The 72,089-nt window shown below is 34.0% G+C and overlaps 8 non-coding genes across 8 annotated transcripts; 7 read left to right on the plus strand and 1 right to left on the minus strand.

The window, feature by feature from the left end:
- Positions 1-29,404: 29,404 nt before the first annotated feature.
- Trnai-aau (transfer RNA isoleucine (anticodon AAU)) lies at positions 29,405-29,478 on the minus strand. The gene has a single exon. It is a non-coding gene; the product is annotated as a tRNA-Ile (tRNA).
- Positions 29,479-33,695: 4,217 nt separating this feature from the next.
- Trnak-cuu (transfer RNA lysine (anticodon CUU)) lies at positions 33,696-33,768 on the plus strand. Its single transcript has one exon. It is a non-coding gene; the product is annotated as a tRNA-Lys (tRNA).
- Positions 33,769-39,619: 5,851 nt separating this feature from the next.
- Positions 39,620-39,693, plus strand: Trnai-aau (transfer RNA isoleucine (anticodon AAU)). Its single transcript has one exon. It is a non-coding gene; the product is annotated as a tRNA-Ile (tRNA).
- Positions 39,694-40,265: 572 nt separating this feature from the next.
- Trnai-aau (transfer RNA isoleucine (anticodon AAU)) lies at positions 40,266-40,339 on the plus strand. Its single transcript has one exon. It is a non-coding gene; the product is annotated as a tRNA-Ile (tRNA).
- A 919-nt stretch (positions 40,340-41,258) lies between these two features.
- Positions 41,259-41,332, plus strand: Trnai-aau (transfer RNA isoleucine (anticodon AAU)). The gene has a single exon. It is a non-coding gene; the product is annotated as a tRNA-Ile (tRNA).
- A 508-nt stretch (positions 41,333-41,840) lies between these two features.
- Trnai-aau (transfer RNA isoleucine (anticodon AAU)) lies at positions 41,841-41,914 on the plus strand. Its single transcript has one exon. It is a non-coding gene; the product is annotated as a tRNA-Ile (tRNA).
- A 916-nt stretch (positions 41,915-42,830) lies between these two features.
- Positions 42,831-42,904, plus strand: Trnai-aau (transfer RNA isoleucine (anticodon AAU)). The gene has a single exon. It is a non-coding gene; the product is annotated as a tRNA-Ile (tRNA).
- Positions 42,905-43,433: 529 nt separating this feature from the next.
- Trnai-aau (transfer RNA isoleucine (anticodon AAU)) lies at positions 43,434-43,507 on the plus strand. The gene has a single exon. It is a non-coding gene; the product is annotated as a tRNA-Ile (tRNA).
- Positions 43,508-72,089: the final 28,582 nt, after the last annotated feature.

A 72,089-nucleotide genomic window follows, 5' to 3' on the forward strand; every position in this document is an offset into this window, starting at 1 on the left:
ATTTTGGTTTTACCTTGTTGCGGTAAATTATACCACAACAAGTTTCACCAGCCTTGTTGATAACCACCCTTAACGTATTTTTACTGCTGCCCCAAAATTCTAGAAGAGTTTAGTAGAAACCTGGACCATCAGCTAGTGACCTGCTCTCCTAGCATTTTGGGAAAGCAAATTTAACCAAAGTGTATGAAAGGATTCCACACCAACGAACTGTGCGACGGTTGACATACATATTGGTTCAACAGAATCATAAAGGCATGAAGACGATTCCCATGCCCAATAATGTGTGTAGGAAAGTCACACCAACTTTAACTTAGTATGGCCGAGGACCCATCATAAAGTATTAACGATAGAAAAATCACTCCAAGAATATCTTAAAAACTTTTATTTTAATTATAGGCTTGGCTACCGTCTTACTTCAACACGACATAAGTAGTTTTTCCTCAACCAACATCTAGCGCGTGTAGGTACTTGGTAATGCGAGGAATTCCACATGATTTTTTCAGAAATTCTTGACTGGAATGGGTTCCAAAGTGAAGAGCTGAAATCGCTTAGTGAGCTACTGGGTGATCGCATAACCTCTTTAAAGAGATCGCGTGCGATGAAAGATATCTGGCTTCTCGGTTGCACACCTCAATCTTATGGATGGAGGAAGTTCCGGGACCGAGACAGATCGATCACGACGCAAACGGTCCGAGAAGATTCCCTGAGGGCAAGTAGCCGAAAGGGTCAAGCTCGCCATGATGATGGCCACTTTTTGAATTGCTCCCAAAGCCTTTTGACGAAAGAAAAATTGTGTGAAGGCATTTTTTTTTAACGACCTACATAAAGTAATTTTATTTCGTACGATAATTTTGTCTTTAAGTTTATATTGAGTAAAAGATTTTGTTTTGTTCTGCCGTGGAGAAAAGTTGAGGAAGGACAACGATAGCTGTTGGAGGAAGTCAAAAAGAAGCTAGGTATTGTGTTTTCTGGTGTTCCTAAAAATATTGCTGGTGTTCTTCATTTGTTTTAAATTCGTCCTTTTGACCTTCGAGTCGAAGTATTAGTTTCCAGATATTACGGGACGCGTTTACTGCTTTTTGATTTTTTTTCTTATCGAAATAATTTTCTTCGAGTGATTTCTTTTATCAGTTTTTATCATTATATTCATCATTTTCTTTTGCAAAACATTTATCGAGAATTGACCTTCCGTCAATATCAATAATTCAATTTGTATCTTCTTCTTTTATAAAAGATCCTGGTTTTAATACCGGCTTTGGCCAAGGTTTTCCAGGTAATAAAACATAATTTAAATTTTCTTTCTGGAAAATAAAACCTTTCTTTTATTTCGTAAGTTTATTTGAAGACTAACTTTTCAGCTGCTGGTTTTGGTAAACTTGCAGTAAAAAGTTTCTTGGCGCCCACTATAATCAATTCGACTTGGAGAAATTCACCTCGTCGTATTTCGATATCATTTTGATATCAATTTTATTTCAATTTAATTGATCACCTTGATTAATAAAATATTCACCTAATTCAATCTTTTCCGATCGATGATTAAAAGTTGTATAAAATATATTAAAGACAGACATCTTTTACAAGACCATATATCTTAGCTATCATAATTATGCACGAAAAAGTAATTGCATTTAAATGGCGCTAAATTTCAATATTTTTTTGTCACAACTTTTCTGAAATCATCTTAGACTACAAAAAAAAGAATCAAGTATTTTATCCAAAGGAAATTCCATGCTCAGTTTTATCAAATGCAATAGCATAGACTACATTGACCTCTTTGCTCTCAAATCGCTTTTTAAGACCAATCTTGCCGTACATAAGTTCAAGTTTACATTCTATACCTCTCAAAACTTTATGTCAATATTCAAATGTCAACATTTTTGAATGCACAAATCAGACCGATAGTAATTTTTGTGCATTGGGTAGCTAGAAATAATCCCACTTGTCAACAAAATTAAGTTGTTTTTTTCTGCCACATAGACCAACAATACCTCTTCAAAGCAATCTGTTGTCCTTAATTGAAATATCATCTTAACGTTCTCCAAAAAAATCTCTCTGAAAATGTAAAAAATACATAATTATGATGTTTTTGAGTCTAGAATAAAATACAACAAGTAAAACCCGATTTATATTGAAAATCTTTGCACGGAATATCGAAGAAGGGGTTTTTAGATTTGGAAAATCATCACGAATTTTATTGAAACAAAAACTACTTCATGAATTAACATATTCTCAAAAAAGTCTACTAAAAGTTTCTTTTTCGATTTAGAAAATGTTGTATCTCAAAAATCCGAAGTGATAGATTGATTTCGGATTTAAACTAAGGCCAGTAAAACCGCTAGAAAAAGTAAAATACATAACCTTGTTCATCAGTGTTATGAGTCCTAATTTGAAAAAAGTCACTCTCAGACTCGGATTTGAAGGAAAGTTTCGTACATATAATTTTCAGAATTTTCTATAGAATATAAGTTTTGTGCATTTGACTTTGACAGGAGCGAATATTTTATAAGCTTTTTTTATTATTTGATGCCTTCACAAAACAATTCCCATTTATTAACATAACCTTTGAAACATTTTTTGAAAATGAATACAAACAAAAATGCATTCAAATCCAATCTCCTAAAAGAATGTTGTCCTACAAACTTTGAAATAATTTACTCTCTCGTCGACTGCAATGCATCGAATAGCATAACTATATGAAAAGAGGTCCTTTGTTTTATTATCCTGAGAACAAATTGATTTATTACAGAAACACAAAAAAAGTACTTTTCTTCATTTGCATCTCTTGGCTTTTACATTATTTCAACTTTCTTCATTTAACTTTTCCAAAAAAAAATGCCCATTTACAAAAACGCATACAAAACTTACATCATCCTTTCTCGTTGTACATTTAGGATGTAAAATGTAGAATGTAGAAGTAGATATATCCTTTTTGGGGGCAAAGGCCAAAGATTAATGTTTTCAAAAGTTTCACCTCTTCTACAGAATTGTAGCTATCATTCTGTCTTTGCCTGCTTGCCTGTCTGAAAACTGTATTGTTCTATATAGATTTTTACTTCTCAAAGAATGCACAAATTTTAGGTCCTCTGATCCTTGGAAGTCAGAGTAAAAACAATTACATCAAGAAGTGAAAATAGCCAAAGTCATCTCGATATATTTACAGCCTAGAGTAAAAGTTTGCAAAAAACAAAGTTGTCCCAAAAAGCCAACAACTTTCAAAACACTGAATCAAAAAACTTTTATTGTCATGAGTGAAAAACGACGACGACAAAGAAATGGAAGGAAAATGGAAAAATTTTGTTCACTCCCGAAATGATCAATTATTCTTGCTGCAGGAGTTGAAGTCATTAAAAATGCTTACTTAACTTTTGAAAAAAAACAAGGAACATAAAGGTTTTTGGAGGTTGCTGAGATATGGAGTTCGGGACTTCGAAGGGGGAGCGATACACTTCGAAACACAATGTTATCTGGAAGAAATGTTTGAGTAACTTTTTTCTTATTTTATTACCCGACGGATATAAATAGTAGAAATACGAACTCTAAATGATAGATGGGGACAAAACTGCCGAGCAAGGACTAAAAAAGGGTAAGAGTGCGAATCCATTGTTGCGAATAATTGACGTTTAAGGCCTTGTCACGCATTGACAGCTTAAGCCTATGGGGAAAACCCCTTTTTTTTGGAATTCAGGGTAGGAAAAGTCTTCTTTTTATTTATGGTATAAATGATGAAAAGCTAGAAATAAGTCCTTCATATACCAACCCCCATTTTACTTTACTCATAATTTTTTAAAATTGAATTTCAAATTTCTTATATTTTGTTCATACTTTTTTGTTTAGGAACTTCGCTTTTAGAATAAGCAATGAGATGTTTCAAGTGTAATTTGGACAAACTGTTGAGGTTTTGAAGAGAAAGAAAAACAGCAAACATGAAGTTTGATTTGATTTGGCTAATGGAGGGTTGGTAACATGCTACGTAAACGTGGCATTTATTATTTTTGTTCTTTCAATTATAATATCAGAGCGGTCGACATTGTTAACAAAAAAAAATACCTCCAAACTTTCGGTATTATTTTTCCTTGAGAAGGTACAATAAGGACGAATAAAAATTAAGTTATTAATCCAATTTTTTGATGCTTCTAGGAAGACTATATAAGGTGAAAAAAGGACCAAATGAAGATGCTTTCATCAGAATTTCGGTAGCTACTCTGTTGTAACTTTGTGTGCTAAGCAAAAGAAAAGAAAACTTTACATTATTTTATGTTTATACATATGTATCTATATTTAGACCATTTTAACGTTTATTTTTTTTCTTGGGCTTGAAACGTTTTAATTAAATCTATTGAATGAGATAAGATACACAAAAGATGATGTAAGGACTGAGTATTTCAAGCTTCAAATTATCTTCTTTTTTGGGGCAGGTTACGTTATTTTCATAAAAAAATCAATTTTAATATTCCCATATCATTTGTTTAGAGAAGAAATTTTTGATAGAAGTTATTAATTTTTCTTGCCTAACCTAAAATGTTAAAGCTAAATATTTCAAAAATAATGTATTTTAAATTTTGATTGGAAATAAAACAGAAAACCAGATATTTAATTTCCTTTATCATTTGCAGAAGAAGTCACAATTATTTACCTATAAGTATGCCCAGACCAATTTGCTCATACCTGATAACTGTTGTTGGAAACAGTTAACATAATTTTTCAAGTAGGCCTCGTCAGACTATACAAAGGTTTGAATAGTCCACTGTTCCACAAGTGTTGGAAAATATCAATCTACTGTCTACTCTTCGATGAAATATCAAATTGGTACTCAGACGAATCTGATTCGTGAAATGTTTTTGACGTGATAGATACTCTGATCCAAATATCGATACTGTTGGAAGTGAGATTTTGATAGCTGTTAAAACTTCTTTTGTAGCTGCACCAATTCAAGACAAAGACATTTTTTAGATAAAAGTAGCCCATAGGATGTTTATTTGAAAAGCATTTGAAGGTTTGAGTTTTGTTTTATGAATTATTAAATAATCAGAATGAAATATTTTACATAAGTGTTTTGAATTCAACGCTGCTCTAACAGGAATGTTATATTACCAGCTGGATAACGTCAAACATGACGATTTAGGATTAATTGATGATAAAACATCAATTAGACTTTATCAATAGAATGATGTTTTTGTTAATCACTATGGATGACGACAATGATGTGAAAAAATCCATTGATTCTCTTGTATCTGAAGATAATCATCACCTAGCACTAATTTATGCACTTTTAAAAAAAGTGTTTTAATGTTAATTATGAAATTCAAAAAAATACTGACTTCTTGTCACAATGATTTGTCTGGTTGGAATAATTTTTAAAATACTAACGCTATGGTCTTTGGATTTAATTGTATTATGATGCTTGATTGTTTTCCTAAATCTGTTCCTCTTGAAATTGTAAAATCCAGATATTTTGTTTTAGATTGGAACGATATTGAAATTAAAGGCCTTAGAAATCAAAGAACCAAGTCATGGTCAGTATACAAAACATCTCAAAGTAAAAATAATTTTAAAACTGTGTATGAGTCAAAAGATACTTAACCGAATTTTAAGTCAAAAGGAATCCAAAGTATTTTTGGAAGCTTATCTTCGTATGTATAAAAATGAATCGCAAAATGTGTTGGTTACCGCATACAACAACGCCTAAACCAATTTGGCCAATTTTTTTTTTTTTTTAATTTTCTTTAAAGTTCAAGAATGTTTTTTGCGGCGAGAAAAATTCCAATAATTGCCGGAAAAACCATAAAAACAGCCCTTTTCTTTTTGCCATACAAATGTTTTTTTTTTTATATAAAACGTAGACGGCTTAGAGAATTTGACTTTAAGTCATATCAAATTAAAATAATAAAAAAAGAAGAAAAAAGGTTTGATGTCCATTTGCTGTTGTTTTTCTTGGAGTTTGCTTTTGTTAACTGATAAAATGGCTGAAACAAATCCGTATATCGTGTTTTATGCAGAGTGTTAGTGTTTGTTTAATTAGTGTTTAGTGACAAAATAATTTATATTTATATTTAGGTAGAAGAACCCGAACTGCTACAAAACAATTTGAACTCGGTTTGCTCACACTGTAAGGCATTGAAATACAAAAACGAAGCTAAAGGATTGTGTTGCGCAAATGACAACATTGGATCCACCACTAGTATCATTGTACTCATTGGTTTCAGGAATAGGAACAGATTCCATACACTTTTGAAACATGCAACAATTGCTTTCAAATGACTTCAATGGGGGCAGAAAATGTAGTTCGGGAAAATTTCATGCCAACTTTCAAGGTATGTATTAAAGTAGTTATTCATAATTATTTTTGCGAACAACATTTTCTATCACCTAAGTTGAATTGTTTATTGATAGATACAAGTTACATCTAAATATATAATTTTTAAGATCAAATATTAAAGTTTGATCACTGACAATCCATAAATGTATAGGTACCCTATTTCTTATTTATTTTATTTTATAGTGTGTGGGTTTTTTTTTTTAAATGGAATTTGAAATCCAAATATACAAAATCATTGATGAAATTTACAATAAAGCATTGCAACATTTCAAAGAACTCTGCAATGGCAAAGGTTTTACAGCATTATAAATTAATTGTTTGGGATGAATGTACGATGGCACATACAAAATCTTTGGTGGTGTAATGATTTTATTAGCATTAGATTTTCGTCAAACATTGCCAGTGATTCATCGATCAACGGCAGGTGATGTAATCAATGCATGTCTAAAGCCCTCCAATTTGTGGAACCATGCCTAAGTACTTCATTTAAGCAAGAATATGCGTGTCAAGTTGCAAAATGACCAATCTGGAAACATATTCTCTAAACAACTCATTGACATTGGTAATGGCAAATTCCCTTTAGACATGTTGACTGGCTGCATTAATTTTCCTCAAAGTTTTTGCTAGTTGACGCCTGGTTGGTTGAGCGAACATGTTATATAGGTTGCAAAAAACGTTGAATAAAATGAATTGAATATCAAAATTCAAAAAGAACAAATTACAGGCGAACCAAGGATATATAAATCAGTTGATTTGCTAGACTTACAAAGATGGTGTAGTCAACTATTCACCGGAATGTTTAAACTCGCTAGATTTGCCAGGATTCATAATGCCACCTCACAATCTTCAATTAAAGGTTGGATCAATAGTTATAGTGTTGTGAAATATCAACCAACCGCGTCTTTGCAACGCTACATGGTTAGCGATACAAAAATTACTAAACAACGTGATAGGAGCAACTCAAGGAAAGTATAAAGGAGAAGATGTTCTTATTCCGCCCATCCCAATGATTCCAAGTGATGTGCCATTTGAGTTTAAACGACTACAGTTTCCAGTGCGGCTTGCTTTTGATATGACCATAAACAAGAACCAAGGACAATCATTAAGTGTTTGTGGTATTAATCTAGATCATGTTTCTCTCATGGTCAAATGTATGTTGTCTTTTCCCGTGTTGGAAAACCATCAGATTTGTTTGTCTATGCGCCAAGTAATTGACCATTCCAAATCAGCACGGCTTTAGACATTTCGTGTATTGGCTTCAATCCATTAGATAGATTATTCTATGTACTTTTCAATAGTTGCTAATGAAACAGGTTCAAAGTTAACTATGAAATTCCACAAGGAAGTCGTTTAGGACCTATTCTCTTTACTTTATTTTTAGACGATTACTTTCTCAAATTTGTTTCAATTTCTTATAATTGTGAATCATGTTGTGAATTTTACTCGTTTTTTGAGTGGTGTGTTCGTAACTGTTTGCTTTTTAACATTGATAAACGCAAAACTACGAACTTTACGAATAAGCTTTCTGTTATTTAATTAAATACTATAGTATCATTATTACGTTTATATAAAATATCTGTACAATGGGTTCTTAATCGAAGGAAAATTGAAATGCTTACAATGCATTAACCCAATAACTAATAAGGCTTATTCAATTTCTGACACTTTTGTAACTGTTCTGCTTTTTGTAACTTTTCTTTCGGTAATTCTAGAATACAATGTTAACTTTTTGAAAAGCATATTTAAATTATTTAATTACTTTAATATTAAATCAATATTAACTTGTTTGAACATAGAGTGGAATTATCAAGTAAATAAAAATCAACTTGTTTTGACAATTATTAGTGCATATAAAATGTAAAAGAATTCTGTTAAGTTTGTACTTATGTATGTGACTTTTAAATAAATAAAATAATTATAAAAAATATAACAAATTTAAAGAAATTACCAACATTTTTACTTTTTATTAGCTCACAAATTTCATGTCATTTTATGTTTTTAATAATTTATGTCATATGTTTCCGGAGGTATATCTGCTCTTTTTATCGATAATACTTCAAACTTCTATCAACATAGACCAGAGATGTGAATTAAAACCAAACAAATATTTTAATCCAACGAAGCGGACAAGTCCGTTTCTTAAAATCATTCAGTCAAAAGCGTTTTGCTTAAAAAAGTGACCTATTTCTAACACAAACGATTTGCAATGACTTAAGGAATACAAACTCACAAATTTTGCGTGTAGCGTTTAGCAAATCGCGGTTATGCTGGTACAGCTTTTGGCAATGTAGCCACACCTAACAGTTATTTTTTGATGTAATGACATCTTAAGACTATAATGAGGTTTGTGGTTATTCCAAAAATAACAGTTCTGTTTGTTTACGTACCCGTTAAGCCAGATTAGAGCCTTAATGCTGAAGACGATTTTCCAAAAAAAGGTTCTTTATAACACAAAATTTGAATTTTCTTATGGCCACAACTCGAGATAAGACTCGATATTTTCAAAAACGGGACGAGACTCAATAGTTTGAAAGCGAATTTTTGATATCTTATAATTTTGTGTTGCTAAAGAAGAATCGTTTATAAAGAATGTATAAATGTCTGAAAAAATCATTTGAACTTTTACAAGTATTAAGAAACTGTTACACCGAGGACCTAAAAGATGATGCATTAATGCATACTCCAAATACAGATAATCATGAATTTAAAAATATTCAAGCTAAATCTTTAAGTCAGGTGAACATTCAAAAGACTTATAGAATATGAATGGATTCAATTTTGAAATTTGTACAAAAGTTTCCTCAAATCAATTATCACACCATTTCCAAAACTTACTGTCATTAACTACAATTTGTTCTTTGACTATGAAAAACCTCTGGTTATTGAAGAAACTTTTCACTCTAAAAAAGGCACAAATGAAATAATAATTACCCTTCAAAAAGCTGAAGATGAAAAGGCACAAGGTAAAGACAGAATTCGTAATGAGTGTTTTTAGAATGATGCGCGGATTTTTATTCATAAACTCAAAAACAACCTTTTGCAACCAACATTACGTCATTTTGCTTCAAAAATTCAGCTATTCTCCTTAATCAAAAGGAAGGAATTTATGAACGCTTTAGCCTCAATACATTTTACGGGGTTCTAATTACTAGATAAGAATATTGGGTTGATGATAACAGCATATGAACAGACTTCCAAGCAGGAATAAATTGCAATTACTGTGGACCAAACATTATAAGATCTATATTCAGTTGTTGTCGATTTTAAGGCAGCTTTCGACCTTGTGAATAGAAATATTGTTTATTGGTACAAGCTTACTGATACTGGTATTAAACAAGGATGCCTTTTGAGTTCCTTGGTGTTTGCATTGAGTATAAACGATATTGGCAAGTGTATTATGGCAGATACGATAAGGATCGTGCAATAAATGTTCTTCCGTATGCAGACGATCCTATGATTCTTACAGAGACACCAACAAATTTAAAGCTTGCCCACATACTGCTTTTCATGCGGACCTTTCATAGGAACCCTCTGAAGCATTCGAGCAAAGGAAGACTGCTTTCATTTTATTCGTATTTGTCCAGTATTCAACACCAAAGACAATATTTTTTCGAGATAACAGTTTTCAAAACGCGTAGGTTTTTTAGATTACATACAAATGTATTTCAAAATTCGATATGTTAAAAAACTGGTTAACATTTTATAACGATATTCAAATGTGAAAAGTAAGTAGTAAAATATTTCAAAAAAATAAATACAAAATCCAAGCCACTAAAATTAAAGAACTTTCCAGCTACTAATTCCGCACTTATACACCAACAAGATCGTCTCCATCCTTTGACTTCATATAATCCTTTCTGATCCTTAGAACTTCTATATCTTGTATATGTTTTCTGATAAATCCCCCACATGAACATTAGAATCCAATTTAAATTGCTTTCAAAACTATAGATTTTATTGCCGAACCGTTTTACCCTGCTCGTTAGGACCTTAATTTCTTTCCATTCGAAACACCACACACAAACTCAAACAGAAATCGTTGGAAAAGAAAGTTCCTGACTAAGCAGCAGTATAGCAGTAGTTAAACTTTGATAAATAGTCTCGTGTTGTATACAACCCTCATTATCGGCCAAACTTATCGTCGTTGTATCTATGGATCCGTAAAATATACTCACATAATATCTATCTATACATCCAGTATAGAAAACATCTATATATTTCCTTTTTTATGCATATAATAGAACACCAGAATATCAAGTGCTCGCAGGGTAATTTCATCCTTATTATCCTTTCGAAATCCATAAAATTTTCAATTTACCATACCGTTAGTCCCTTTTTCCAGTTCCAGGACATACATATATGAATATACACCCAAAATGCTATTTTAACCATTATTTGAACACGAGAAAAGAAGAATGAAAAAAAAAGAATCAAAAAGAATCAGCAAAAGCAGAAAAAGGACGAAAAAGAGTAAAACACAGCAACCACCTTTTTCATTGTTCATTTCAGCTCAGTGGCGAAGGCAGAGGCTCGGGTAGAGGACGAGGTAGTAGGCGGCAAGCAGGCAACCAGGCAGAGTTAGAGCTTATCCCAAGCATCTGCATTCATTTGATGTTGCCCGAAATACTTACTATACTATTACCCAGGCACCATTACCCCGGGAACGCTGCCGCTTGCACAAGCTTCAACTTCAAACCCCTGCCAAACCAAACCCAGACTCCCATCCATTCCCATCATCGCATTTATAAAACCAAAAAAGGGATCATGGGCAATCGCCTTTCTCTCACATAACAGTGAATTATTGTGAAATGGACTTTGGTAAAAGCTGCTCTTGTTCCCGAGTGCTTCTTTTGTTCGAGCTTGATGGGGTTGAGCCTGAGCGTAAGGCCGATGAGAAAGCGAGGGGTTGTTGCTAAAAAGCGGTTGAATGGATCTGGCACTAAGTTCAAAGATGGATTTATTTCGGAGCTGAATAAGGCTTACGTCCCTCTTTACATTGCACCGCACTGCACCGCTCCAATATCCAACGCAAAGCACCCTGCAGTAGGATTCTGAGTAATCTTACCACTAAAGGTACACTCCCTGTGAGGTCCTGCAGGCAATTTTATAGCAATGCAGGTGAAACGAAACGACAAACAATGCTTACCGTCCACAAAGTAGGTACAAACCATCATCATTTCCAGAGTTGTACCTTACCTACCTCTGTACATAAAGGTTGCGAACAATATTCTACTCTGTAGGTATATGAAACGTAAACGAACAACTCCTCCGAGCTGCAAGCTAAAGTGCCTCCTCTCGTTTAATACTTCTTCGGTTTCGGTTTTGTTGTTCGATGTTTGGTTTTTTTTTGTGTTCCGAAGGACGCGACGGACGGACGGACCTTTCAAAATGAGTTTCGTTATCAAAATACCGTACAATAAAGATTTGGCTCTGTTTTTGTGGTAATGGCGATGTTGGTAATGGTCGTGGTGAACTGTTATTACAGGAAATTGCATTTGCACAAACAATTTTCGAATTGATGATGTTGTTCAGCAAGAGTGTAAGAGTACTGGCTTTAAACGGATACGCCAGGACGACCAGGTGGGTTGGTATTGGGATTGGGATTGAGAGGAACTGAACTGAGCTGAGCTGAGCTGAACTGAACAGTACCACAACTTTATCTGGGAGCTCTAGCGAAATCCTTTTGAATAAAACAAAGCCGCACTGTAAAGAAGACGAAAGTAGGTATACAGTCGTATAGTTAGCCCCTGGAAGCACCATATCATGTTTTTGTGTTTCTTTTTTTTAAGACCCTTTTGGGAAGCACTTCTCTCCATCAGCACTTTTGTTAGGGTTTTGAATGAAGCATTTGTGTATTTGTATCGCCGAAACCGACGAGACGTACTTTTACTACCATACCGACCGAATCGACCGACATGAGCAGAATTTTACATAAGATTTTTCAATTAAAAGTGCTTCAAGGATTTACATGTTCGCTGAGTCTACCACACACCCTTCCTATTTATTCGATAGTCTACCTGCATGCCTTGCCTTGGGTCCTGCTCCTGTTTTCTTATATTTGCACAAAAAGTCAGACAGGAGATCAACAACAAAAGTCTTGGCTGTCTGTCTCGGTTCGGTTCGGCTCGACTCTGCTCTGGCTGTGTTTTGTTTGTTTGGATGCATTTCTTTTGAGATTGAAAAGATTCCACCGGAAACAAAACACTTTGCGCCTTGATTTAACTTATTTTTTTTTTTGACTTCACTTTCTACATTTTTTGACAAACAAAATATGAGAGGGCGAAGGACTCAACTCAACTTGACTCGACTCGAAGCTAAAAGTAGGCAAGGCGAGGTGTCGACGCATAGGAGAGATGGGAAAATATGAATTTATGATGGCTCCAAGGAGGCATTTTCCTCGGTGAGGATATTTTCTCTATATCCTGTCTGGGCTGTCGACCTTCTGTATACTCGTCGTCGTCCTGTTCGTGTTCGTGTCGTGTCGTTTCGGTGAGAATAGAACATCTTCTTCTTCGCCAGTCACATAAATTAAAATAGTGCTTTTTTCTTCTTCTTCATTCTTCATCTTGTTATTTTTTTCTTCTTCATCATCTCGTCCTCAGAAAACACTTTTTTCCTGAGCTTCCATTGTAAAAAGAAGGAATTGACGGGAGAAAATTCATTTCCGGTCCAAAGGCAAAGTGGGGTGATGGAATGTGGGTTGAAATATAACATTTTGTAAGTCATCGTTTCGTTTTGATTTTTATTTTGGGTTTTGTGTGAAGTTATAATATATTAAGTGACGTTGGCATTTGATGAAGCAAACTCATATATTGGAAAATGTCTGTTCTTCTGTTGGAACCTAATAACAAAAAGGACTAGGTCAGCATTTTTTGTGTTTTGTGTGCTGCCAGACTTTCAGGCTAAAATGATTTATTCGTTGAGTTTTGTGTCTTTTTGGTATTTTTTTTTCTTAAACCAAAAACCAAGCGGTCATGGTCTTGGTCATGTCAAACTCTGAAAACTTTAGTAGAATTTAAACTTTATTTTTGTATCAAACATCCAATAAAAAGAAATACACATCACATAGAAGATTTCAAGGGAATGTAACAGTGCAACATCCATAACTTTTTACAAGATTAAATTTTATCAGTGCTTAAACCTCATTTAAAAAATATAAATGTTTTTAAGAAAATAAACTTAAAAATAGGCGGAGAAATTTCTTGCTCTGATACTTTCTAATTGATGCAACCAAAATTGTTCAAAAAACATTTCATGCGACAAGTTAATTTTTGTATTCAAAGAAATTGAAGATAACAAAAAAAAATTTAACTTTAAGCTGTCTTCTATGGCAACAAGCAAATTCGAGAGGTTGCATCAATATAATAGGAACATTAAGTTTCTAAAGGTCGCAAGGAATAATCTTGGCTTTAGAAAGGAGATGACGGTGTACATAAGTTAATTTTAGTTTTTTAAGCGTAGGTACTAATATCGGAACCATTGTTGTTTAATATTTTTCTATAAGACTTTCCTCTTTCAGACCCCATTTCGGATGAAACTGGATCTTTGCATTATGCTCATGAAGCACTGATATTGGCAAAATATTACCAAATTTGAGAGTAGGCTTTTACTCATAGAAAATTATTTTAAAAGAAGTGAAAGTGAAAGAGAGCAAATTGTTAAGCCTAAATTTAAATAACGTCGATATTCGAATACGAACGGAAAAAAGTTTTTAGGAATATATTTTTAAAATAATAACTCTTAAGAAGTTGAGGTGTGTATTAGGGTCATAAAAAACTTTATTCAATTCGAAATCTATGTTAAAAAAAAACTAAAATTCGGATGTACACAACGATTATTAGACAGATCTTGAAATACGGTTTTATACTTGGTTTACAATTCTACCTAGTGCAGCAAAAGAACTAGACATTTTTAACGGAAAATATTGAGATTTTTCTGTGGAATGTTTAGAAAGCCAAATAAGAAGTGGTTTTCAATCAAAACAATATACGAAGCAACTTACGTTACACCATTAATGAAGTACAATATAGATCTGCTTCTTAAAAAAAGGAACGAATAAGTCTCTATTCAAATCCTTAATGGACTTAAATTCGAACGACAGATTAGTTGATAAATATTATATATCACTATTTAATATTTTTAACGTCGGGACATTTGCCCATTTTAGACCAGATACAAACTTTAAAGTTCCTTTTATGAAAGGGTTTCCGCTTTTGATTATAGAGGATACAATTGCTAACATAGAATTTTGTAGGATACTTAACGTTATAGTTATCCTTACAAATAAAACGTTATATCAAGTGGACTTCTTAAATTGTAGTTTTAGCTGCCCATAGGAAGTTGTTGTAATCTGTCCGCTTTGTCAATTTGCAAACTTTGACATTTTTCGACGTTTTAAGGTCCCTAGAGTCGAAACAAAAGATTTTTAGAGAGAGGTCTGTGCGTGCGTGTGTACGTACGTCCGTACGTTCGCGACGTTTTTTTCGTCGTCCATAGCGCAAGTACCAGAAGAGATATCGATTTCAAATACATTTTTTTATACAGATAATAAGGCAGAAAGATGCAGAAAGGGCTCTCAAAAAAATTGCGTGGGTGGTTATTTACCATAGCAGTTTGAACAAAAGGTGAAAATTTTGGTTAACCTTAAATATCTTACGAACCAAAAACGCTAGAGACTTGAATTAAATTTTATATAATTTACAGTAACGTGATATCAAAGAAGTATATTTTTTGAAAAAAATCCATTGAACGGTTTTTTTATAAATCAAAAATAATGTGTCACCTCCGAAAATTTTACGACTAAAATATGATTTCATCTCCAAAACAATTTTGTACAACGAAGAATAACGTTTTTGCCATCTGATAAAATTTTGAGAAAAACGAATTAACAGTTTTTTTTATAAAAAATAAAAATCCAAAACAAAAATTAATAAAAGCTGCTAAAAAACGATTTTCGACTCATATATCTTTTCAAAACTTTGAGATATTGGCTTTAATTTACTTTTATCTTTCAAAAAATATTTTTGTCAACATTCAGTAACATTTTGAAAAAAATCTACAAAATTTACAAAAAATTAAAAACCGGAAAAAATTAACAAGAGTTGGTAAAAATGATTTTCGACTCAAATATCTTTTTAAAAATTGTAGATATTGTCTTCAAATTAATTTTATCTTATAAGAAATATTGTTTTCAACATTAAGTAAATTTTTTTAAAAAATCGAATTGACAATTTTTTTACAAAAAATTAAAAACCTAAAAAAAAATTCATAAAAGTTGGTAAAAATTGATTTTCGACTCAAATGCTTTTCAAAAATTTAAAATATAGGCTTCAAACTTATTTTATTTCAGAGAAAATATTGTTTTCGATATTCAGTTATTTTTATATAAAAATCCAACAGTCCGTTGTTTCGTAAAAAATAAAATGTACAAAAAATAGTACGCAAATTTGGTAAAAATTGATACGACTGCATATAGACAAACTTTTAAGCAAGACAAATCGCGGACGGGATGGGAAGGTATCAATGTGGGTCGCATCCCAGCCTCTTTTTTTTTTAATAAAATGTAATAGATTATGTATTTACTTCTGAATAGACCACAAGAGCAAATAGTTTTCAAAACGGTTTATTAAATATGACTTAAGTAGGACAATTAATCCAATTTTTTGTTGGTCAATATAAAACCAATTCTTTATTGCTATCTCTTTTATTCTTATCAATAGAGTTGAATATATTTATTAGGTGTTATTTAGTTCACAGGTAAGCTTATTAGTGTTCTTAGTTAACTTTTGTAATATGGCCGGAAACACATCACATTATCTAAAGAAATAAAAGAAAAAATAATAATATATAATAATAATATAATATAATAAGAATATTAAAGTGGAATGAGCTAAATCAAAATATCAGACAAAAATTACATTCCATATTCAGTGTTTTGCCGATTATTAAAATTTTACAAATCCAAAAAGTCATTCCAAGCGGTTCATCGAGGTGACAGACCAAGAAAAACAAAAAAACAACGAGATTATAAAATCAGTTCAAAAAGATCATTTTATTACATTACATAAAGACAAATAAGAGCCCTACTCAACTTAAAACGTACTTAAGTTAGAGAAAAATTCTGAACTTAAATCTTCAAACAAGCTGGCGATGTTAAAATTTGCTTATGAACACAGCAACTGGCCCGTTTGAAAATGGAGGAACATACTCCTTTCGGTAGAGTCCAAATTAAATTTTAAGGGTTCCTTTGGTTTGCGTCATGTTCGCAAACCAGCCAAAGAGACACTAAATCCACGTTACACCAAAGCCACTGCTGAAACACAGTGGAGGAAAGATAAGGGTGTTGGGGATGGTTTTTAGTTTTCAGAGGATCAGTTGCCTCTAAAAACGTGGTTTCAAAAAATGTACGTTTTAAAATGACCACCAAAGTCCCCAGATCTCAATCCTATAGAAAATCTATTAGAAATTGTAGATCGACGAATTGCAAGAATAAAAATGATCTGCTTGGTCAAATTAAAATAGCTTGGGAAAGTATCCCAAACAGCATAATAACAATTTATTTGAACTGATTAAAAACAATTGGTTTGCTTAAAAAAATACTAGCAATATTTTAGTAAGTTTTAAAAAACAAATGTATTTTTTAAAAGTTGCTTTGGTTTCAACTGAACTAATTGTACTTATTGTGCTATATTTAATGAACTTTTACAAAAACCATTTTATTTTATTTTCCTTTAGTAACTTTAAATATTTATTTATATTTTAAAACAGAAATATACAATAAGTGAATCCTTAATTTGATTTTAAATTATTTAACAATCAAGACAATACAAGTTACTTTTGAGTTTATCATTATTTTGAGTTGCACTTCTATATCCCAATTATACAAAGGATATTAACATAGAAATTAATCTAAAAACCTACAAGAACAATCGCAAACGAAACATTTGATTGTATTAGAAGTAGTAGACAGGGAAACATTATTTATAAAAATGAGGAAAGGTATCGAAGAAAAAACAGACCGAAATCACGAAATTTCGATAAGATACTACTCTATCAAACGCCTTGGAAATAACTAGTTGCGATTAACAAGAGTAGAAGAAGAGGAAATGCGTACACAGGGGTTTTGCTTCTATCATAATAGCGCTGATTTTATCCAAACCAATGCACTTAGATCTCTAATCTTGTAATGAATTTAGCTCGAAGTTTGTATTAATGTCTCTGCTGAGAAAAAAGACGGAGAATTTTTTCAAAAATTACAAAAAACTATCTTCTAAATTCTTTTAAATTCGATTTGTATATCTCAAAGCAGCTCTCCCACTCCTTGCATGCAATCATTTTTTTTAACGCATCAGCTCTTTTATTATTTTAGTATCAATCAATATCAATTCAAATAGGTGTAGACGAATAGGTCTCTTAAGTTTACAAAATAGCTTTAAATGTACATGGTTCTATATGGTTCGAGCTTTTGGTAAATTGGTCCCGAATTAGGAATATAGAAACTGTGAGTGTAGTTGTCATCAATCGAGATTTCTTTTTCCAAAATAGTTTTCACTGATTTTGTCTATATTTTAACGAGTTGAGATAAGGTCCTGAACTTTCAATTGTGACAATTTTAAAGTTTAAAGCATCGATTCTTTAATTTTTTAGCTTATCAGTTGCCTCGACTACCTCTTGCTTTCTCCATGTTTGAAAAATTCTTAAAACTTTATTTTCGATAAGGCTTTCTCACTGAAAACATTCTGGAACAATTTAATCATTTCGGCCGGAAGAATTTTCAAGGTATTCAATAATCAAATGTTTCCTGTTTTTTGAATATAAGTCATATTATTTCGCTGATAAATTGGTTTCGAGCAAAAACGATATTGTCAAATTTGTCATGCAATAGGTAAATATACATTTTCCAAAGATATCAATTTCTCTTTAAACATTTAGTTTTGCCTCTTATCCTATTTTTTGATTACGTATATAATTTATGTCATGTCTTTACGTTTGATGGGTGTTGTTTTCGTAATAAACTTGATGATAAGACTACATTTCTATTTCGATCCAATTTATCTTTTGATTTTGGTATCTCAAAGAGCATTAAACTTATTACACCATTCCGTGTATAAGCTTTTTGCTATATATCTCCCTTCTTCTGTGTGCTCAATATTAATCAAAAGCAGTTGGTTATTGCTTGATGGTTGGCTGCCTAATGCTTATATACACCCACCCGGTCCTGCCATAGCTTAGCCGAAGGCTAGGTTTCTATTGAAAATTTTGAAAATGATAAATTAACCCCCGTCTATACTGACTATGGTTCACGTTGTTTGTGTTGTTGTTTTCTTTTTCGTCAATTCTGTGTTTAACCAACTGGAAATTGTAAATATTAATATTTTCTAGAAAAATTGTTTATGTTTCTCTCATTACACTTTTTTTACCCAGCCCCAAAACAATGAAAAGAGACTCTGTCTTTTCCATCCAGCCCAGTCCATCAACAACCATCCCAATCAACCACCCACGACCCACCTATCCCGAGACTCATCAATCTCATAAAAAAAGAAAGAAGACAAAATAGAACAACACGCAAAAAAGGACTTTCCTCTTCAGGACTTCGAGAGTGTTTCTAATTTGTGAAGGCTCACGCACCACAAATGCGAATGTTTTCTTTTTTACGATTCCTCCAACTTAGTCCTGCCGTGATTATAAGCAAAGGTTTTTTTTCTGCTGCATCGAGGCGATAGAAAAGCGTTTTACGACTTTTTAAAATTGTCATTAAATTCAACCCCCCTCCAAGTCCCTCCAAAAAAAACGAGACACGAAGGAAAATGGGAATTGTGAATCCTTATTTGGAAGAAAAAATATCCTGTGAGCTGATTAATATCATTGAAGTCTGAATTTTTACAAAAGCTGTATTTTTGGAGGAAGACTCCCACCATTCCACTCGTTCTAATTTAGTTTTTGCTTCTTTCTTTTTTTAGGGTTTACTACAAAGGAAAGGCAAAAAACTGCAAGCAAAGACATTCCAATTTTTAGGGGTAGTTGGTTGTTAGGGGAGGAAGTCAAAATGATGAACTCGTTAAATTAAAGAAAACCAAATGCCATCCTATCTTTTTCTGTACCTCAAGGACAAAACGTGTACTCAGTACCTAAACCTATACCTACCTACCCTACATACCTCTCTTCACTCTTGTGCTTGTACTTCGTTGTATAGAGAAAAAGGCAAGGCACAGAGAAGAAGATGACGAGAGAAAAAAAAAACAGATTTAATTAAATGGAAAAAGGAAGAAAAATATAGTATAGAATCCTTAACCTGCATAAATTTTGAAATGCAAATTTTACGCCTTTACGACGCACTCAAAACCAGCAGGCATAGTATCCTTAGGAAGGTACATACACACAGAGAGGCTTATGCAAGGATGTTTTATAGGTTGCCTTGCCGCTCATAGACTTCTTTTGAGTTTATATATTTTATGATTTCATTTTTTTCTTTTTCTTCTTAAGCATGGTTTGAGCTATGTGTAGTCGTTTTGTTTTATTTTCGTTTTCCTTTCTTTTTATTTGAATGCGTGGTGAACCAGGATGAGAAGAAATATAAATTAAGTATAAGCAGCAATAAGCATCAAATTTACAATGCATAAAGGGAGTGGGTTTTGTTTTGCATTTTGTTAAGAAACTTTGAGGGGCTTTGGAGCTAAATCTTATAAAGCAAAGGAACTTAAACCAAAATGTGAATTTTTTCATATTTTGTTTAAATTTCAAACATCAGGAAGGAAAGACTAGAGACGTGCAAATTGCACAATGAAAACCCTTATCTAAAGCTCTTTTTTTAATTATTAGATAAATTAGCAATTTTTATAAAATTCAGGAGTTAGACTTTGCAATTAGTTTCTTTACGACGTCAATTCCATCTGAGCAGGTTCCACAATCTTCTCTGGTTTTTAGAAGAGCAGCGGCATATTGTCCTGCTTGAGAATCATTGTGTATTCGTAGTCAGACAAAACATTTCTATATATACCCATAAGACAGATGCTCTCAAACATGTGTTTATTTCATCTGCCGGTGTACCTCTTGTAAGTACCGGCAGGGTCTGCCTAAAGTCGCCAGCTAAGAAAGCCACCATCCCTCCCATGATAGCCTGGTACTTCTTGATGTCTTTCAGTATACCTCATAGTGCTACAACTGCTTTTTTGTGGGACATTGTACATACATCCCAAACCAACAATTTACTCGTACATTGCTGAAACATTCTTTCACGCTCACTACTTTTGCTGATATTACATACTGCCGTTTCCTCATGAGCTAAGTTCAACGGCAGTTTCAGAACCGAGTGCGCTTTCCGTCCAAACAGCGAAGCTAAAGCAACTCAATTGTTATTCGAAATTTGTGATAACAATAGATTTAAAAGAAAAGTTCTGCCTGTGCCTCTTGGAGCATCTTAAAAACCACCTTCTCCGCTGGAAATTTTGTGTATAACTGTGTCCAAAACTATTTTTTTTCTGAATTTAAAAGTGGAACATCCTTTGTTATTCTCTGCTCTAGAGCGACAGTATCATAATTTGCCTCTCGAGCTAAATTTCTTCTCAATTCCTCAATTCTCTGTGGTCTCGTCATCCCAAATTCAGACTTATCTTTCCCAGTAATGTTTATAACGTGATCTTCTACAAAAGTTGCTTTCCTGTTATAGCAATTTTATCCAAATATTATTCAAATTTATGATAAGATTTCCCGGAAAGTAATTTTTCCCATGTTTTCCCGAGGTTAAAAGTAACTCATGTTCTTTCTTAAATCTCAAGCTCCTTACCAAATTTCATATAAATCTGTGCAGTAGTTCAGTGCAGGTGTAAAAGCGATCGGACAACCTGAATTTTCCCATGGGAATGCGTTATTAGTCCGGGGTAAAAAGTAGCCTATGTCCTTTTTCGGGTATTGAAATATCTCCACACAAATTTCATGCAAATTGGTTTAGTAGTTTAGGCGTGATTAAGTAACAGACAGACAGAAAGAGTTACTTTCACATTTATAACATTAGTATATGGATTTTTAGTCGATGTCTCTACTGGTTCCTGAGATATGGATGACGAAAAAAGCTTTCTCATTATTTTAATTGGTTTGTCAAGTAATTTTTGTTTTCTAGAAATTTTTCTAACCCAAATTAGCTTGAAATGCCTGCGAGACAAATGGCTTGCTGTATGTGGCTAAATATTACAATCCAAACCAATCGTCTGAATACGCATCCTTAATGACTACTAACAATTACATAAGTTCTTAACAGATTTTCTGTCAACTTTTCTACTTGGAGTAAACTATATTTTTGATGTATGTTAAAATTAAATGTGTATGAACTTTTTCAACAACATACACAATTGCTTTGACTTTCAAACTGTTATATCATTTAATTTTTGAGGAAGTTTCTGTTCGGTTTTTGTCTAAGAAAGCTTAAGATTCCAAATTCTTCATTAAAATTTACCAAATTTTGTATCTTACTATATTTCTGTTTAATTGTAATAAAGTAATTGCATTTCTAACCAGTTTCATTTTCGGAACACTATTTAAGCTCTCTTAAGAAAACCAACCAAAAATACGCTCCATCAATAAAGATTATTTTGTTACTAAAAGTTTGGTCAATTTGCAACTTCCTTAAAATCCTGTTAGTGAATAAATGGAGGGGTTTGAGCTCATGGGTTAGTTGAATTTTTGTGTGAGAGAGCAGGCCCAAATAACGACGTTAGATTCTCCATATTGTGGTAAGTGACAAGCCAAATTCTTGTGAGCAGACAAAATCGAATCGTCCCTGCATTTATTTCTGTCTCTAAGTTTTACTTTAAGTTCTTAACTTAACTTAAAAAACCTTTCTTTCTATTTTAAAAGAGAGTTCCAAAATCTGAAGTAAAAAGAAATATACGAAACATTTTGTATCTAACTGCTTGACAATATGCAATATGCTAAATTGCACGAAGTTACTCATGTGTCTAAAAAGTCTGTTTAAAAATATTTACTGTATTTTAAGATTTGAAAATGTACTTGTTTGTATTCAAAAATATACAATTTTACAAAAATCTATATATATAAAAGAAAGTCGTGTTAGTTACACCACTTATAACTCAAGAACGGCAGAACAGATTTGGCTGAAAATTGGTAGGGAGGTAGCTCAGAGCCAGGAGACGGACATAGGATACTTTTTCGTTCGACAGCGTTCCCGTGTGACTTGACATGAAACGTCAGTCACTATAAAACGTGGTATAACAAAAAAGAATCAGACTTGGAATAACAAAACGCAAATGACAGCTATGTAATTGACGTAAAATGACAGCTATGTAATGACGTATGGATGACAATTTGATATTTGTAAGAAATCAATATTAAAACTATTTCTATTAAATAAATAATTAAGAAGTGGATTGAAGTGAATTGAAGTTTAATTAAAAGTGAAGTGAAGTTTAATTAATAATGCCGCGACCAGCCTGACGCTCTGGATCGTACGCTTAGGAATTTTAGAACTGAGTAACGACCGATGAGAGGTGTTGTGATACTGTTTGCAGGTGTGCCAAGAGGTATAAAATCGTCGTTTCTGTGGACTTCTGTCAAACTTTTAAGGTTGACCACAAATATGCGCGTACATTTGGGTGGTGATAGTAATGCAGCACAATTTTCAAGAACTCTTTTGGATATAGAAAATGGAAATATTTTAAATAATGATGGTGAAGTACTAATAGAACCAACATTTGCTACTAGCGTAACTAGACAAGATGAATTAAAAGCTAATGTTTACCCGTCGCCCAAAATTTTAGAAAAAGCGGATGACTGGTAACGCGAACGAGTGATTTTAGAACCTAAAAACGATTCTGTTCTAAGCATAAATCATAAAATTCTTTCAATGTTTGAAGCCCATCAACAAACTTATCTTTCTATTGATAATCTGACTGATCAAGATGATGCTATTGATATTCCAATCGAATTTTTGAATTCTTTGAATACATAAGAACTTCCTTGGCATAAACTAAACTTGAAAATTGCGGCTTCAATAATACTTATGAGGAATCAAATGCACCGAAATTATGCAATGGTACTATGCCCTATAAAGCTTTGTTTTGCTATGTCTATCAATAAGGCACGGACACTGAGGGTTGCAGGCATTTATATCACCAATCCCTGTTTTACCCACGGACAATTTTATGCTTACAAAAAAGTATTTTAACCATAATAGAAATATATATAGAGATACTTTATAAAAATGATTAAATAAAAAAGGCACAATATAAGAAAATAGTAGTTTTTCATCCTAATTTTTTTATATAAAATAGTTGAATACCTCCCGGGTGAAGTCGGGTAAACCAGCTAGTACAATATAAATTTCATTTAATCAATCAAAAAACTTTAATTCATTATTTTTTTTTTATTTGAAGTTCCTTAAAAAATATTGACACTTTCCAAAATGCATCCAATATTCTTAAGGCAAGATAAGATACTGTGCAGACAAAAATGATTAAAATAGGTTCATTAATTCTTGAGATATCTTAAAAACAAAAAAAGAGGCTGGAATGCGACCCACACTGATAACTTCCCATCCCGTCTGTCGATTTGTCTTGCTTAAAAGTTTGTCTTTATGTACTCGTATCAATTTTTACCAAATTTGCGTACTCTTTTTGTAGATTTTATTTTTTATATGAAAAAACGGACTGTTGGATTTTTATATTAAAATTACTGAATATCGAAAACAATATTTTTTGTGAAATAAAATAAGTTTCAAGCCAATATTTTTAAGTTTTGAAAAGCTGTTTGAGCCGAAAGTAAATTTTTACCAAGTAAAACTTGGTATTGTTTTATTTTAGAGTTTTATTTTTTGTAAAAAAAACTGTCAATTCGATTTTTTAAAAATTTTACCAACAATATTTCTTATGAGATAAAATTACTTTAAAGCCAATACTTAAAATTTTTAAAGAGATATTTGAGTCGAAAATCAATTTTTACCAACTTTTATACATTTTTTTTAGGTTTTTATTTTTTGTAAAAAAACTGTCAATTCGATTTTTTTCAAACTCTAATTGAATGTTGAGAGCAAGATTTTTTGAAAGATAAAAGTAAATTAAAGCCAATATCTCAAAGTTTTGAAAAGATATTTGAGTCGAAAATCAATTTTTACCAACTTTTATAAATTATTTTTTTAGGTTTTTATTTTTTGTAAAAAAACTATCAATTCGATTTTTTTCAAACTTTAATTGTATGTTGACAACAAGATTTTTTGAAAGTTAAAAGATAATTAAAGCCAATATCTCAAAGTTTTGAAAAGATATTTGAGTCAAAAATCAATTTTTACCAACTTTTATAAATTATTTTTTTTAGGTTTTTAGTTTTTGTAAAGAAAACTATCAATCCGATTTTTTTCAAACTTTAATTGTATGTTGACAACAAGATTTTTTGAAAGATAAAAGTAAATTAAAGCCAATATCTCAAAGTTTTGAAAAGATATTTGAGTCGAAAATCAATTTTTACCAACTTTTATAATTTTTTTTTAGGTTTTTATTTTTTGTAAAAAAACTGTCAATTCGATTTTTTTCAAACTTTAACTGAATGTTGACAACAAGATTTTTTGAAAGATAAAAGTAAATAAAAGCCAATATCTCAAAGTTTTGAAAAGATATTTGAGTCGAAAATCAATTTTTACCAACTTTTATAAATTTTTTGTTTAGGTTTTTATTTTGTGTAAAAAAAACTGTCAATTCGATTTTTTTCAAACTTTAATTGTATGTTGACAACAAAATTTTTTGAAAGATAAAAGTAAATTAAAGCCAATATCTCAAAGTTTTGAAAAGATATTCGAGTCGAAAATCAATTTTTACCAACTTTTATAAATTTTTTTTTTAGGTTTTTATTTTTTGTAAAAAAAACTGTCAATTCGATTTTTCTCAAAATTTTTCAGAATGTTGAAAACAATATTTCTTATAAGATAAAATAAAATTGAAGCCTTAGTTTCAAGTTTTTGAAAAGATATTTGAATCGATATTCAATTTTTACGAACTTTGAATAATGTTTTTTTTTAGATTTTTATTTTTTATAAAAAAACTGTCAATTAGATTTTTCTCAAAATCTTATCAGATGTCAAAAACATTATTCTTCGTTGCACAAAATTTTTTTAGAGATAAAATCGTATTTCAGTCGTAAAATTTTGGGGGTGGCAAATTTTTTTTTTCAGTTTTATTGATTTAAAAAAAAACCGTTATATTGATTTTTTTCAAAAAATATACCTGTTTGGTATCACGTTACAATCTATTATATAAAATTTAATTCAAGTCTTTAGCGTTTTTGGTTCGTAAGATATTTAGGGTTAACCAAAATTTTCACCATTTTTTCAAACTGCTATAGTAAAAAAACCACCCACGCAATTTTCTTGAGAGCCCTTTCTGCATCTTTCTGCCTTATTATCTGTATAACAAAATTTATTTGAAGTCGATATCTCTTCTGGTTCTTGAGCTATAGACAACGAAAAAAACGTCGCGAACGTACGGACGTACGGACGTACGGACGTACGGACATACGGACGTAAAAACGTACGTACACACGCACGCACAGACATCTTTCTAAAAATCTTTTATTTCGACTCTAGGGACCTTGAAACGTCGAGAAATGTCAAAATTTTCAATTTGACAAATCGGACCCATTACAATAACTTCCTATGGGAAGTTAATAACGGTCGACGCAGGGGACAAGGACAGACAGACAGGCGGATGGAATCGGGGGACCCACTTTTTTCGACTTTTCTACTATCGTTATGTCGTGTTTGATTGAATTCGAATTTTGTTACGAATGCAATACTTGCCATATAGTTCCCATGTGTCGCAAGTAAAACATTTAAGGACCAGCCTTCATGAACACAAATTTATGAAGTAGATACAATATCGATTAAAGTTATGCACTGCCTCAAATAATCACCATAATTTAAACAACAAACAGAGCTGGACCTAGAACCCAGAATTGTGAAACACTTTCTTTTATTTGATTTCATCCGGAATATTTTGTTTCTCAAAAAAGTATACACTTTGCGATTGAATCTTATACAAGTTTTTCTTTTATAAAAATGCAAAAGCTTAAATTTACTTTTGTTCGAAACATCCAAAGATTTATTTGCCAATTTTTTGCAATATAAATACGGATAATGAAAAAAAAGATACTGCCGGGATATTTTATGTGCATAAATTTCTTGCAATCGAATTTATTTTCTTCTTTCTAAAGTAAGATTAAAAATAAATGTCAAACAAATTGATTCTTATAAACTCCCCACTTCCTTCTCTGCCTTCTGCGACCATCATCGGGACAGCAAGGAAAGAAAAAGAAACCGACTCCTATATCAACATTGATGGATGGCTCTACTAAAAATAAAAATATTAGATTCCTTAATATCTATTCCATTCAAGCATAAACGCCCATTGGTATCTCACATTTTACAATATTCAAATTAGAAAAAAGGAAAGCTCGTACAAATAAAATCCCAATTTAGAAAAAAGGAAAATAAAAAACAACGAAAAAACAAAAACATATTTTTTAAAAGAACCACTTAACAAACGAGATATTCCAAAGACGAAGAGTACAAGTTCCACAAGTGAAACGAAGGACACCGAAGTGGATCATAAAAAACAAAGCGAGCAAGGCGTATTCCAGCAGTAGCATCAATACCCAATCCAAATCTCTCCACCACATGCCGCGCCACGGCAACCTTCAAAGCTCCCTATATGGTCTGTGGAAAAAATAAAAGAATATATCTATTGGAATTATCGTCATAGTCGTCGTTGTCTTCGTCGTCGTTTTCGTCGTCACAACTGTCAAACCCTGAGCTTTCCAAATCAATTCTTCCAAGATGTCTCCCCCGTTTGGAATTTGAATTTTTTTTATTTTCATTTTATTTTCATTTTATATTTGAATGATGTCTCAGTTTTCGAGCCATTGAGTAATGGCAAAGTCGTAAACTACCACACTCCTCCCACACCATAGAACCTATCCCACCAAGGCACCAACAACCCGATCCCATCCCCGTTGTCGATCCCAAGTCTCAACACAACTCGCTTACTGTTGGTCTTGGAGTTGGAGCTTGAGCTGGAGAGTTAATAAGATTCAAATGTTTTCGAATTAAGCCAGAAACCAAAGAGTACGTGACCGTGATTCGAATGATGATGACGACAATGAGCACGACGATGATGGTGATGGTTGTGCCTTCGTCTTCGTCTTCGCTTTGCCATGAGCTATAGAAGGCAGGACCTTCTGGTGTATTATATAGGAAATAAAATTTAGGAAAGTCTCGTAAAAACCCCACGAATAAAATCCGCAGAAGGCAGAAGAGTATCATCAGAGTAAATTCGAAAGTGTTAGATGTGTGTTAGCTACTGTCGTATAGACCACCCTACGGTTACATTCCTCTGTTATAGTTTTGGTTCGGGCTTCGGGTGATGTAAAAGTAAAAGGGTTGAGTTCGAAAATAGGGAATTCCTTTCCTGTGAATTTTTATTTCCGCTGAGAGAATCGTAAAACAAACACGGCGCATAAGAACAAAAACAACAACAACAACAAAAAATCATACTAAATAGAAACAATTGGATACGTGGTAGAAAGTATTTTCAAATTCCCAAATAGGGCTGTAAAAATAGAGGCAATTTACAGAAGCATAAACGCCCATTCCGGGGTTTTATAGTTTTGTGCCTAATCGAGTGTAACTAGGGGTTTTATTGCAGCTAGCAGAGCTTAGGGTAGGTAAAAAACGAAAAAAAAGAAATCAACATTATTAAAATTGCTGATTCTCTTTTTTGTTGCTTTTTCTTCTTGGTTGTTTTTGGTAAGAACAAAGGTTAAACTCAAGGCGCATAAAACTTTTTTGCATTGAAGTTTTTTTGAAGTGCTTTAAAATAAACTTCATATTAAATCTACCAATTGAATCGATTCAAAAGAAGGGTGTTGCCCCGCCATATCCCAGCTCAATTTCGCTATAACAGCTTTCGGTCTAAAAAGTGTTAAGCTATTAGTTTTATGGGACCAGCAATTGAGATGACGCACAGATAAAAAAGGGGGATTCAAATAAGTATTGTTTTTTTGAGAATTTTGATACCAAATACTTCACAGCGATAAACTCGATGCAAATTTTACCGATAAAAGACTTCGTGGGTCAACTAAAATTCTTTTATATTTAAATTACGTAAGGATTTATTTTATTATTTCCCACATACTAAGAGAATGTAACCTTTCCGAATACTTCAAATAAGTTGCGTTTGTTTGTTGCAGTCAAATTAAAAAATACCTGAAAGTGTGTGCAATGTTTCACGTTACGTGTTTAATTAAAATAAGTGATACAAGATCTTTTGTTTGCAATACGACCATATATTTCTGTATCTTCTTCGTAACTAAAACAATATTCCCAAGAATTCTAACCACAGATATTCCTTCTTAAGCCGCACTACACGAATTTGTAATTCTTTGCCTGACTTTGTATTTTCCAATCAAAATCCTTAGGCTATATACCTTATCTAATGTACATCGGAATCATAAATTAAATCAGATCAAAATTGTCTTATCAATCTCACTATTTTTGAGATTATAAAAGTATTCATATTTCCTTAAAAGCGGGTAAAATGTAGGAAAATAATACGATTAGAAAGTCAAAAACAAGTGGATTTATTTTGATGATATCTTATTTATTTGATTATTCTTCACGTACAAAAGTTATTCTTCTACTTTCTGTAATCCAATATTGAAATATTGCAAAGATTAACGTGCAAAATGGAATTTTAAATATTTAGTAATATTTGTAGGCATAAAAGAGTGCATTAAGCTATTCTTAAAAGATATTCTATCTTTTTCATATCAAACTTTTCTTTACATCTCTCATCATGCATTGTTTTATTATAGAAATGTCCAAAAGATTAGGCTGCGTCTTCGATTAAAGCCACCAAAAGACCTATACATTTTTTCGAGACATTTTTTACAAAACCATAACAATATATTCATCTAAACCTTTAATCTCATAATTTTATTTTTCTACTTCAAGTATTTTTTTTCTATGACTCTATCAATTGACTTTCGTGAATAAATTTATGAACCAGATTAACTTTTTGTTAATAAAAATATACTTGGCCCATGGGGGGATCGAACCCACGACCTTCGCGTTATTAGCACGACGCTCTAACCAACTGAGCTAATGGGCCGCGTGATTATCAAGTTTCTGTTGTGGCACACAAGTTTTTATGAGTATGTGCTATTTTGAGAAGCGAAAAGAACAATGTGATCTATTCAATGTGAGAAAAGTTACTAATTTGATAGCAATTGATGGCCCATTCTATAAGTTTTGCAAGGTTTCAAAAAAAAAAATGATATCATGCACATTTGTAACAATTTAAACACTACTAAAACTTTATTTCTCTTGTTGAAATTTACGAACAGAAAAATAAACAATATGAAAAAAAGCTTGATTTAATTTTGCCTGTCTTTTATGGCTAAGATCAATCTGTTCGAATTAGATAGCAGAAGATGTATGTTGTTTTCGTTTATTTCCTTAAACTAAAAATTTAATATTGAATTAAATCCAATATTGATGAACATTTTTACTGACAATGGGGACATCATTGAAATCAGGTGACGTATTTCGTGATAACTAATATTTTTTAAGAGTAAATAAGTCGAAAAATAATAATAGTTGGGGTGTTGAATGCGAACTATAAACAACTTTATCGTTTTCGATTTTAAGTAAATTAGAGCCAAAATAATGTATACAAAATGCAAACACTTTGTGATGTTTTTTTAAATTTTTACTATCAGCTTAAGTAGTACTTTTCTGTAAGCAATTTTTTTTCTGTCAGTTATCAGTAAGTAGTTCATTCATTAAAATTTTTTTTAAATAAATACATAAACATTTGTTTTTGAATTTGAAAGCTTTCGCTTTGCCGTCAGTTCGACTAGTAACTTTAATTTATTCTTACATTGAACAACTTTGTTTTAAATTTCAGTTTTAATTATATTGATTTTTACATATGTACATCTACTAGTTTAATCATATTCACTCATAATCAGTTTTCTAAATCTGATAGTTGCCAAGCTTTTTCCAATCTGATCTATTAAATATTAGAATTTGGTCTTTAAGAGTGATAGAGAACTTTTAAAATATGAGAATGTCTTGTATCTGGAAAATGGACAAACGCTTATAAAATGGAAGCAGTCTTCTTTGGATTGGTTGATGATTGGTTGGTTGAAACTCTCATTGTATGGTTTACCGTTGACACATTAAACTTCGCATCTAGCTTTGAAAATTAAAGAATTAGCTTTTTTAGCTTAAAGATTCATTGAAATAGTTATTGTTACTTAGATTAAATTTTAATTGGCTATATAATATTCGACTTTCTGATTCAATAGCTGTTTTCATAAATTGATTCCGAACCGAGTCTTCATTAAGCTGGATAATTTCATACATTTTTTCTTTAACATCTAGAATGTTACTTGTATTAATTTGCATATCTATACCATTTTTGTAATATCACCAGTCTTTGTTCCTTATTTCGTATATCAGCATTATTTTGCTCAGTCGCACATTTGGAAAACCTTAGACTTTAATAAAATAATCCGCTTGTAGTTTTAAAGTGCTTGTAAATAACTTTGGTAAGCCAGTTTCTAAGTAGATCACATAGTTGGGCGTGTTGATTGGTAGGTTGAAGATTTTTTTTATGAAACTCTTCTGAAATTTCTCAATTTCCTCATACTCATCCATTCCCCAAACTTGATCTGCATAGCATAAAGTGGACTTCACAACTGAATAAAAAATTTGGTATTTGGTAGACAAATATACAAAGTTGTTGGAGAAAATGTTTCTGCATGTTAAGTTTATTAGACTTTGTGATGTTTTGGCTTTATTGTCAAGGGGCTTACTAAAATTCAGTCGTGGGTTGAGGTTCACTCCAAGATATCTATATTCGTTTGTCACTTCCAAACTTCTTCCGTTGTACTTTCAACTTCAGTCCGATTGGATCGCGAAAAAATCATTATTTTTGATTTGTCTGAATGGATTTATAACCCCCATTTATCGCAGTATGCAGACAGTCGGTTTATCATCAATTGAAGATTTTCTTTCGATTCCGATAGTATGACCATGTCGTCAGCATAAAGTAAAGCATTTATCCGAATTCCGGCCATTCTTATTCCTCCAGGTAAGTCGTTAACTATGTCATTAATGAATAGTTAATATAAAAAATGTACTAAGCGGACATTCTTGTTTGACACCAGAATCAGTACTAAACCATTCAGAATAATAATCCCAAACGTTAGCTTTTGTGTTTGTATACATATTCTAGATGAAATGTAAAAATCTGATTGAAACACCCATCTGCGAAAGTTCGTATAGTAAAGTATTGCGATTTACCAAATCAAACGTTGCTTTGAAGTCGACAAATATAGAGTAAACCTTTTTATTTCTTGCCTCAAATGCTTTGACTATCGATGACAGAGTAAAGATTTGGTCAACAGGGGAGTCATTTTTCCTAAATCCAGCCTGGAACTCTGATAATATCTGTTTCTCTTCTACCCACTTTTCCAAATGGTCGACAAGAATTCCGCAAAATACCTTAGCTATAATATTCATTAAAAATAAACCTCTGTAGTTTGAGACGTCATTTATGGAACCTTTTTTATGTATTGGGAAGATAACCGATTTTTTGTACGAGGAAGAAACTTCCGCTTTCCTAACAATGTTGTTAAAAAGCACAACAAGTTGCAGCTTAAAACTTCCCGATGAATTCTTAAAAATATTCGTACGGTACACCATCTTCACTTGGTGCTTTATTATTTTTAGTTTTTCGTAAAACTGCTTCTATTTCAAACATAGATATATAGGTGTCTAATATATCATCGGTGATGAGAGGTTCAGCATAAGTAAAGACTAAGTAAGAGTTTGTTTGAAGAAGGTTCGAGAAATAAGAGGAAAGATCAGCGGCGGATACACCTATGCCAATTATATGTTGAGTACCATTAATATTCTTTGCAAGTTTCCAAAATTCCTTTGTATTCTTTGCTCTGAAAGTGATTGTGCTTGTTCATTTTCAAAACCAAGTTTCTTTTTATAGCATAGACGTTTATACTGAGAATTCGACTGTATGTACCATTTACGTAATTCTTAATTGTAGGATCTGTTAAATGCTTTTGAAAGAGCAAATGATTTGTGTCCTTTTGTCACATACCGAGAATATCGAGGTTTTCAGTCTCATTGATGCAAGTGCCATCCATGGATAATGGCAAAGGAGGTATATCACGTTTTAACCATACAAGACAGCATTGGGTTTTCGAAGCTTTAAATTCCACTCGGTTTTTTAATCCCCATTGAACAATGCTGTTTAGGTCGGAATTTAATGAGCTTATCATATTTTGTCGTTGCAGTTCCACATCCGAAGAAGAGGGATGTGAATCTGAAAACGAATATGAAAAGCTAAGAGTACTATCGTCAGCGAAACAATGTATTGGATTAGATGTTCCAGACAGGAGATCATTAATAAAAATGAGAAAGAGTGTTGGAGATAAAACAGAGACCTGGGGCACACCAGCATTTATTTTATGGTTTGGGTAATTTTTCATAAAATAAAGACTTGTGATAGTATACAACAAACTGGGCACGATTTTCGCACTCGAAAGAGTCAATACCTGTGACATCTTTTATTTTTTTAAATCACTCTAACTTATAAATTGTTCGTAGAAAAAATCAAGCTACTGAAACATCTCGTGATCTGCAAAGTTGTTTTCAAACATTTTTTTTACAACACATACCGCTCAAAAGATACAACCTAAGAACGTACATATTCGACAAAAAACCTAAATAAATTTAATGCTCACATGGGTTCCCTTAGGACTTTTTGTCACTTATTTATAGTGAATTCATCAGTCTCTGTTGCAATTGTTATCGATAGGCAAATTATTTTTCTGAAGTATTAGCTCTCTTTTGGATATACTGACTTTAATTGAATTTTTACTTGTTTCAAAATTTGAAAGTTTTTGCTTTTTCACATAATATCATCAACTTATATACTGAATAAAGTTTCAGAATTGTGTTTATATTTCCAAATTGGCTGAAAAATGACGAAGTTATTTAATGTCGAAATAGGTTATGTACTTAATTTATAAATTATGTACCCTAATAAAATCATGATCTTTAAAAGCTTAAAGCTTCTTATAAAATTGAACACAAAAACATAAATATTTTTGTTGTGCGTGACTAAGCAAAACATCATATTAACATTTAACACCGTCAGCATAGCTATTCAAGCTTTTATGCCTTATCTAAGGCGACAGCTATAAGAAAAGACTTTAAAGCACACGTGGCATAAAAATAAACAAAAATCATCAGTTTTTCGAACGTCGAAACTTTTACATATCGAAATAATTTACAACTGCCCGGCTAGCTCAGTCGGTAGAGCATGAGACTCTTAATCTCAGGGTCGTGGGTTCGAGCCCCACGTTGGGCGAATTACATTTTTTTCTTAATTTCCTCAAAGCAATAAATCAACTCATAACAATTCCTTTCTAAAATACAAATAAACATAAATTAAAACCCTCCCTCTCCTGTCCATAACCTCATCTACACAGGAAAGGGTCACAAATTAAAAAAAGGAACATCAGAAACAGAGTCCAATCAGGTCAACACTATAACTTTCATAGGGCTGGACTCATGTACCTTTTTGTACATCGCCTTGGTCGTTTAAAAGAGAGATGATTGGGGAGGGAAACCCTTTTTTTGCACTCCAATGCGCTTACCTTATTTGTCATCTGAGAATTGATGACCCTGACTGCCTGACTCGTCGTCGTTCGTTGTTAAACGTAACGTATAACGTTCACCCGAGTGCCGGAAGTAAGATTGTTCTCTTCTTGAATGACTTTATAATGGGCAAGGGCTAGGGGGAGATATCATCAATCGGCCAAGGGTATACGTTTATACGCAATATTTATGCTCCCTACTGCTGAAAGCCTATTTAATGTGTGACCGCAATAATTCATTGCTGGAACCGAATTAATTACTTGCACATTTTCCATTTGTGAATGTGGTTGACCGCAAACGCAAAGCCATCCCTTTCTCTCAGTCCTCCTCATGCCTACCTTACCTAGTCCCATTCCCATTCCAATCCTTTGGAATACTACAGCATCGACAGTTTCAGGTTGCGGGCACTGCGCTGGCAGGGTTGACGAAGTGGGAATTTATGTGGGGTTGGATAAAAAGAGGTAGGTATCATTGGTCAACATATTTACCACCTGCCTACCCCCATGGGGTTATGGGGGATGGTATGAGGAAGGTGTTGTTGTTATGACATCGCCTGGGATGGGATGATAATTGGATTTTACTATGTAAAATGATAAACAGATGATGACGACCAATCGAGTGAAGGACTGACCCGTCGCACGACCAAAGTGACGCTTTTGACAACGACGAAATTGACACACAGGAGGTATATAAGGAGAATCGAAACAAAATGAATCTATAGTAGATATATTCATATACATTACCTTACGTATGTATGTACATATGTATAGAAACCGTTGATGGAAATGGCGATGGCGGTGAACTGGCGGCGTTTTCGGTCAGATGACCAAAATAGTATGCTAATTAATTCCAACCACACGTTCACATTATATAGAAGATGGACAGGACATATTATGTACATATTACTTAGATTAAGAATTATCTATGTATGTATATAAAATATAAATATGTTTGTATTCATGAGGACAGGGTTTGAGTTGGAAAAGGGCTTAAAAATCTGATCTGCGGATGACAAATTTTACTAAATTTACTTGAAGTAACAAAAGGTGGTTGCTTTGAATAGTAAATATTGTGTAAGGTGAGTTGTCAAACTATTTCATGTTTAATTTATTAAATGGAAATGAAAGGCATCAGCTGCGCTTTCTAATTTTTTGTACGTAAATACATTTTTTAAGTGATTTTAAAACTACCACAAATACAACAGGAGGTATTTATTTTCACAATAAAACTTTTTTATAAATTAACTTGGTCGGATTAATTTTTGTTAGAAGATGAAAATCATTTGAAAAAGAAATAAACTTTTTGATAAATATCAAAATAGTGTATGATGGCGTATGAGTAACATTTTTTCTCATACATTTCATAAAATGGCTTAATGAGAAACTAACAACAGCGTCAACATAAACGACATAAATACATAATGTTAGGTTTTATTAAAAATAATTATTAAATTAAAATGTTATGTTTTTACAAAAATAACGAGGGTGTTTAATTTTAAGTTTGCTTTAAAAGACGGACATTTTATTTAGGGTGCGTTTAAAGTGTTAAAAAAAGTTCTATTGGAAACAAAATTTAGTTGCGCGAAGGGCCATTAAAAAATTTTGTCGTGTTAATTCAAATATGACTTTATTTTCTTTTTTCCTAAAAAAACATACAATACCATTTAATGCATTTATAAAATTTGTTTTGTTTTGTTTTTGTTTGTTTGAATAAATCAAATATTTCAACTAACTTCGATGAAAATTTCTGGCAGAAAATAAATCACTTCAAAAAACAACGTTTCAGATTAAATATCTGAATAAATTCTTATTTAAAATATTAAACACACGTTCTTATAAGTTTCATGAATCCAACATTATTTTGTACATAGGATGCCTAATCAAAAAATTTCATGTATTAATTTTTTGGATCGAACTCAAAGAAAGGTTTATATACAACTTATCGAAGTAGAACCTTTTATATATTGAATCGCTTTTAAAAAGATTACAATTAAAAAAAAAAGAAGAACATAACTCTTGTCAATTATAATAGAAATAATAAGTTTATTTCTTTTTATACCAATAACAATTATAAATTAGACAAGATACTACGAAATTTTATTATATTTTTGTTGTTGAAGTTGAATAATAAGTTATTTGACTATGCGAAACCTAAGAATAAGTAAAAGTATACATGATAATGATATGTTTATGAAATAACTTTAGAATAGTAAAAGTTTAAGGATTAAGTTATTATCAAATGAACGCAGATGGAATTTGAACATTTTTAAAGACACGAACTAAAAATATCGGCTAGGAAGATGTTTTTTAATGGTGAGATAAGCGTTGAAAAAAAAATGGTGAAATAAGCAGTAAGGTGGTGCAAGATCATATTTTCACCTTCTAGTGGTGCCCGTTGGATACTTGAAAGGTGAACTAACGACGAACGTTGGATTCATCGGCTCGAGAACTGTGTCACCTGATTTACCTTCTCAGGAAGTAGGACCAATGACCAACTATCGCTCTGTAGAACCAGCTCTAACGATCTCAGTTATGCGCAGGCCTCACAAGCCGGCCATGAAAAGAATTTTTAAATTGTGATGAAAACACAACTAATAGCCTCGGATGAACGGACTGATAATGTTGACACCCCCCTCCCCCGCAAGCGAAAAACGGTTTAATGTGCGTACACTCAACCGACCACGCAAAGCAGAGCAGCGTGCCCTCGCCGAAATCAAAGCTGATGTGACAGCCCTCCAGGAGATGCGATTTAATGGGCCAGGCAATAGGAAGATTGAAGGCTGTGATTTCTACTATGGGAAGTGTCTACTCGATGAGGAAGCGCTTATATGGATGTGGTTTTGCTGTCACAGGGAAACTAAGGCAAAGAGTTTTAGGATTTCAGAAAATAAATCACTTCAAAAAACAACGTTTCAGATTAAATATCTGAATAAATTCTTATTTAAAATATTAAACACACGTTCTTATAAGTTTCATGAATCCAACATTATTTTGTACATAGGATGCCTAATCAAAAAATTTCATGTATTAATTTTTTGGATCGAACTCAAAGAAAGGTTTATATACAACTTATCGAAGTAGAACCTTTTATATATTGAATCGCTTTTAAAAAGATTACAATTAAAAAAAAAAGAAGAACATAACTCTTGTCAATTATAATAGAAATAATAAGTTTATTTCTTTTTATACCAATAACAATTATAAATTAGACAAGATACTACGAAATTTTATTATATTTTTGTTGTTGAAGTTGAATAATAAGTTATTTGACTATGCGAAACCTAAGAATAAGTAAAAGTATACATGATAATGATATGTTTATGAAATAACTTTAGAATAGTAAAAGTTTAAGGATTAAGTTATTATCAAATGAACGCAGATGGAATTTGAACATTTTTAAAGACACGAACTAAAAATATCGGCTAGGAAGATGTTTTTTAATGGTGAGATAAGCGTTGAAAAAAAAATGGTGAAATAAGCAGTAAGGTGGTGCAAGATCATATTTTCACCTTCTAGTGGTGCCCGTTGGATACTTGAAAGGTGAACTAACGACGAACGTTGGATTCATCGGCTCGAGAACTGTGTCACCTGATTTACCTTCTCAGGAAGTAGGACCAATGACCAACTATCGCTCTGTAGAACCAGCTCTAACGATCTCAGTTATGCGCAGGCCTCACAAGCCGGCCATGAAAAGAATTTTTAAATTGTGATGAAAACACAACTAATAGCCTCGGATGAACGGACTGATAATGTTGACACCCCCCTCCCCCGCAAGCGAAAAACGGTTTAATGTGCGTACACTCAACCGACCACGCAAAGCAGAGCAGCGTGCCCTCGCCGAAATCAAAGCTGATGTGACAGCCCTCCAGGAGATGCGATTTAATGGGCCAGGCAATAGGAAGATTGAAGGCTGTGATTTCTACTATGGGAAGTGTCTACTCGATGAGGAAGCGCTTATATGGATGTGGTTTTGCTGTCACAGGGAAACTAAGGCAAAGAGTTTTAGGATTTCAGGAAGTAAGCAAAAGAGTGACGAAAATCCGCATTAAGGCAAAGTTCCACAACCTGAGCCTTATCAGCGCGCATGCCTCACGGAAGAGAAGGACGACAAGACCAAAGAAGAATTCTATGAGCTCCTCGTCAAAACATACATATGAGCAATGTCCCAAAAACGATGTTAAAATTCTCCTGGGAGATTTTAACGCCAAAATTAGGTAATCCGAACACATAGCCTAAACGACATTACATCTAAGAACGGACTCAGGCTTATCGACTTCCTAGCTGAGAAAAACATGGTGTTGAGTAGCACTGATTCCCTCGCCCAGATGTCCACAAAGGTACTTGGCGGTCCCCCGATGATCTAAAATGCAACCAAATCGATCATGTTGCTATTGACGAAAGACACTCCGCTAGCAACACAGATTCCGACCGCTATCTAGTTGGTGCTAAAACTGCGAGTACGAATATCCATGGAAGCTATTAGGCAAACAACAACCTCGAGGAGAAGATTCAACTTTGGAAGACTGAAGCAGGAGGATACCGCTAATGCCTTTGCCGGCCGAGTATCCCTAGAGCTTGCCAGAAACCCTAAAACGGGCGAGATGTGCCCAAACATCCACTGGCCGAAGAGGTGCTAGGTTTCTCACAGCCGCCAACAGGGAACCGCTAGTTTGATACTGAATATGCTCAGGCAAAAAAAACCAAGACGGAGGCATACAGATTGTGGTAGCAAAGAAGGACACTCGCCAGCTCTACGTCGATAAGAGAAGGGAAGAGAAATGCTTGCTCAGAAGAAAGAAAAAAACCCATAAGCAGCGTGAAGTTTAGTAGATCTAGGGACGTTTTAACAGGAAACAGTTGTGGAGCTTTTATAGAAGAGTCAAAAAGAAAACAACAGGATTCACTAGCCACCCTGGAGACTGCAAAAATAAGATAATACCGTAGTCGAGACGCAGTCAATGCTAAAAATCTGAAGAGATCATTTCAACCAGCTGGAGCTATCTGGTAAGTAGCATACTAAAGTTTGGTCGGAAAAAAGCATGCCCGACTAGTGGAACTTAAGCACCATCTGTCCGATCCATACTAAAGTTTACTGCTTCTCTGCGCATACAGATAACATCTGGCGAAGAAGATTTAATCAGGAGTTATAAATGCTGTACAGCAACTTGCCACTGGTCAAAAAACTGCGTGTACAACGCTTACGATGGCTAGGGCATGTCGAGCGAATGAACATCGAAGCTCCGTAAGTTATTCCACCCCAAGGGTGAAGGAACAAGAAGCAAAGGCAGGCCTCATCTCCGATGGAGTGATCAAGTTGAGGCCGACGCACGTCAACTTGGTATTCCAAACTGGAGGCAGCAAGCTATAATCGAGTAGGCCCGCGAAAGTTATTACTTGACGCCCAGGAGCACAGTGCGCTATAGCGCCAACTCAACTAAAGTAAAGAGATAACCAGTAAAAACATTTTTGGTCTTTCGAAATGAACTTTCCCTTAATAGCTTTTGTTGTTTAACTTTTACAGTTAGAATGTCTGGAATTTATTTTTAAAACATATTTTCATCTGGCCCATTAGCTCAGTTGGTTAGAGCGTCGTGCTAATAACGCGAAGGTCGTGGGTTCGATCCCCCCATGGGCCAAATTTGTTTTTATACCAATTATAAAATCGCACATATATGTACTTGATTAAAATTTTAATAATCTCTGTTCTATCCAAGATATTTCAAACTTGTTATGTCAAATTTATTTTCAAGTTTCAGTCCTTGTAGATGGTAATGAAATGAATAACTGACTATCCAGGCACGAAAAACAATTAATTTATTCTTTCTTCGAATATGATACAGAACCAGATTAAATATAAAATTATTAATTTGTTTAATAAATATTCAAGTTAAAGATTAAAAATGAAGCGATTTAACGCCTTCATAAATAATATTCTAATCAAATTAAACAAGTCATGTAGTTATGAGCTGGAAGCTTAATCCAAATATTTATACCAATCAGTTCTAGTTAACTAAAAATGAAAATTATCAGTCAGACTATAATAGCCCACTTTTAAAAATTAGGACAGCACAATTGTATGACAAAATCTTTTCGGCCTTTCAAGATTACGTATCTATTCTTCAAAATGACTATAAATAAAAACGCATGTGTGTATCACCTTAGGACCGTTAGAATATCGGCGATTTAATCGGAAATCAGATTTTCATGTGGCCCATTAGCTCAGTTGGTTAGAGCGTCGTGCTAATAACGCGAAGGTCGTGGGTTCGATCCCCCCATGGGCCAAATTCGTTTTTATACCAATTAAAATCGGACTAAATAATATAGTTTTAATATGTATAGATAATTTTGTTTTCTAATTTATTGCAAAGTCTTTGTTTTTTAGAATATGATGAGTTTTTGCAAAAGAACAGAAAATTTATTATTTTGACGAATATCGTACAAAACCGTTATAATGAAAAACAATATATTTTATTTATCTGGCAGTTTCAAATTTATTTTCAAATCCTTGTTTTTGGAACAGGTAATAAATGTTTGAGTATTTCGTCGAATATGGTTTAAATATCCAATTTAAACCTTTTAAACAAAGTAATATAATGTCATTATACACATTTGAACCAAGCTTAAAAAAATAATTGTTTTTGAGTAAAATATTTTATACCAATCAATTCTAATTCATCAAATATAAATTTAGACCAATTAATTCATACATGCATACAATTGAATACAAATAAATGCCTATAATTGTGTTCAAAAAGGACAATAAAATCGTGGAATAAGCTGTTAGAGCGTTTTCGACATTTCGAGATTAAATTTCTATTCTTTGAAAATCCGTTTTACCGTTAGAATATCGGCAGTTTATTGTTAAATAAAATTATCAGCCGGCCCATTAGGTTATCAACATACACATTTGAACCAAGTATATAAAAATAATAGTTTTTGAGTAAAATATTTTATACCAATCAATTCTAATTCATCAAATATAAATTTATACCAATTACTTCATAGTAGAAAATACATGCATATAATATCATTTTATATCATTTAATTCAGAAAAGCCTATAATTGTGTTCAAAAAGGACAATCAAATCGTGGAATAAGCTGTTAGAGCATTTTCGACCTTTCAAGATTAAGTTTCCAATCTTTCAAAATCCTTTTTTGAGTTAGAATATTGGCAGTTTATTGTTAAATAAAATTATCAGCTGGCCCATTAGCTCAGTTTGTTAGAGCGTCGTGCTAATTACGCGAAGGTCGTGGTTTCGATCCCCCCATGGGCCAAATTTATTTTTATACCAATTGCAATTTTAACAAAACTTAACAATTTAAATTGAATACAATTTATATGCTTTTAAAACTTGTTTGCAATTATTATTATTTTATATGTAGGTTATTTTGAAGCTAAGTTTCTGACAATTGGACCATTAAAATTGCTATTTTAGTTTTCATAGTATATGGTCGAATTTATAAGAAACAAAAATGTGCTCTGTGTAAAAATGTTTTCAAAACTAGGGCAAAATAAATAAACTCGTATCAAACTACTTTTATTTACTTACCATGTCCGATTGGAGTCAAAATGAGTCACAAGCTTGAAACAAGTAAACATTTAGACCATTCAATTCATAATAAAAACAGCTTATAACCGAATTCAATAAAGACAATACAATCGGTGTGTTGGATTAGCTGATAAGACGTTTTCGACCTTTCAAAATGGCGTCTCTTTTTATGGATAATTCTATTCCTTACCGTTAGAATATCGGCAATTTATTTTTAACTAACATTTCCATCTGGCCCATTAGCTCAGTTGGTTAGAGCGTCGTGCTAATAACGCGAAGGTCGTGGGTTCGATCCCCCCATGGGCCAAATTCGTTTTTATACCAATTAAAATCGCACTAAATAATATAATTTTAATATGAATACATAATTTTGTTTTCTAATTTATTGCAAAGTCTTTGTTTTTTAGAATATGATGAGTTTTTGCTAAAGAACAGAAAATTTATTATTATGACGAATATCGTTCAAAACCGTTATAATGAAAAACAATATATTTTACTTATCTGGCAGTTTCAAATTTATTTTCAAATCCTTGTTGGAACAGGTAATAAATGTTTGAGTATTTCGTCGAATATGGTTTAAATATCCAATTTAAACCTTTTAAACAAAGTAATATAATGTCATTATACACATTTGAACCAAGATTAAAAAAATAATTGTTTTTGAGTAAAATATTTTATACCAATCAATTCTAATTCATCAAATATAAATTTAGACCAATTAATTCATACATGCATACAATTGAATACAAATAAATGCCTATAATTGTGTTCAAAAAGGACAATAAAATCGTGGAATAAGCTGTTAGAGCGTTTTCGACATTTCGAGATTAAATTTCTATTCTTTGAAAATCCGTTTTACCGTTAGAATATCGGCAGTTTATTGTTAAATAAAATTATCAGCTGGCCCATTAGGTTATCAACATACACATTTGAACGAAGTATATAAAAATAATAGTTTTTGAGTAAAATATTTTATACCAATCAATTCTAATTCATCAAATATAAATTTATACCAATTAATTCATAGTAGAAAATACATGCATACATTATCATTTTATATCATTTAATTCAGAAAAGCCTATAATTGTGTTCAAAAAGGACAATCAAATCGTGGAATAAGCTGTTAGAGCATTTTCGACCTTTCAAGATTAAGTTTCCATTCTTTCAAAATCCTTTTTACAGTTAGAATATTGGCAGTTTATTGTTAAATAAAATTATCAGCTGGCCCATTAGCTCAGTTTGTTAGAGCGTCGTGCTAATAACGCGAAGGTCGTGGTTTCGATCCCCCCATGGGCCAAATTTGTTTTTATACCAATTGCAATTTTAACAAGACTTAACAATTTAAATTGAATACAATTTATATGCTTTTAAAACTTGTTTGCAATTATTATTATTATTTATGTAGGTTATTTTGAAGGTAAGTTTTTAACTATTGGACCTTTAAAATTGCTATTTTAGATTTCGAAGAATGTGGTCTAATATAAGAAACAAAAATGTGTTCTGTGTAAAAATGTTTTCAAAATTAGTATAAAATAAATAAATTCTTATCGCACTACTTTTTTTTATTTAGCTTGGCCGATTTGATTCAAAAACTCAAAAAAGCAAACATTTAGACCATTCAATTTAGATTGTAAAATACATACTCATCTTGTGCGAGTACTATCAGAAAAGTTTATAACTAAATTCAAAAAAAGCCAATACAATCGGTGCGTCAGATTAACTGATAGGATGTTTTCAACCTTTCAAAATGGCGTCTGTATTTTTGAAAAATTCTCTTTCTTACCGTTAGAATATCGGAAATTTATTTTATACTAAAATTATCACCTGGCCCATTAGCTCAGTTGGTTAGAGCGTCGTGCTAATAACGCGAAGGTCGTGGGTTCGATCCCCCCATGGGCCATTAAAATATTTTGCGCTATTGTGCTTCCGCCTTAATTTTGATTCCTTTTCTCCTTTCCATTCATTACGTATGCGTCTATTTAATATTTCCCGTTCTTATGTACGATATACATAGGTTTTGGTTGATCCAAAGTAATGCACTTTTATGGCATCAACAAAACACACATAACCAAGCCGTTATATTTGGCTATAAAAAGGTATCCGTAAGAACCTCTAACAAGCATCCATTGAGCAGCATGTAACTGCTATTTGGACTTTATTTCTATTTTTTATATCTTCCTGCCTCCCGGTCTATATTCTCGTATAATAATGCTACGTTGTTGTGTCTGTTTCTATTTTTTGTATTACTAACGACATCGGAAACAACTTAAACCAGAGGGAACTTATATAAGTTGTACCTATCTATTCGTTTCTATAACGTCTATATAGCATTGACATCTAGTTGTAGCTGGAAACTGGAATCTGTCTCTCTTTTGGGCCAAACTACCGCATGGCTAATTGAATCCTCGAACACCGCAAGATCGAAAGCTCATTGAATTTTATGACAACATACGACAACGATGACGACATCGATGGCAATGGCTATGGCGATGGTTGACAGTCGTGGCTGCTGCAAAATTAAACTTTCCGTCGAATCGGGGCTGCGCAGCGATAAAGTGATATAAAATTTTACGATTATTATTTTCGATTGCTATACGCTTCCTTGAGCCTTTACTATGTTTCGTTTCATTTTGGATTCGATGGCGGCTGGTTTGGTTTTGGTTTTGGTTTGGGTTCGACAGTGGCACAAAGTAGGTGATTCTTGTACACATTTTGTATTTTGTCTGTCGTCAGCATCAGGAACCAGGCATCAGCATCACCATCGTCAGCAGCGGCAGAATGAGCAGCGATTGAATGCCGTAGCGTAGTTGTGAGGCACGTCATAAATGTTGTAAGTGATTAAAATGACAATAGAAACTGGGAGTGATGGAGTGAGAGTCAATGGGGCGAACAGGACATGTGAATAAATTGGGAAGGACCCTCCGCAAATCCTTTATCCTTTATCATTTCTGTTTTTTTTTTGGTTTTAGTATTTTGCTGTTTTTTTTTTAGGGTATATTGTATGTGTTTGGTTGTGGGTTGTCATTTTAGTCGACTGAAGTTTTATGCCTTTCTAATTCCCATTGTTCGGCCTATAATATGTGGCTTCTTGCTTAAAGTCGACTAAAGTAGGTATAATACAGTAGATTCTATGAAATAGGCGTCACGTTCGTGTTAGCAAATAAGAAGCGATGACACTGTCTCGCGTCCCCATTCTGTCTGAAAATGGCAACCCTCTCTATGTTATAGGAACTCATATATTTGTTTTTAATGCTTTTTATATCATTTGGGTACAAGTTTTATCGGCGCTCGTAATATTTTGTTCCTTTTTTTAGGCATATCATTTTTTCGTCTGTGCGTTCAATTGTATTTTAGTATGAATTAGAAAATATTATCTTCAAAACACACATTAATGGTTTTATGTCTTGACTTATAAAAAAAACGAAAATAAATTCTAATGGCTTCAAAACAGGAAATTATGACACAATTTAATGTTAAAAAATAACACAGCAAGTTCTATAAAGCTCTTAAAGAGTGAATTATTTGAGCTTAAATGTTTTTTTTATTCCCACACTCGATCATAAAGTAAACTTGACGTATTTGGGATGATAGGATCGTTGGTATTAAGAGTATATTTTAAAGGAAAGAATAAAACTTGAATTCAGAGTTTCGCAAATCCGTTTAAAACAAACTTTATTTCTTTTTTAATCGTTTTAACATTCTGGCTTATAATTAATGGCAACGTAAATGACGTTATCTCTAGGTTCAAAGACATCAATTTTGATCTTGGACAAAAGAAGCGGAATTTTAGAATTTTTGAAATTTTAGAATTTTTCAGAAGAGGACGACGTTGATGATTGATACTCCATGCTTAGAAATGGCGCAGTCGTGCTATGGAAAATGTTCAGAAGATCTAAAATTTCGTTACGCATTGTTTGTTAGAGCGAAATAACACATGTGAAATCTTTCTTGCCATACAAAAATCAAAGCACTGGGAGATGCTTCTTCATCTTTTTTTTTCTCTAGAACTTATGCCTCCCAAAATCACCTGTGGCCTGGCCCATTCACTACAACAGACCTTCAATTCTTATGGAGACACGGAAAATGGCTTGGTAAGTGTTTTTCTTTGAAATAAAATTCAGTTTCTAAGAAAATTATTCACAAATTGCCCTTGAAATGGCAGGGAATGAAGTTATTTTTTGACTTAAAAACAGTGGTCTTAAGGTTATAGATCCAAATTCATAAGTATGTCTTAACGAAAGTTAGAACTTTTTCTTGGAAAACCAATAATCTTTTCAGTAGACACTTTAAATCAACCTTTTTCATTTTTGTTTTTGTGTCTATTTGCACTTAAAAGGATTTCTTATAACACCGCAACCGGCATATAAGGCCTATCACAATGAAGCTTTATTAAATATAAATATTTTCTTAAGATTCAAACTCGGAGGGAGGGGAAGATTTTAACTTTGGTCATGATATTATAGGCTTCATCGTGATATAGTCTGTAAAGAAGGGTTGCCATTAAATAATCGGTTGGGTTCCCCTTCCCCGTTGAAAGATCAAAACTCATAATTTGTTCGGTCCAAGCGGTGTTAACTAACCAGATACCCTTGGAAGATATCAACAAAACAATAACAGAATTGGAGCAAACATTTTGTGGAGCCTTCAACTTTAGGAGCCTGGTTAATTCCTAAATCGTTGAACTCTAGATTGGTAGTAATCAGCTCCCTAGATAATATAGCAAGCCACGAGTTAGTATTGAAATCAGGTAAATGACAACCGAAAGTATATCATATGTACAAATTCCATCGGCTTTTCATAGTGAATTGAAATAGGACCAAATTCCTAATTTGGAATTATGTTCGGTAGACCAAAGATCAACAAGCTTTGCATCAAACCTCGCATCCACCCCAAACCCAAACAGGGGAAGCAATCATGACTTAAGTCTCAGCACTAAGCAGTTCAATGTTATTTAACAAAAATGCACCCTCTAAATTTCTATATGAAAGCTTCAAGTCCTTGAATCTCAAAAAGAAAATCCAACACTTTATTCTCATTTTAAAACAGCACCAGTTTTATGCGGATATCCTGAAAATAAACACACTATGACGGGAGATGTTTTTGATCCTTATTTCATAAAAATTTGACAGATATTGCAAGTTTTATTAACTTCACAATGCTTTTGCGATAGCATCTTACCTCTTGTTAGTAAAAAAACGTTAGTACATCATAAACAAAGCTGTTACTTTTTTTCAAAATCAAAATGTTTCCTGAGACAGATCGCCCACCAATAAATTCAAAAAAGCTTATTCTTGAACTTTCTACAAAAAATCCCTACCGTACATAACTTTCCCGAAGACTTTGATAGTTGTTGAAATTAAAAGTAGGCCTTCAATCAATCTCTAAAATAAAATAAAGAAAATCTTCAAATACGGTCAAGTTCCTGTTAATTGAAACCCCAATGATGCCATGTTTTAAAAATTTGGTTTAATCGGGTTTTTCAATAAGAGCGCTACAAAAGTTCTTTTAAATAAAACAAAAGCGGTTTTAGATATCAATGAAATTCTTTATTTCTGTGAAAGGACGTTTGATGCGATTATGTATGGACTTCGATTTCTTTTGCATGACCACTACATAAATCGGCCGATACTGCTGCAATTTCACGTTCGATATTCGAACGAAGATCATCAATCCTTGCTTGCTTGTTGGCGTGATCGATCCTGCCAAGCGACTGAACCATTTCGTGAGATAACACGTTCTAGAAACTTGGTTTCCAATAAATTGGTTGTGACATTCGATGTGTAGCTTGTGGCGCCGCCGCGGCCGTGCTGTTAGAACCACATGTCCTCCAAGTTCATATCATTCAATTGGGGCCAAAAATATTCGGTTATCATTGAACGGTAGCGATCCCCGTTCACAGTAACGTACCGGTCTTTATCATCAAGGAAGAAGTACGGCGCAATGACGCCACCGGCCCATAAACCACACCAAACCGTTATTTTGTCGGGATGCAATGATGGCTGATCAATACCACATGTTATGTTTATTGACAAAGCAGCAAGACATAAACCTCATCGCTAAAGATTGTTGTTCGATGAAAATCCGAATCAATTCACGAACATACAACACTTCTGGTGGTCAATCGGCTTTAGTTCTTGCGTCAATTTAATCTTGTAAGGATAAAGGCTAAGCTCTTTTCTCAAAACTCGCTACACAAAACTTTCAATTGTTGATCTACTATTACCATTATGTCTACCATAAATTGGACGTAGCGCTCTTAAATCTGAGGCCACTGACTGCGAATTTTAGAAGAAAATTCTAATATTTTTGACCAGACATTGGCTCTTATATCTTTCCATTATGAAATGGCAAACCTTACTGAAGAGAAATGTCAAATGTAAAATTTTACTAGAGCATTTATTTCTTTAACTTTTCCCTAAATTCAAAGACCTTAAGTTATTTTTTTTTTTTTCATTTATTCTCCCCAATTTTCTAAAATAATAAATGTCCATACTTATAAATACTTACATATCTGTTGAAAGAAACCAAATCAAACTTTTGGCAAAAGTTAAACATACATTCTCATCTCTCACACATTTCGTTAAAGCACTAAAAGGACCACTAATAGGACTCCTGCATCCATAAAACTCATCAACAGATATTTTTGAAAGTTTTTTTCCTTGACAAATACCTACCCTCAAACAAAAACAATCCCTCCAAACTTTCACCTGCTTCGCACGAAAAAAAAAATAAAATAACAAAGATTAATGGATGACGACTCCAATTAGCCATTCCATTAAAATAAAATAAATGACACTAACACAAAAAGAAACAACTTCTGCAGATATTCACATACATATTCACTGTACATTCGCCCCATATGCTGTTATCATAATCAGATTTTCGTAAAAACTAACAAATTACCAACAGAATTCTTCACTCAGTCCTTTTGAAAGTCAATTATTGTGTCCTAGCTTCAGCACTGAGTAAAGTACAGTACAGTGTAGTGTATAGAATATATTCACCCCATCATCGTCATCAACATCAACATCATTGAAACAAACAAAACTTCCATCAAGAATATCTGTCAACGTCAAAAACAGCTAAAAGGACATTTAAGCAAACTGAGCCAAAAACCCAAAACCACCTAACCAACAATACCCGTGATCAACTCACCTGTCACAATGTTCACATATTTGTTCACGTTTTCGTCGTTGTTTTTATAAATATGTATTTTTGCTTTGCGTTTTCGTTGTTTTTGTTTTCGGAAAACACAACAACTCAACGACTGAAGGACTGAACTGAACTAAACTGAGTTGCTTCGTGCAACTTTGATTAAATCATCGCTCAAAAAAGGAACCGTTTCGTGCGACGCGGACTCTAACTCGAACTGGAAGGCGCGCGAAGGACATTCCCGTGGACATGTTTTCCCATTTTCACTTTATTTGTACACACTTTTCTGGGACGAATGTGTATGTTTTTCAGTTTTTTAATTTTCAGTTTTCTAGTGCTGCTCCTTGTATAGTCATTCGCTAAGCGAATTAACCAATCCATCATAATCATCGTCCTTTTCGTCCTCGCATGGAGCATGGAAAATGCGGAGAGTTCGGTGGCAAAAACTGGCAGTGTTGCAAAAGCATAGACTCCCCGTCGTCCCCAGCTCCCATCCCACCCATTTATTCATCCAAATAGTGAATAAAAGTATCATGTGTGAGTGTTGGGGTGGCAACACACTGCAAGGATGTTTATTTAGCGAAATATTTATTTAGAACGCCATTGTGCTACCAAATAGCTCAGCAATTTAAAACGACAACAATCGTATATTGTGGCAAGATGAGGTGGCGATGGTGATGGCGGGGCGTTGGGAAGGGAAGGAAAGCTAAAATTAATTGTTTCATTTCCATCTTTTGTCAAACTCCTTTCTCGTCCTCGTATGTGACGAAATCGCAAGGAGAGCATGTTTTAAGAATGCATATTCACATTCTGACAATTTTTCAATTTTTTTGTTGTTGTTTAATTTGAATTCGAGCAAGGAGCAAGGGCGGGCGTTAAGGTGGTTTTGGGTGTGATGGATTGGTGATGGGTAGCTCTCCTACGGTGGGCGTTATAGTTTAGCCAACCCCTCAGAACCGGCTTCCCAGCATGAGATTTGAGCAAATACAATTAACCCCTCACATAACCAACCGCAATCAAGGATATATGCAGAATTATAAGATCTAGTTAGATATTGTCTGATGTGAAATTATACGAGTGGGTGCAAGTACATCGCACATATTTTTGGGGTTGGCATAAAATTAATGGAAATAGTGAAACGTACATATATACCCATAGAATAGAGGTGAGGGTGGCTTTGCCATTACTATTCGTTAGTCGCGGTGGGGAAAGGTGTGTGGATAATAATAATAATAAGCAAATTGCGAACAAAAAATAACAAACTCAGCTCTTGTTACCTTTTGAACTAATATTTTTACAGTGGTGAATGAAAGTATTCGGTTACGAAATTATGTAAAGTGACTCAACGACATCGTTGGGTTCAGTTTAAGGCAAGGAAGTTATAGCAATAAGGGATGGAAAAAGAACTAAAGACGTCTGTAATAATTGATTTATAATGAAAAATCATCTAGGAAAGTAAGTAAGCAAGTAAGCATCTAGGAACCAAATTTCTTCACATATTAATTAAAGAAACGAAGAAGTACTTTAACATAAATTAGTGTTATAATTAAAATCAGCTGATTTCTGTTTTTGCTATCAGTTTCTTAAAATCACATTTATAGACCAATTTGGAACGAACTGATGTTTCATATACATAAATATTTTATGAAGTAAAATATTAGTGATGAGAGGAAGTGTTAATTTTAGATGTTAGCTTTTTTTAAGGACCACTTACCAGCAGTAGTAACTGGCCCAGCTTGATTGAACACCATAAGTCTTATGCAAGGAAATTGGTCGTAAAATAATAGTTTCACCTTTTACGCCGCAATAATATCAATCGAAATCACAATTTTTATAAAGGCTTTTCTTGAAGCTGCATAAGAAGTTTCGATCCATGGTTTTACAGTTGATAATTTCAAAGTGATGACTCTTCTCTTCTCTGAAATCATCTTAAATATTTTGAGGGTTTTTTCTAAAATACGCTGTTTGGGAAGTTTATAGAGCATTCCGTGCGGGGAATTGTGTCAAGTGATGGAGCTTATTTCTGGTTAAGTGTCCTCTTTAATCTTCAATACATTGAAATCGAATCTTTGTTGTGGCTTACATGCTGATGACGTCATTCGTTCCATTTCTTCAGAAATTAAAGAAAGAAATCAAAGTTTATTTTCATATATGGTATTAGATTGTACGATCTTACGTCAATGACTTCTCATGTGTCTTCAATAAGTTATTGGGTCCTTGCCGACAGCCAGGAACTCTTCAAAACACCATTGACAAAATCTTTTTTTTTATAATTTACAGGCACTCAAGGGGTTATTATTAGTACCCTTTATATGTGTATATATAAACACAGTGCGAGCATTAGGAAAATAGAAAAGGATTTAAGAAGAGATACCGGTGCAAATTGGTCTTAAAATTGTGAACATCAAAATGGGAGGGAAAAACAGAGTTAAGTAAAGCTTTCCACATTCTTGATGTGCGATTTAAAAAATAATCTCTATACTTGACAGTACGCCCGAAATTGAGCTCAAGGGTAAACTGATGAGCATTCCTGGAAGTGCAAGTATTACGGCTTAATCGTTTAAGGGGTAGAATACAACTGGCTAATTCGACAGAACATTGTTTGTAAAAATATTAATAAGACAACGAAAGGCATGAAACATTGCAGCGGTGTTCTAGCGATTGCTTCGATTATAGTTCTATCACCTATCATTTTTAAAGCCTTTCTGTGTATTCTATTCAAGAAATTAAATTTTTGTTTTAGTGGCAACTGCCCAGATATGCGAACTATATTCAAGCTTTGGACAGATGAAGGCTTTGTAAATAGCAGCCAGAACAGAAGAAGTGAAAAATTGTTTGCACGGTCGGAGAAATCCTAAGCACCTGGCAGCATTTTTAGCAATATGAAATATATGATCATTCCATAAAAGGTGATCTGTGATACACATACCGAGTACTGAGAGTTTTTGAAGCATTAAATTCTACACGGTTTCTGACTCTCCATTGGACAATGCTGTCAAGATCAGAATTTAATGAGCTTATCATACGCTGCCATTAAAGTTCCATATCCGAAAGACAAGGATGTAAATCTAGAAACGAGTATGAAAATCTGAGGGTACCTACTGTCGTCGGCGAAACAGTTTAATGGATTAGAAGTGGCAGACATACGATCATTTATGAATAAAAGGAAGAAAGCCGGAGACAAAACGGAGCCCTGGGGGACACAAGCATTTATTTTATAAATTTCAGACTTGAAACCATCCAATACAACTTAAATTAAACGGTTAGAAAGTTAATTTCTAATCCAACGAAGAAGAGATTCATCAATACCAAAAGCACAGATTTTCGATAAGAGAGCTTGGTGCCAAACTCTATTAAATACCTTTAAAACGATGTAAGGATTTGTTCCAGTCGTCGGTGAGATAAACCATGAGATCACCAATGGACCTATTGCTACGAAAGCCATACTGCCTGTCATTAAGAAGCCTAGCCCTTCCTTGAGATATTTCTTGAGCTGATAATTAATCAGCGTTTCCATGATCTTGGAATTAAGGGACGTGAGTGCGATTGGACGATAGTTAGATGGAGAGGAGGATTCGCCTTTTTTAGGGACAGGCTGGACAAATGCTATTTTGCATCCGCTCGGAAAGAGACCTGTAGAGTAGGAGAGATGGAAAAGTTCTTCAGAACAATTGGAGAGATACTTTCCGCGCCAGCGGATTTGTGAATGTCAAGACCTTGCAACTGCACTAATGGCAAAGAAGATTCGACCCATAGATACATTCACGTTCTCAAGAACAGGAGGACTCATGACACTTTCTGGTAGCGTCGAATGAACAACAAACTGTGCTGCAAGCAAATTGGTTTTATCAATCGAGCTTACACAGGGAGTGTTATTGTGGTCGAGCGTTAAAACTGAGGATGACGTGGTGTTTCGTTCATTTTTTACAAATGACCAGAAATTTGTCCTACTTTTGGGACATTGTAGTATTTTTTGCCGTAATTTCTGGTCATGCAAACATTTGGTTCGTCGAATATGACCATTACAAGTCTTTCTAGCTTGTTTGAACTTATTCCGGTTTTCCTCAGTCGTGTTGGCTTTATAACGACGGAAATTTAATATATTTCTCCAAATTCACTTCAAAAAGTAGATTTCTTAAACTATTAAGATTTTAAATGTTTTTGAATTTAATAGAAAGTTAATTTTGAAAGAAAAAAAAATTCTTTAAGAAAGAAACAGAAAAATACAATATAGTTGAAAACGAGTTTCAGGAATTTAAAGGCAACGAAATATCAAATTGGCGATCTAATATTCAAGGTTTCTTACTTAGAACCTGAATATTTGCTCTTTTTCTCAGAAAATATCTTATGGTGTGAAAACAAATATATATTAGTTGTTTTTTACAGCAAACCGTTTTTGGTGAATATCGTCAAATTTCTAACAAATCTTGATATGAAATCTTTACTCAAAAAACTTAACTGTATGAGCTTTATGGTTTATATGACTCTCCCTAGTTGATGAATTGTTGATGTAGTACCCGTGGCATGATGGTTAGTGCGTTAAACTGTTTCCGGAAACAGTTCGGGTTCAAGGCGGGCCATGACACAATTCATGCTGCGCCTAAACTCCAATGGAATAAATCAAAACAATAATGGACAGGTGCTGTTCTGGTTGATTTGGAAAAGGCCTTTGACACCGTATGGTTAGAGGGTCATTAACTAAAAGTGAGCAGGCTTGGCATAAGCAAGACATTGTTGTATATATTTTATGGTATACTTAACGGTAGAAAGTTTGTTCTCAAAAGGGGCAATGTAACTTCTACCACAACATTCTCAATTAAAAATGGTCTTCAACAGGGAGCGATGAATTCGCTAATTCTCTTCAGCATTTGCTCGTACACCAGCGATCCAATAGGAAGTTTTACAAAAGCAATTGCATACGCCGACAATCTAATTGCGTGCAGAACGGCCCGAAAGGCTGATGTTATTAGAATTCTCTTGCAGCGTGATTTACAAGATTCAGTGATATTGCGTGGACTGGGAACTGAAAATAAATGTCCACAAGTCGGACACAATTCTGTTCCAGACTCCGTTGGCTAAGGCCACGAAGGGTACTTGCAAGAATTGGCGCAAGATGCTCATCGTTGATCTTCACGGGCAGCCATTAGCGAGCAAAAGTGTAGTGAGGTGCATCGGTATCTGGTTAGATCAGTATTTATATTTCGACAGACATATAAATGCTGCTGTGAATAGGGCCAGAAGAGCTTTGGCTCTGACAAAACGGCTGTTTTACAGCAGTCGGCTTGACCCCAAAGTGAAATTAATTTGCTACATGGCCCCCATACGGCCGATGATCGTTTATGGTAATCCTGTGTGGTTCAACGTTGCCTCTTATCAGATGGAGAAATTTCGGGTGTTCGAGCGGCAGTGTTTACGACGCTGTACCGGCTTATATCGGTGTATATCATATACAACAGAATTGGCAATTTCGTGATAAAACTCGTTCGAGGTCACATTGCAAGAGCTATATGTCTTAGACCAAAAATTTAATTTTCGGGGCATTCTATCCGAACGACGAGTATTTTGAAAGGGGACGCTTGAGCGGCTTCATTCCACCAGAGGCATTCGTCTTTTTAGACAGATGTTGTCTGATACAGGATAGATAGTTCCGCTAATCTACCACGTCATACAAAGAACCGTGGATGGGCGACTCCCATACAATCGGGACGTCATGGCACAAGGCGGAGCAGAGCTCCTTCGGTTCAGTAGGGCTGTGTCAGAACAGGACCGAACTGAAAGGGTGAAGCAGGAGAACCAGTTTTGGTGGCTTCAATCGCCACTTGATAGTGGGTAGTCGGGATGGGGTTTTAAGCCTTGGCCGACTTACATACTTGTTTTATAGTTTTAGGGTTTAGTTTTAAGTAGAATGGGCTTGGTGGCACCAAAAGGGTTCTGCCTCTTGCGAGAAATTGACATATTCTCCAAGTGTAATTCTTGTCATGAAAAGTGCTTTCTAAAATTTTCCTTTCGTATTTGGCTTAAAACTGTAGGTCCCTTCCATCCCTGACAGCAGTCCTAGCACACAGGAATGGTTGAGAGTTGTAAGTCACTAGGTCCTGGTTCACAACGGACAGTTGAACCACCCCATTTTGAAAATTTTGAGAACAAATCGAATTAACGGTTTAAAAACTTAAACAAAAATTAATAAAAGTTGGTAAAAATTGATTTTTGCCTCAAATATCTTTTCAAAAATTGAAAATATTGGCTTCAAATTAATTTTATCCTATAAAAAATATTGTTTTCATTATACGGTAAGATAAATCGAATTGACGGTTTTCTTATAAAAAAATAAAAACCTAAAAATAGCATTACTAAAAGTTCGTAAACATTGATTTTCGACTTAAATATCTTTCAACAGAAAATATTTTTTTATAAATCAGTTAGTTTTTTATAAGAATCCAACAGTCAGTTTTTTCATTAAAAAATAAAATCTACAAAAAATAATTTACGCAAATTTGGTAAAAATTGATGTTCGGTTCTCGATATCTTGTGAGCAATAGAATTTGTATTGGTTTATATAAGAACTTAAAATTTAAATGAATTACTACCAAAATTTGTAAAAATTGGTCTTCAACTAATAATCCCGCTAACTAAAATGATTTTGAAATCAAACTATTTCATTATATGTTTAATTTTGTTTGTAATTTTTAAGAATAATTGAACTGATTTTTTTAACAGGAAATGATAACATACAAATTTTTAAGCAAGACAAATCGACAGAGGGGATGGAAAGTTATAAGTGTGGGTCGCATCCAAGCTTTTCTTTTGAGATAAAATCATTTATTGTTCGTAAAAAAAAAATATTCGAGGGGACAATTTTTTTCTGCTTTAAACCTTAATTTACAGTAAATAAAACCAATGGACCGTTTTATTGACTTTTCAACCATCGTTATGTCATAATTTTGATTGAAACACCAAAATCAAAATTTGTTTAACAATGTAATACTTGCTTTATAGTTTCGATATGTCGCATGCAAAAATTAATTTGAACTATTGAAAATTCTCAAGGTATTAAAAAACACCATATATTATATAAAAATAACTTAAGATAACAGAGAAATGTAAAGGTTTATAGATTTAGGAAAGCTTTTTTTGGTCCGTGAAATGTTATACGGCAGTGTAGGCGCAATTTATTCATTTTCGCTCATCCTCATCTCTAGCTCCAAGGAAATTCATTAAGGCAAATGACGACGGGGACCGCTACTACCTCCGAAATGTGACAAACATAAGTTTGGGGATTTGCGATTTTGTTGTTGTTGTTTTTTTAACTCAATACTGAGTACTCCTACCTACCTACTTTATTTCGCTTACTTAAGGGAATAAAAATGAAATGCGATGGAAAGGCTGAGCGAGATGTGGGAGCACACAGAATTTTGAAATTATACGCAAGCACTCTCCTTATATCCTTCGGGAATTTTCAGCACAAGATGAAGCAGCAGGATTTTCTGAATCTGATTCTCGTGTTACACAGCTTGTGTATGTAAATGTTTATAATTTTGCTTCTTTTTTTATGTTTGTTTTTATTTCATTTTATTTTATTTTTGCAACAATATTCAAATGAATTTCACTTATTTGCTCTTTTTTTGGCGTGTCCTTGTGTCATCTTCCTGTGTATATTTTATTTTTCTGTGTCGAAACAGAGGATTCTGTTTTTGCTATTCGAAGCGATGTTTCACTTTATCTACGGAAGAGAGAACACATAATGAAATTATGTTGTTTGCTGAGTTTCTTTTTTTTGTTGTTGTGTTTTTGCTGCCGTTCCCTGGTCCTGAGTCCTCGTCCTGAGTCCTGGTCCCAGAACCCAGAACCCAGATCCTGTGGAATGAATGAAAGAACAGTTCGAAATCGGTTGACCTTTTTTTGTTGTCTTATGTTTTATTATGTTGATATTTTTGTTTGTTTGTTTATCCACTGTTTTTGTCAGTTCTAAGTTAGGAAGGGAGAGGGGAGAGAGGAGGTTTGGGTGACATGTACGAAGGGTTTCTTTTTGTTTGGTTAAATTCTACATCGAAGGAAGTTTTTTTTTATTTTTGTTGTATCCTTTCATTTGTTACTGTGACTGTGACTGTCCCCCAATTTGACGACTCAATTTACTAAAGTGTTTCTGACTTCTGAATGTTAAAGTCGTGCTCGATAGAAATATCTTACCTCATCACGAGAATCGAATGAATTCCGGGAATGTTTCGATACATTTTTGTTTGTTTGTCGATACGTTGTTTCCTTTTCCATAGAAATTCCAATCGATATGAGGATACGACCTAGCTCAGAATTCTTTTGATTTATTTATAGAAACTGGAGAATTTCCGTGTAAAAATTGTCTCCGTTCGGTTTCGTTTTGAAGTTCTTGACTTTAGCCAATTAGGTATTCAATTCCCGCCGATATGTCCCCATGTCAATAATACCGCCAATTCGATACCTCATTAATTTGAAAATAAATCATTGATCCTGTTTGACAGTGTACATAAGAACCGTTACAGTTAACTCTAAGCAAACATGGTGACAGCCTTTGCCTTGATAACCTCACCGAGCAAACATCAGTAAGGCAGAGCTCAGAGGTAATTAAAATATGTATGTTCCTTTGAAAATTCCCCAAAAACCTTCTTCCAAACTTTGTTCCTTCGTTCTTCCTCGTGCTGTGTCACTTTTGTTTCAACAAACAGTTTTTGAAGCAATGTTGACGACAGGAACTCATCATCTTAAGGTGGGTTTGAAAGGACGAACAAATTTTGAAGAAGAAAGGATGACTCCTGAATGAATAATTGCACATTTCAATTAAAACTCGTAAATCCTATCTATCTTATTTCTATGTCCATGTCCACTTCAATTTTCTTACCCCCTGCTCCCCCGCCGCCTTCACTTCTCATTACTCGGCTTCTTCGGTCTCGGTAGCAATTCATTTGGAAAATAACGCGAATAAAGCCTTCACAGTTGAGATCTTTTGAAAAACTCCTGAAAGAACACCAGCAACAAAAAAAAAAAAACGAGGAATATAATAAAAATTCTAAAATAAAATGAAATCCTTAAAATTACTTTTCTTCGCACCCTTTGTGTAAGTCCCCCGCATCGTCATTGAACGTTGGCTGGAGTTTCGGTGCGGTGGTGGTGTGGAAAGTGGAAATCTTAATCATCTTGTATTCAATTGAGTGCTTCACCATCGCCATCGCCATAGCCATCAGTAGAGCGCGTCCATTGCTTCCATGCGGACACCGCGGGACACACGGAGGACGATGATGATTTTGCAAAGATGCTACGTTTTCATTAGAGTCCTGAAGCTGGTAATGGTATTTGTGCTGGTGCTTGTGCTGGTACTGGTGTACACTTAGTAACAGTGATGATGTCCTTGAGAGAGCTTTGGTTGTCATTTTCATCATTATGATTGCGCGAAGGCAATCAATGAGTCGCAGAGTGAGGACAGAAGTTCTTTGGGGGGATGCAAGACGCAACAACGACGATGGTGGAGGGGTTGTCATTTGCTTTCATAGCTGGCTTGGGAATTCATTTGACACCGTTCATAACATCAGCAGCAACGCCCATCACAATCATCAGTATACCAAGAAGCAGCATTCGAGTAATTACTGCAATCATTTTCATGATTTTAAGACATTTCAATTTATATATAAAAGTTATAGAGTGCGGGAAAATGACTTTTCTAAGAGACGTTTTTCTGCTTTAATCGTTTTGGCTTTTTATTTCGTTTTGATTTCATAAATGAAAGGTAATGGAACTAATTTTAGTGTGAATTTGTCGTAGATATGTATAAAGTTTAGAAGAATGTTTGGTTAAGTTCATGAAAAAGTATGTACGAGTATTCAATCCTATAAATAAATTAATACTTTCTAAGTACTTTTTTTCAATTAAAGTATACAGGATAAAGAAGTGAATTGAAGTTAGAATTTGCTATTTTATCAATTCAAATTTAATTGACTCCAACTCCATCTAGTTATGTAGTATTACATGAGTTATGGGTTTAAGAAATGAGATAAAACCATTCTTTGGGTTAAAGTTACTCCGATTACGATGCTAGTCTCTACTATTTTGAACTCGAGAACAAATCTATTAAAATATCTCTTCGAAATAATTTAACTGATTTCCGAAAAAAGAAGAATTAAAAGAAGGTGTCAAGCCACGAGACTTCCAGATGATTGGGTCTTTTGTAACAGAATTAATAACGAGTTCAAAAAAAAAAGAATCTTTGGGTCCAAAAATGGTTCACTAAGTAGATAACTGAAAGCCTGCCGATGAACATTACTAAACAGTTCCTTGGAGAAGTATATTAGTATCCTTAATGGCTGAATCACAAACACGCGTTAGCTTCGGCTTCACCTGACGTTTACGAGTTCAAGAATAGGAATTTAATACATGCTATCACAATGGAGCTTCGACCTCACGTTTCGTTTGACAATCGTATGGAAAAGAACGTAATGTAAAGTAATGTGACTCCAAACGAAAGCTCTAGTTCAATTATCTGATCATTTGTCTGAAAGCTCAACAGCTGTCAAAAATGTCAAGAAACAAAATATTTGTTCTTTGGAGGGATTTAATAATAGAAATGTCATTTAAAGCAACCTCGAAGCAAGGCCACCGTAAAGCACTCGAAGCCGAAGCTGAAGCGTAAAGCCATAAAGACCGCAGAATCAAAACTTATTCACGCAATATGGTGGTATCTAAATGAATTAGATATCAGAATAAAAAAATGAACAGCAACAGATTCCTCACAGTTTGTCGACAGAAAAAATTAATCTGAATTGCCGTTTTTCACGTATGAAGCAAATGTCAACAAAAGATATCTTAAAACGAACTACTTCGGTATGATTTAATATCTGCTTAGGTTTTGACAGAAGTGCATGCCTTAAAAAGAAATCTTTATTATAGCAAAATAAGGTAAGCCAACAAGCAGAAAAAAACATATTACTTTTTGAAAAGCTGCTACTAAAATGGAAGCACTAAAATGGAAGCATTGATTTATGTTTATGTTAAGAATCAAGCATTGAACATTTAATTATGTATCTGATGGAAGGCATTTGAAAAAAAAAGATATTTCTCAAGACTTTTATAAGGTTTGGACACACTTGAGACTTGAGTATCTCATTGGAACCGTTCACCGAACTCGCCTCTCACCATTCACCGAACTCGTCCGCTGTTGTTGTTCGTCTTGTTGAAACCACATGTCATGCCACTCAAGCTATTTCATTTTAGGCAAAGAAAGAAAGGTGGATATCATCTCACGGAAGCGCTTACCATCTAAAGCTACGTTACGATTCGCATCATCTTTAGAGAAGTACGGTCCAATGATGTCACCAGCACATAAACAGCTTCAAACTGTGTCTTCTTCTGGATGCATTGGAAGCTCTTGTAATGCTCCTGCCTGATATTCACCCCAAAATCGACAACTCTGCTTGTTTACGAACCAATTGAGTCAAAAATGAGCTTCGTCGCACAATTCTTCGGCCAACTTTCCAAGAGCCCATTTACCAAAAATTTTACTTTGCAATAGGTTGTTCGGCCTTAATTCTTGCACCAGCTGTATTTTCAAAAGGCATCACACCTAAATCCTTCCGCAAAAATGTTCCACGTTGTTGAGTAACAGTCGATAATTGATGGTAATCATTAACACTGACCGATACAGCTGCAATATTTTCTACAGTTTAGTAACAATGTAAATTTGGTACGAAATTTAGTCACAATAACCCGAATAGCTCCTTCAATAGGTCGATCAAACTGACCATAAAATGGAAGAAGCGCGCGATCAACTTTTTTAACAGAGCACGCATTTTGGTAATTAAATTCAATAATTTGCAAGCGTTGTCCGTTTGTAAGACGAATCATGGTCATGACCAAACTGAAGATGTTTGACAGTGAAACAAATCGAAAAGTGCGTCAGCTGTTTAAACCAGTATCGCCAAAAAGATAATAGCTATAAAGTCATCCTTTGTTACATCGGAGCCTAAAGTACGTTAACCCAAACATTTAAAAAAAGTTAGGCGCCGTAACAGTCCATTGAGAACTAGTGACTTAAAACTCTCAGGTATACCATGTGCGAGTAATATTGTTGGTGATGAGAAAACTCTTTTTATTACTCTTAGATGATTTGTCCTCGCAAGAGACGGTACCCGTGACTAAAACTTTTATATGGCACAGCCAGGGATTGAACCGGAAAAAGGAGACTTCTGGCATGAGAGTCCTACGTGTTAACTATGACGCTAATACTAAGACAGACAGTACTAAACCAAAAAAAAAAATGTATACCAGAAGGAAGTGTACTAGGAGCAACACTGTAACTATAAAATTGAAAGGGGTTATTCCACTAGACATCAACGCTTTCATTTCCACCTTTGTTGATGATACTGAAATAATAGTCAAGAAAAATCCGAAGGTTACAAAAAAATTGTTAATTCAAGTCCATAAAGTGAATGATTGGACCCAAAAGTACCATATCAAACAAAACGAAACAAAATTAATAAGACTTATCAACACGTTACACAGCTATCATCACAACTCAGTTATCGAAGGAAATGTTAGGTATTTGCATAGTTTCACGTTGCGAACGTGGACACGTGAATTGGCCACCAAGATGTTGAGATTTTAAACCGCTTGAATTTTGTCTGTGTTGATATGTGAAGTCGCCACTCTACCCCGCTGCTGATAAGCTCAAAATATTGACCAGTTGACTCTACTAGATGTTTTGAAAGATGCGTCAAACACCACCCTCAGTTTTGTGGTTGAACTGCCCTCTTAGTAACAACATGATGTGGCAGAAAGTAATGCTGATTTTCTGGCAATCTTTTCTTGTCGACTTCGCTCATATGACACAGTTGGATGTATTCTTCGATGCATGCTGAATATTGCTATCATAGTTGTCGATTTACATAAAGACGTCGCTCTAAACCTTCTAAAGCATCTTGGTAAGAATCACCGAAAACTGGACGAACATTTCCTTTGAACGGCAATGCTACTTGATAACGTCCATCAACTGTGCGTTCAGTGTTGGCGATGAAGTGATTTTCACATTCTATATCTTCCGACCTTTGGAATGGCTTAAAAGGTGTCTCTTCTAACCCCCAAAATTTGCGCAGTTGGGTTTCGACATCTACAGTTTGGATGAAACTTCTGACCTGATGACTTGACTCGCATATAATTGGGGCCTTTCCGAATAAAATCCATCCTAATGTTGTCTTCTGCATGACTGGCGTTGACTTGTCTGTTGGCGAAATCAGTTCCGGCAAAAAAAGTTCTGCTAAGACTTCACTGCCAAGCAAAATATTAATTTTGGACGACCTTTAGAATTCAGGATCAGCTAGAACATAATCGTTGAGATGAGCCCAATTCTCAACGTGAAGGGTCCGGGCCGGCAAATGCCCAGACAGTAACTTTAAGATGCAGGATTGCGCTGTTGTTGCAAAAGTGGAATGCTGCGAAGCAAAAGTAATATCTCTTAAACATGTACCACTGCTGAGTGTGAGTGTGAGTTGTTCGAGATTTGAATTGTAGCAATTGGGCTGCACACTCCGTAATAAACGACGCTTCCGATCCAGTATCTAGCAATGTACGCAGCGTTAACCACTCTGCAAATGAAGACGATACTTTCACAAGGGCAGTTGCCAGTAAAACATGTGAAATTTTCGTGGGACTGTCGTACTGAGAGTGGTGAGAGGTTACATTGGTAGATGTAGACGTTTGTCTATTGGCAGCTTAGAATGAAGGAGCTTGTGCGTTTAAAGTGGTATTTTGCAAATTTTGGCTGGTACCCTGTTGCTGCTGAATGCTATTTGACAATTGTTGTTGAAGTGGCTGAAAAGGGGTATTTTTATTTTGCTGTAAGCGTGAAGGTTGTTGGCTTGGCTGAAAAGGAGTATTATCATCATGTAATAACGTGTGGTGTGGTTGTTGGCAATGGTAATACCTACGGTTACTTCGACAATTATCTGTTGCATACCCTAAAAAGTTTCTACATAAACCCAATTTGTTAATAAGCTGAATACGCTCAGTAATACTCATTTTCAAAAATTTGTGACATTTTCTAACCGCATGTTTATTTTTCAGACATATGATACTTTGCAGGACAGCTTAGATTGGTCAGATTGAGCATGAGCTACAAACGATTGCTTATGTAAGGAGTTGCGTGACGTGCTGGATGTACCCTGACAGTGCTGCTGATCGACCGCTTCTAGAGTTCTGAAGCTTATTTCCAAGAAGGATGAAAATTCCTTGAAAGTCGACAGCTACTTTGGTTTCTCTCTTTCGTTCAGCTTCTCCTCTCACATTTGCTGTGTCTTGCAAAGTAACTTTAGCACTAGAAGAAATATTAGCACTGGATCTAAATGTTCTACTTCTATTTTCAATTTTGGCAGACTGTGAATCACTAGAGTTGAAGTGTATAATAAATCTTTAATCGACTCCACGGGCTCTTGTGACTGTGATGGCAAATTAAACAGTGCACTCAACTGGATATTGACAAGGACGCGAGGGTGATAATAACGATCTTTCAAAATCGTCCATGCTTTCGCATAATTATGGCCATGAATCTTCAAGGATGAAAGCAACTTCTCAGCATTGCCAGTTAAACTTGTCTTAAGGTAGTGCACCTTTTGAATATCCGAAAGAGATGCCTTACTTAAGACAAGCGTCACAAAAAGATAATGCAAATTCGGCCAAGACTCATAACTTCCGTCGAAAGAAGGTATTTTAATAGCTGGCAGGTGAATTTCGTCGCTCTCTCAAACATTTTCCTTTTCAGAGACTTCTTTGGACTGCTGGCTGCTACTGCCACCAAGACTTGCCAGCAAATCCAGGAGCCTTGTATGAAAAATCAACACTTAAATTCCGACAGAAGAAAATTGAAAACCGACTGGAGAAAACGGCCCTTGAAAGACTTCGATGGACATGGACATACATACAAATATAGAATATAAACACTTTGAGTAATTAAATATAATATTTAATTGAAATCTAAACATTTTTTAACTCACCTGGATTGCTGCATTATTTTCAATTTTTGTTTGTATTTTTTACAAATTTAATACTAATTTACAACACTTAACCTTTTTTAAGACTACGGGAGCAAACGTTGCGATCATAAGCCAGAAATCATATTTAAATCATAACGCCAGAAGATTATCGTTGGAATCAAATAAATTGTATGTCAATTTGAAAACAAATCATTTTTGATTTATTCTATTTCAAAACCACCGTTCAGAAGGTTAAGATGGAATATGTATTATTTAATTCAAATACATTTTCTTCTGCTGCTTTCTCACGTCTTTAAATTCAGAAATGTGTTTCAATACCAATCTTTCATAACATATCAACTTCCCAACCAAATTTTAAATGAGCTTATGGTATGAAAACTGCATTTTCCAGTGGTAATAGGTTCATTACGCAAAGCTTGCTGCCATCTCTACGAACAATTTTTCTTACTCCAAAGTAAACAAACTAGTGAGTCTGATAAAGAGTCGAAACCGAAAATTGATTAAGCTGAAAAAGCAAGCCTAAGGAGATTAAATGTTGAAAATCGAATTTTTCAAGACAAAGTTTTGAGTTAAAAATTAATTTATGAAAATAGAAAAACAGGAGAAATATTTTTGATCCTTACTAATTCTTAGTAAAAACTGGTCAAAAAAATCAATGATAGAGTCAGTTAAGACAAATTTTTATAAGAGTCTCTAAAAAGCCATTAATAACCTGATGAAAAGCCGCTTAAAATCAATGAGATGTCCATAAGAAGCCACACAGCAGTTAGTTCAACGAAAGACACACATTTCTTCAAGCTAAATCAATCAAATAAACTAGGAAAAAAAACACCACATATAACCAAAACCTACCCCCAAACGGAACAATAAAGGTATCTAAAGGCACCCCCCTGCCAAAAGAAAAAAAAAACAAAAAATAAATGCGACATTATCTCAACTTCTCACGACACATCTATAAAACTTCACATTCTCCAAAAAGCACAGCTTTTCCATACGAACATCGTCCCCACACTTCCCTCTCGCCATTTCAATACCAACAAATTTACTAGATCAATCTAATGCCAGTCATTAGTGGAAAGTGGTTTAGAAAACCCCAAAAAGCCACACTTAAGGTGAGTTTACGTTAATGTACCTCGCTCTGCATCCCCAAAATAGACTCCCTCTATAAAAACACATACTTCTAGATAGGTTAGGTACGTAACGTTAACGTTTAGGTACTCGTATCCTACATCTCTATAATATTGAGATACTTTCTGCAGAATATAAAGGAAAATTAATGAAAAGTACCGAACCACTCTTTGTAACGCCCCCACAGCATAATCCCACTTTACAGATAGAAAAAGAGAGTACCCGAATTCGAATCCTTGGGTGTGGCATTGTACAAAGCAACGCCAGCGTATAGTAAAAACTTAATTTGCCAACAGTGATCGAAATTAATTGGAAATGTTAAGCTAGAGCAATAAATTCACCAAGGAACATTTAAAAGGAGGATTCCTTCCGATTTTAGTATCATCTCTATATTTTTTGTTGTTGCTTTCTTTTCCTTTTTTACTGTTGTTTTTGTGTTAGACATCGAGTATGTTGGAAGAAGGCTCCGGTTAAGGCGCGGGTGGCGGCGATAGGGTACAAATGTATACCGATTCAATTCGCTTCATAGGTATGTCTACGTACTGTTAAATAGGACTATGAGTTCGAGTCTATGCAGAACCTCCTACTCCCGATCCTTTTTTTATTTTTTGTTCGTCTACACTCATATAGACCTTCTGGGTAGTGCTTTTCCGTCCCGATGGGAATTTGCTTTGGACCCGCAGGAGCAATCGGGCTATTTGTTTTGTTTTCGCTCGTTCGAGAGTAAACTAAGGCAGGAGCATCAGAACATTCAGAGATGGAGTCCCTTTAGGCGAATTTAAATAGTGTCATACGAAGGACCGAATTTTCTATTTCCTAAATTAAGGATAAATGTAGTGCCGTTCACCGATTTGGGGGGATGAAAAACACCACACACAAACCCTTTCCTGCTAGAAAACAATTTGAAAAATAAAAAAGGAAAACTTAAATTTTTGAGGCATCAACATTGATAGCTAATGTCCTAAGGGCATTATGTTAAGCCTCACTTTCGTTCGTTCTTTACGAGCGACTGACGACGTTCGTTGGTCGGTCGCGTCATCACCCAAATCGGCTTACCTCGAGGTTTTTTCTTATTTTTATAACCCCAAGATAAGGAAGCAACCTATATCCTTCCATCAAGCCTACCCTCTCCAACCTCCTCAACTCCCACCCCATCACAATCTTAAGCGCCTTGCCTGCTTGCCATTACCATCAATACAAACAGCAATCGTTTTATGATCGTCTTTACTGCGTATAATCAGTGGAATCGTGTCATTATCCTTCATAAATTTCACCATAACGGTAGCTTTATTCTCTATGATGGCTGCGTGTATTCATCGCATTCGCGTTCCCATTCTCATTCACATTTGCACCACCGCCGCACCGCCCAGAAAGTTGTCAAAAAATATGTTGCAATATTCGTCGTCGTTGCGTTGGTTGTTGGTTATTTTATTTGGTGGACCGTTTAGGGAAGTGAGTCCTTAAATTATTTGCCTTTGGTATACCATAAAATTAATCCTGCATTTTCGACAGGACTCCAGAAGCGTCCTCATGGCTCCTAAGGACATAAAGACAAATACTACGTACGTCTATTATACTCTCCCATTTCTCATCGCCCGCCCGCCAGAGCGCATTGTTTGTTGTTAAAAGTCGTAAAAACGCTTTTATGGGTGTACGACGACGTACCCTACATGAGTATGATTTTATATACGGCAGAAGGATAGGTAGGTATACCGATGGGATGTGTGTGCTGAGTCCTGCTGGCGGAATGCGTGACAGTTACTGACGATAGTGGACATAAAAGCTGGTTGTTGTATTCGTTTTCTGTCTTTCGTCCTTGTGTCAGTTATGTCCTTGTTACTTTTTCTTTTTTTCTTTGCACAACAACTGACTACTGGGACAGAGAGTTGAATGACTGAAAGTATCTGAGTGACGTATGATCGTAAATTATTATACGTAGGTTTATGTATGGTACATATAGTGGTGTATAGAAACACTGACATTGATATCCTGCCAATGGTAATTAAAAGAAAACAAAAAATGAAATCGCCTGTTTTGGAAATTCTGTACGTTGCCTATTTTTATTAAACTCGTTTTTGGGCTATAAAAATGTGTGCTTCTCACATATTGGCAGCTGTCCAAAAGGGAGATTCATCAGGCGTGGTTTTCATGTCCTGTTTTTAGTTCAGATTTTACTTTATTTTATTTCTTTTACCAAATTGAAGGACTTCGAATTACTTACTATTTATATATGGACATGGACATGAGGTTGGTCATGATAAGAACATAACGACAACCATTGCAAATTAGCTGCTGAAAGATCAAATGATTTTTATTGGAAAAGTTATATGGACAAGATATTGATGTGAGTTGGAAAGGGAGCGATTGATGTACCAATAATAAGTTTTGATTTGGAAGTGAATCCTTGATTGCTTGGGACAGTTTTTCTCTTATGTCTTTCGTGTAGAATAAAGTTTGTAGCTTTTGTGGAAGGAGTTATTTTGAAAGCAGATAAGGAAAAAGTTAATTTTATGTCTCAATTCTAATTTGTATTTTATATATAGGATATGGAAATAACTGAAGATAAAGATAATGGTTAAGAATCGGTACAGAGTAGTGTGGGGCTCTTACCTCACAAAGACCACCAGTTAATCAGGATCAATCCTTTTTAGAGAAAGTTTAAAACAGGGTGACTTATGTTATATTATTGGCATGAAATTTAACATATTCGACTTTTTTCAAAACTGATATGATTTATGGTATATGACCGTCAAGGCTGATTCGGCAAAAATCTTATCTAGAGGTCCAGTTTTTGGTGAGTTTTTTCAACATTTGTGACCTTGTATTGGCAAAAACGATGCTAATTTTGTTCTCCAAGTCGTTTCGTCTTGGGGCTTATCAGTTATACTATTAATTTCACATTTCCTTACCAAAAATACGCAATAGACCTTAAATTGTGCGATCTTGGATCCCAATTCTCTGGTCCACAGCTATCGGTTGTTCAATTGAAAAGAGAAGAATTCAGTTGCCATGACTCTATAGCTATCGCTATTGACTGTATCGTTCTGCCCAGCATCGATTTTAAATCTGTATGGACCAATATTTCCAAAAACCCATGAAGCACACGAAACTATTAGTTTTTGTGGATTTAATTATGTCTCCGGAGGTTTATCAACTATCAATTCTGCACAATTTAAAAGCGTTTTTCAGGTGTTAGGCTATATTAATGTTGAAGTGTCAAATCTAACCATGATGAATGATCTGAAAGCTGACATAATGGGAGCCGTTAAAATAGTTTTCGCAACTTAAAGTTTTATATAATTTTATTAAAATTTCTCAGAGAAATGTGGCCTTATTTCACTTTGTTAAAAAGCAATATGAATGCAAAGTACAATAAAGCTAATTTTTTAAAATTGACTTAATTTAAATTCACCTTACTTATGATAGGTTTGACATATTTCCAGTGGTTTTAAAAGGAGTTTATTACTAGTTCAAAGTTATTATGCTAACAGCATTTAAAAGCTTAATTTAGATAAATTATAATTATTAAGAATTGTCAATCTTTAGTTAGATTCTTAGAGAGAAACCGAGCAGAGTGTGCCTTTTCCGCAATATAAGAAGGCCCGATACTTGATGGATGGACCAACTCGACATCTTGTTCTTTTCAATCAATACCACTACAACCTGGAACCCAATTAAGAGTAACCTAGTAATTACAATACTTTGTCTTGATTTTGTTCGACCAATACTGCAGATGATGTAGCGGAATAACCAGCCTTGACGTTTGGCTGGTTTTAGTTGTGGGTCAAACCGGATATGAGTATATTGCATGTTTCCCTAATTTTATAATAATTCAACTTGAGATACACTGGAGAATAGCTGAGAAGACTGGCAAAAAATTCGGAAAAGATGTCTGAACCTACTAAACGCATTCCACTTTGGTAAAGGCCGGTTACATCGAAGTCTTTCGTCAATATGCCAATATCTCAATCCCTTTTGCTTGAAAAGTGAATTGTACTAAAACTTATAAGAAAGTAAAAGCAATTAGTGTTCCACTGAAAAATTCAAGGGCTCTTTAGGATTGGAGAACCAATAATGGGAATCCTTTTTTATCTGAATGCTACTAAATTGTCTTGCGTTTGGTATTGACTTATGTAAAATACAGAGACGTCAACCATAATCTTTGCTTCCAAGCATTGCTTCATTACCCACTGAAATTAAAATTAAGCTTCGGGCTAACTTTAAAGTACAGAGATCCGTTCTTTAGCCGAAACCACGTTTTTTGATGTTCCTTTCTGGTAAGATTTTGTGATTTTGAAACTCGTGAGCAGGCTACACATAATTGTCAATGGGAAAAACAGTGTGAAAAACAGTCAAATGTTATTGCGAATTCTGCTTTCAGAGGAAACTGCACTCTTTTAAACTGAAACGGCAAATTGGTTGGAATTATCGTAATGCGGGGAATTAAAACAATTTTTCCTTTTGCCATTCCAGTCATGATTATAGCTGTTATAATATTTCGTCCTAGGTGAGTAATCTGTAGCTGTAACCATTACATAGCTTTGGTGTGTCAACATTTCTCATTAACAGGACTGGAACACCAACATTCAATTTCAACTTATGAGAAGACACCCCTGATAATTCCAAGAATTAAGAAACCCAATGCTGCATGATGTTACTTCGTTCTTGTCCATAACGTTTTAAATCATTAAGTATTAAGGAAACAAAATTTTACACGACAAATAATATATTTGCAGGATTTCTCTGTAAATTGAATGCGTCCAACACCGACGTGTGCCCTCACGTGTGTTCCTATTGGGGTAGACCCACTCAGTGATGTTGTTTTCCCATAATACCAATTTTTTCCAAATATTTGTCAAACCTTTGTTAATTTAGGAGTGAAAGCGATCAGTTCCCCGGAATGCGTTGTTTTTCCAAAGTCATAAGTAACTCAAATCCTTCCTTAAGTCTCAAACTATGTCCTTACCAAATTTCATTTAAATCTGTTTAGTAGTTTAGGCGTAGAAGCAATTGGCCCACCTGAATTTTCCCATGGGAATGCGTCATTTTCCAGGGTAAAAAGTAGCCTATGTTCTCGGGTATCAAAATATCTCCATACCAAATTTCATACAAATTGGTTCAGTAGTTTAGGCGTGATTGAGTAACAGGCAGACAGACAGAGTTACTTTCACATTTATAATATTAGTGTAAGTATAGATGTCGTATTCCTCAATAGCAGACAACAAAAAGTTGGTTATCAAATGACCATAACACTCCGAACTGACGGTGACAGTCGTTCTATCGTAGTTTTCGAAGAATTAAGGTCCAATCACACCTCCGGACCAAACAGCGCACCAAACAGTGATGCAATGGCTTCTCTTCAATTACTTGAGCATGTTTAGAACCTCAAATTTCTTAATACAAATCGGTTACTGTGCCTACACCAGTTGGCTATCGTCCAAGGCATAGCTGTAACACAGCCCTAATAAATGTAGTAGAAGATATTAGACAATCGATAGATAGTGACAACATTGCTTTTCTCACATTATTAGATTTTTCTAAAGCATTTGATACTGTGAACCATAGTATATGATGCAAACAACTTAAAGAGCAGTTCAAGTTCTCATCAATGTCAGAAATGCTGATTAACTCATAACCTTAAGGTATATCTCAAGCAGTTGCAGTTGGTGATTGTATTTCTGACTGCTTTCCTTTAAGCAGGGGTGTCCCACTTATAAACTGCTCCATTGATATGTATGCCGATGATGTCCAATTGCGGAAAAGTTGTAGAGAATGGAATAAGCGAACTAAATGATAATCTCAATCGAATTAATTATACTGGTCAGAAATAAATGGACTCTGCCTAAACAAAAAAAATAAATTAAATTAATTTAAATAATCTTTTGTTTATTTTCCAAATACTATTCATTTTAAATAACTGTTTTTTTTAATAACATTTTAGTTATTTTTTGAGTACGGTTTTTGAATTACATATGTATATCATTAAATAATTCACATTTCTCAAATTTTGCTTTGTTAAATCACTCCTTAAGTAGCACACGAATTTGAGTTTGTACTCGTATATAAAGATTGCGCGATAATGCATAGGCCTTACAATATCTGTAACCAATCTAGTCTGTGGCCAATCTAGTAGTTGGACGATTATGTAAGTAAACCATAATCTCATGTTAAACCACGATATGTGGCTGTGGCAGAATCATCATTTTTGTAGTAAATTTGAACGGTTTTTTGCGTTGTGCTATAGTTAAGCGATCCATTTCCGTAAATATCAGAATTAGAACTGAAACAAAAATTGGTTTAACAACATAGTATGACAGATGTAAAAACGAGAAATGGATTACCCGTTATATGTATATGGAATATTCTTGATCTTATCTGGCTCGGAAAGTCTTCATTTTTTGGGTTAAGCCAAAAAAATAACATTCAAATGCTGGTCGCCAGCTGAAAACTTAAAATTCTTACCATCAGACAAGACTAAGTAACAATATGAATATTTTTGTTTAGGTTTTTTGTGTTAACGCATTTCTTCCCAAAAATTTTCTCCTGAACAGACGTTTAATTGAAGTCACCACAAATCATGATGACATCAATTGAATCAAAAAACAAATCCTTTCAAAATTGGACATTACACAAAAATGTGCCCATCACATCCTGAGCCAGAAAAATGATCCTCCACTTTCTGCTGCTGCTTCCAGCTTCAGCTTCATACAAGATTTCCATGAATCGCGATAAAGTCTGTCTAGGCCGCTGCCCCAACCCCATTTCAGGATTCGTTATTCTCGACAAAAGTAAATGTTGTCATTTCACTCCATGAATAGGGAAAGAAATAAATATAGAAGGCAAAAGTCCACATTTTGTTCTGTGTAGCTTCGTTTTTTTCCATTTTGCTAGAACTGCCAACAAGCGTAGAAGGATTAAACAAAAATAGAAGAAGACGGGATTGAAATACAAAATAACAAGAATAAACCAAAGGATTGACACTAAAGGTATGTGTGTGCTGTATAATCTTGAGGAAGCCAAACATATCACAATGAGGAGCAGAGTATCCTTCTTTTGAAATACTTTTTTCCGTCTGTCTGGACGATGTCAAGAGCCCTTCCTTTTCTTCGCCAGTTTCTTTTTTTTTATTTTATTTTTTTTTCTGAAGCTTGTGTCTACTTGTTTTTAATTTTCCAATTCAAAACTTTCGTTTTCCTT

This window comes from Eupeodes corollae, chromosome 1 (genome assembly GCF_945859685.1).
Source record: "Eupeodes corollae chromosome 1, idEupCoro1.1, whole genome shotgun sequence".
NCBI lineage: Eukaryota > Metazoa > Arthropoda > Insecta > Diptera > Syrphidae > Eupeodes > Eupeodes corollae.